General features: G+C 40.2%; 1 protein-coding gene across 3 annotated transcripts; it reads right to left on the bottom strand.

Moving 5' to 3' along the window:
• Nucleotides 1–11,996: 11,996 nt before the first annotated feature.
• On the bottom strand, nucleotides 11,997–51,332 carry MDFIC2 (MyoD family inhibitor domain containing 2). 3 transcript variants are annotated; one of them, XM_015875453.3, is made up of 6 exons: nucleotides 51,049–51,314; nucleotides 50,280–50,367; nucleotides 28,067–28,105; nucleotides 21,055–21,123; nucleotides 16,173–16,394; nucleotides 11,997–12,493 (listed from the first exon to the last, which is right to left on the bottom strand). In XM_015875453.3, exons 1-6 carry the CDS (start codon nucleotides 51,301–51,303, stop codon nucleotides 12,234–12,236), a joined length of 933 nt encoding a protein of 310 aa, XP_015730939.2. In that variant the 5' UTR covers nucleotides 51,304–51,314; the 3' UTR covers nucleotides 11,997–12,233. The 3 variants fall into 3 exon arrangements, with proteins under 3 accessions (XP_015730939.2, XP_085372354.1, XP_085372353.1); XM_085516228.1 differs by lacking the exon at nucleotides 28,067–28,105 and having other exon boundaries at nucleotides 11,997–12,378; nucleotides 51,049–51,332; XM_085516227.1 differs by lacking the exon at nucleotides 28,067–28,105 and having other exon boundaries at nucleotides 51,049–51,268.
• Nucleotides 51,333–72,089: the final 20,757 nt, after the last annotated feature.

Raw genomic sequence — 72,089 nt, 5'->3', positions numbered from 1 at the left:
CCTCCCTCCCTAGAGCTGCGTCCTCTGGCTGTGTCCCCGATCCCGCTCTTCCTGCTGCTGGCACCCTCCCTACTGCCTTTGGCAGGAGCAGGCCTTTTCCTGTTGATTTTTTTTCCCCTCCCTGTCAATCAGTTCCTTTGACATCTAAATGTCAAATGACACCACATGGCATTTTTCGCTTGTGATTTAATTGCAGGCGCAAAGCGGTGGGTGCAGAGCGAGAGGGTTTTGAGAGAGTGGATCATTAGCAAATTCAATCAGCTGGCACCGGCTCGGGCTGGCATGGAGGGCTCTGGTGGTGCCAGGGAGGCTGGTGCCATGCACAGCTCCCCAGGCTGGCTGCTCACCTCTGCTTCCCCCAACCAGCCCATGATCCTGCAGCGCAACGCGAGGGTCTCTGCTTCCAGGAACGATCCTCCTGCAGCAGCACATCAGCATTTCTTCTATTGTAACATCGTTCCTGGAAGTGGTACGATGTGACATGCCCTCGCTGCCTGTCTCGGTGTGAATGAGAACGCAGCAAAGCTCATGTTTCCCATTGTTGAAATACCAGCATAAATCTCTCACTAATGCACTGCTGTCTTTTATTATAACAGTCACTGTGGCATAGAGAAGTACGTCAAATCTCTCTGTATTGGTGCAGTCAGTTGTTGGCATTGCCCTGACATGTTGTTTCTTCCCTTAAGATGGCTTTGTGAAGGGACTCAAATGAGTTGCTCAGATTCTGGCAGCACCTCCGCATGTTTTGACAAATCTGAGGCTTCACTGTTTTGTGTGAGAAGGTTCAAAGCAGGGGGAAACTGAGTCCTGGTGGTGGGCTTTGACAAATCCAGGCCCATGTTAGTGCTGAACGGGTGGTAGTAAAGAACCAGGACAGGAGTATGGGGTGTCCTTCAGCCATGGGTGGGAGAAGGTTAATCTCATATTCAGGTACAGCTTTATTCCACCTTTCCCCTTCACATCTGAGTCTTTCAATTGTGTCTGCAGGATTGCTCACAGGTTGAGGTTTGAGGTTGTTTAAGCAAACGCTTGTACAGAGAAATAAAACCACAATGAGGTAATGAATATAATGACTGGCTGATGAATATAATGACTGGCTGTTTGAATTCTGGAGCATTCTGTATCCTTCCTATCTGTCCACCTGTTAATGCCTTCTTTTATTTTTCTTCCTGTTTTGCTTTTTTTCATTCAGTGAGCTCTTGCATGATGGGAAGCCTCCCTGCACCTTCCAGCAGCGGGCTTCCCATGGCCCAGCATAAGCAGCTTGTCTCACCTGCTGCAGGGTGCTCCTAGGATGCCTGCCCCAGATGCTGGCTTAAAATTGCCTCTTCTTGAAAGAAGGTGAGCCCCTCTCACCTCCTTTCAAAGAAGCAAAAGGAGCAGCCTCAGCCAGCTGACCCCTTGGTTCATTTTCTCTCAAGTTTTTGCTCCTTATAAGCAAAAAAGGAAAATACTTATAAGGTTTCTCCTCATGCCTGTAAGGCCCTCCTCCTCCATCCCTGGTTGGGAAAAAACACTTGAAGCTGGTGATCTAGGTCTAGGGAAGGGCTCATCTCAAAGGTCCCAGTAGGGCCACAATGGCAAACCACTGCAGAAACTTCAAGTCATTTCCAAAAAGAGGGGAGCTTGAGTCCCATGTTTTCCTGTTTTTCTGCTTTTCAATTTCCAAACGATGCCATTTGGAAGTGGATGTCCCTTTAGTGTCCAAGAGAACCAAGTATAGGACATATTCACTTTTTTTCACATGGGAAAACTCAGGCAGAAGGCTTGTCTGAGGCAGCAGGGCTGCACATAGATTCTGGAGCAGAACTGGACTTAAACTGCACCTCAAGTGAAAGCTTTCCTCTCAGGTCTGTCTAGCAGCCTCATCTCTTTGCAGATATCTCCAAAGTGTCCACCCCTAACCCTTCTCCAAGGATGCACACTTTGTGGGGCTGCTGCAGGGTAACTTTCAGATGCCCCTTGCAAAAGATTGCAAAGCATTTGGCATCAGTGCAAATGAGCAGAAAGTGTTTGGCAAAGCTCCCTGGCATTTTTTTGTTTTTCTTTTTTTCTTTTTTATTTTTTTCCATTCTGCACAAGATGTTTTACAGCCTTTGTGAGCCCATGTAGAAGCTGGTTCCTGGCATGTGGTGTGCTGGAGACTGCAGGCTGTTGCTGAAGCCTCAGGAGTGCATCTGGCCTTTAAGCTCTGCTTTATGGGAAGGAAACTCTCATCTTGCTGGAGGGAGAAATGATCTTGTGACGCTTGGTGGAAATAGAGCTGGTTTCGTTTGGTCAGAGGGAGAGGTTTTCCAAGGAAATATGAGGTTTTTAATAGTTTTCCCAAGTCCAGAAAAGTTCAGTCCAATTGTCTTGCTTTCCCAGGCTAATTTTACGAGGAGGCCCTAAAATGTGAATGAGGAGTGATTTAGTTCAGCCTGAAAAATAAAATTAACACCGGTATGAAAGGGACTGAAGCCCAGGGAACTGCAAGTGCCTCGTATTTTACTGAAGGATGCAAAGGCTGCATTTGGTACATGAACAAAGTCCACTTTAAATAATGTATTTCATACTTGCCTAAGAGAAAAAAGTAAAATAAGATCCCTTTGGGTCAAAGCAAGCCCTCAGTGCAAAAAAGGAGAACACAGAAGTTCCTTTTTTTACCTTTTCTCTTAGAACTGACTTTGGGTCCTTTCCCCTAAAATCTGCCATTTTTCTCACTTAGGTAGGGTGTTCTATCTATTCTTCTCACCAGCAATGTTGGAATTCATCTGGGCTCTATTTGCTTTGGTGCCTTATGTGTGTTCCCATCCCCTTTCTTGTGTTCTCTTTCTCCAGCACTGTCCACCAGCTCACCCCTTGGCTGCAGGCATCTCCTGTACCTCACCCCTAGAGCTTCAGGAGGGTCTTTAGGAGCAGTGTGACCAAACTTGGGTTGAGATGGGTGGCCACTGTGTCTGTCAGCAGTAGATAACTCAGATCACTGATATTTGGACCATTCAAAAGACAGTTTCTTTAATGTGACAGTTTAGCACGCAGTTTTCCCAGTCAGTTAGACTTTTTGCAACCAAACATATTCTGGTAACTTCTTTGCTATATATAAAGTTTCCCTCAAACCTTTCTCAAACTAAGTCCCGTCTCCTCCCTGTGAAGCATCTGCTTCCCATTGCCGAATTTTTTTGCGTTCCTGTCCCTTTGGTCGTGTTTTCTCTGAATCCTTAAAAAAAAAAATTGCATTTTGGCTGCGCGGTCATGCCAAAGAGTGTGAGAGTTTGCACATTTCGAGCAGGGATTGGCCCGTCTTGAATTGGTGCATCCAGAGAACCTGTCACAAGTTCGTTGAAGCACTTCTGCCTTCTGTTGTGCTGGCAGCGAGCTGATGGGCGCTCATTTTGCATGTCTCGGCTCTGCGCTTGGCTGCTGAGGATATTTGCAAAGCTGGATATTTCTGGTTCTACTCCACGGAAGCCTTAAATGGAATATTTGCTGTGCCCTGCCTTACAAAAAGGAGGCTGGTAATAAAAGTTTGAAGGCTCTTGTTCAAAGCCTTGTGTCAGACCTGCCTGGGCGGTGATACGTCTCTCTCTGTTTGTGAAGGAGTTTCAGAATTCCTTGGCTGTCACCACGCTTCCTGAGCTCTCCTTGCTTTGCCTTACTGATGGGTTTCGGAGCGCTTATTAATGCCAGTTCTTCCTATACTGTTCAAGATGTTTTTTCAAGCCTGGATTTAAAGGTTGGGAAGCAGCCTGTGGCTGAGCTCAGACCATCTGTGCCCTGAACCTCCCAGTAGGGCTGACAGCAGAAAGTGCTTATAGAATCATTAAGGTTGGAAAAGCCCACTAAGATCATCAAGTCTAACCATCAACTAATCACCACCATGGACACCCATGCTGCCGTCTGGAACCCCAGGGCAGGTGAGAAGCACTGACAGGGAGCAGTTCCTTTTCTTATAAAGCAATGTGTTAGAGCCTTGATAGCTCCATTTCTGTTCAGCCTCATGGCCTCCATCACTCAGTGGCAGGAGGAGCCAGTGTTGCCTGACCAGCATGCAGCAGCAGCTACAGATCACTGTCTGCCTGCAGAGCAAACTGCATCCTTTGAGGATACCAAACTGGAAGTGACAGCATATGGATGCAGGTCTATCACCTGTCTCATCTGTCAGCGGTGACTTAATTACCTGGCACCTTGGACTCCCTTCATTGCCCAAACAGAAACAAGAGGAAGGAATGACTGATTAAAAACCTCCTCTCCCCCTGTAGATGCTGGGCTTTGTTGCCAGATAATTTCAGTGGTACCTTCTGACCTTAAGAAAGATGAATCTAAGTTAAATATCAGGCATTTCAATCTCGGCAAAGTTCAGATTTCCAAGATGAAGAAATACAAATAGTTAGAAAGGAGACACCGTGCCTGCTCTGGAGGGCTGAACAAGTGCCATTAGCGCTTGAGTGTATTCCCAACTAGATATAAAAGGAATCAGGAGTGTTAAGGAAAAACAGAGTAAAGTGTATGTCTATTACAGCTGTCGCAATAGGAAAGTTGCAACATTTGCTTGTAGGAAAAGATGCAGAAGCACACAGAGTACCTGTTAATGCGAGCGAAGCCAGGCTTGGGCAAGATTTCAAGTGTTGCAGACATAATCCTGAAGGCTATATACAGAGCAGCAGACTTTTCCATTATGTTGGTTGAGATGTGCCATTACAATTTGTTTTTAATCTTTTTTTATTTTTATTTTTAGCCTGCTGAAGTTTTCTGGGCCTTAGATCTAGTAGACAGCTTAGGAGCACTGTGTGCACTGCAGGACAGGGCTGAGGGAGCAGCGTCCTTGGCCACATTACAAACACCGCTAGTCCCTACTCTCCTTCGCTGCAGATCAAATTCTTAGTTGAGGAAATAACATTCTCAGGGGGAAAAAAAAAATCCACCCTTGGTCCCTTTGTCTTGATTTCCTGCTTACAGGCTGTGCAGTCTTACACTTTTCCCTACCTGGCTTGAAAATTAGAAGCTCTCTGGGTCAGACGGGGTCTCGTCCCTCCCCTATAAAATACTGGTCATGACACAGATGTTAGACACAAAGCCAGGGGTTTTATTCTGCCAGGGATTCTGAAGTCTGGGGGGGGGGAATGCTTTTTGACATTAGAAAAATGAAAGGACTTGCATAGAAGGATAGTCAAAAAAAATTCATTTGGGAAGAAAAGGAAGGTTTCTGTTCTAGTTCTTATTTTATATTTTAATGAAATGGAACAGATGGTTGACCTGAATCTCAAGGACTTCCAGGCTTCCAGGAACGTGCCTGGGTCATCCTTGCTGCTATGGGCTGCCAAAGCCCTGCAGAGCCCTCCAGGGAAACCAGCAGTTCCCAACACTTGGTTGCTCGTGATGCTGCAAGGTCGGTTTGAACAAACGATCGTTCTGTCATGAGCAACCATTTTAATGGAAAATTTCTGCTCTACTTTAGCTCTGATAATTATACAGCTTCTAAAGGTATTAACAAATAATGCTGATCTAGCTTTGTCTTATGAAGCTTTGTATCACAATTAATCTTTGCCCACTCTCCATCATTTCTTGCTTCTTGGAACGCAGAAGCATTGCTATAAATATCCTTGAATATAAATATGGATTTCTACATACACACATACACTCAAGTGCACAAATTGATATTTTATCATATCGTACCGTACTGTGTCGTATAACTTAATACAGTATTGCAGATATGCAAAGAGAAGAGGCATTTTTTCTGGCCCGGTTAGTCAAAGTGAAACATCGAAGGTTAATTTCTCTCTGCCTGTAATTTGCACCAAGTAAGTTAAGCCTGACTTTACTGCACCATGATAAACTTTGGGTAGTATACCTTGTATAAAGGTAAAATACATTTTCCATGACTTAAACCCTTGTGGATCAGCGCTATGCTAAGGGCAATTAGATTTAACATCCCTGGAAGCTCTGAAAGCATTTTAAAGGGCTCGCTTTTTTGTTCCAACTCCGGTGCTCAGAGAGACTGAGACATTTTTGGAATGGGTTTTGATGGACTTATATGAAAATTTATATGACTAAGAATTGGATTTGTTCCTCTGGAATATTATGGATTATTTTTGCACTGGAATTACATAAGTGTGCAGAGCTGCGTGCAGTTGGCTTAATGTAGCTGAAAATATACATTCTGATTTCCACTTGGTAAGGTGGCTGGATTTTTCTCAATTCCCCTCTCAGTAATGACTTTGTGGTGTGTATGGGTTATAGTTTACATGGAACTTGAAATGTGGAGTAACATCAAGGCTTTGACAATTGATTGCTATTCAATTACATCTTTGAGAGGGTGATGTTATTGCGTGTCCTTCTCCTCTCTTGATTTTGATCAGAAGATCCAGCTCTCCTATTCCGAAAGAGAACAGATTAGAAAACCCAATCCTTTCATTTTGAATGATTGACTCTCCTACTTAATGCCAACTTTCAGCACATTTTTTTTTGTTCCCTCCATGAGGAGCAAAGACAGTACAACACCCCAAAAATTTTTAGGAGCTCAAACAGTGTATCTGTGGACAGCTCTGCTGTTTCCCAAGCAGCGAGCTTGTGTGTGCAATGACTGCATTGAGTGCTAAGGAGGACTGATACTTGGAGAAGATAAATTACACAAACACACTGAACTAAAGATGAAAAAATTGAGCAGCTAACAGCATGCTTCCATTAGGTTTTCGAGTGTTTTATAAGGTGGAACACATGGCATAAAACCAAAACTCTACTTTTGTTCTGCATCTTCACCTCACCCTGTGTGCTTTTTAAAATGGACATGTCACTTTGGCTGTATAATCTTCTCGTATTTAGATTTGATTTAAATCTTGCCTTTTCTCAGCTGTGCTTGCTAATGGAATCACTCATGCTTTTTATACAGTTGATCTAATAATATTTTCTTCACCGCTCTCTGATACTATTTTCTACTTTGTAGAAATTGTGGCAAAGCTGGTAACATATACTGAGTCTGCATCTTAATGATATTGATGGTGATTTTCCTGTGTGCTCGTATAAGGTATGGGGCTTTCCTCTTTCCCTTCATACCATGATCATGCCAATATGCTGTGGTATGAGGCAGTAAGTGACTATTTCAGTGGCAAGGTTCCCTAATAACAGATAACTATGTCATTTAAACTGCCCTGCTCAGACAGGCCATCAACACAATGCCTATGAGAAATGTTTTTTTTTCATCTTCTTCTTCTTTACATTTTATAAGCAGAGTGCTGTAGTGCCTATGAACTGGGTGGTTGGAAGTCTACAGTCTTCTGAGGTCTCTCCTTAATATCAGGAGAGTGGTGGCTCACTCCTGGAAGGTTCTACGAGAAGATAACTTGGTGACCTTCAACATTTTCTGGCTTGTAAATTTCTCATATTTCGGGTGAGGATTTATGAGTAAGTACATAATATTTAGTGACAATAGATTTTTCTTAGCTCCCTTCTGAACATGCCTAAAGAGAGGACAAAGCTGACAGTGACTGCCTGTTTCATTTTCTGCTCATGCAAATTCCATGATGACTTTCCTGGGGGATTGGGAAGAGACATGCTGAGTATGCCCCTCCAGAGCCCTTGTTTTAAGGGGGATCTGAGATGCCAGAGGATATCATAGAGGAGTGAGGCCTGTTACAGAGGCAGCAGATGCATTTCAGTATTGCTTTTTCTACTCTGACCATGGAAGAGCTAGCACTTGGGACAGAAAGTGCTCCATTTGCTCTCAGGCCTTGGCATTTCTCCTAAGGTTACAAATTATAATGATGGGATTTTTTTGTTGTTGTTGTTGCTGTTTTTTTTTTTGTGATATGGGCACACATCCATTAGCAATTGGCTTGTGCCCACCAACTCATTTTGCACAGGCCATGGAGCACACATCAGATGGCAACAATTCCTGTTCACGTGCAAAGCTAAGAAAATCTAGATTGTTACCAGCAAAATGACAAATTCCATATAACTGTTTTGCTTTGCAGTGTCAGGAAGTATGCAAAGAAGAAGTGCAGTTTCTCAAGAGCTCTTCCCCCCCCTTTTTTTTTAAACCACAGGAATGATAGATTATTAATCATGATTAATTAATACTCTGTTACTGTGAGTTATGGTAGAGAAGTGCCTAGTGATCCCAGTCTGTGCAGTAACCTTATGTTCTTGCATAACAGGAAACTTTCCTTTCATTTAAGACACCTAAAATACAACTAGGCATGGATGACAAAGACAGCAATGCAAAATACAGATTAAAAACATTCATTTCACATAATTAAAAGACAAGTTTAATAGATATATACATTCTTAGTCAAATGGTGAATAAAGTTTTCCATATATACAGGCATACCAATAGGATTGCAAGCATCTTACTTGCTCCTATATTTTGCTTTCTTCCTGAGAAACAGTGTTTTCTAGAGCTCAGTTGTAGCATGCAGTCTGAATCCCTAAGCAGCACTGGAGTTAAGGCAAGAGTCATCTTGACATTTGGAAGAGCTTGGTTATTCTGGTTGTGATTGCTTAAGAGAGTATGAAGGATTAAAATGCTCTAGGAAGTATCAGAAAGTCACAGGCAATAATATAATATGCTCCATTCCCAAATTCAGAAAAATACATGGGACAATTTTTGTTTGCCCCCTACCTGAAGGTACTTCTGTGCACGGAGTGTAAGGCACCAGAACTACAGATGGGAAGACTCACTCAAAGTTCAGTTGGAGAATTGCATTTCCTTTGAGATAACTGCTTAAATTTGCAGAAGCACCCCCAAAGCCCCATCATTGGGTTCTGTACGATATTTAGCAAATGACAATTTCAGCTGCAAAGAATTTGCATCCAAATCAGGAGATAAAAGGACATTTTATGTTATTATTCTTTTTCGTAAGGATGAGATTGGTGAGTCATTTCCAAGTGGAGATCCTTAGAGAGCATCCCATGGTCCGCTCCTGTAGAAGGCAGCAATAAAGATCTTCGTTATTCTCTCCGTCTCTCTCTTCCCCCAACCAATCTGTCGGCTCATTTATGGTGCTGAGGAGAGGCGTCGTGTCAGAGCGATGTTCCCGTTTGCAAAATGGTAACGTTTATTTGTTGTTCTGAGGAGTCAGTTTCACACACTGCAGAGCTGACATCTCTCCGGGAGCACAGCTGAGTCCAACATGTTCAGAACAGCCATCCACCCAAATGCCTCCTACTCGCACACTCAGGCCTTTCTCCACAGTAAAGGAAAAATACAGAGAGAGCCTCGAATTGTTCCTGATAGTTCTGCTTAACTGGAATGTCTATATCCATGTTCTTATCTGATAAACAGGTATTTCTCTGGCTGAGGAAGTCAGTTTAATGTAGAAATAGGGTGGTTCCCCAAGCAGGAAAACCGATTTCTGGAATGCTGAGTGGAAAAAAATCCTTGTTTTTCTGGTGTCAACACATTAAATAGTCCCAGCATGGTGAAAGTATATTACAATTAGCACTTTTATGGCAGAAAAGTTGTCATGAGCTCTACAATGTTGCATTAAATAAAGTATGAAAAACATTAAATATGGAAGAATATTAACACATTTCTCAAGATTTCATTGCTTATACAGAATTCTTCTACAAATTTACTTCCTAAAGCAGGAAACTGAGCAATGTGTCCTTGTAGACTTTAGGCAAGAAGATATTGCTGTACCGTTTAAAACACTACTGTTCGTAGAATCATAGAATCATCATCAAGGTTGGAAAAGACTTAAAAGATCATCCAGTCCAGCTATTACCAATAGCTCCCACTAAACCATGTACCTCAACACAACATCAAATTGTTATTTCATCATGTTGGCAGTTCCCAATATTTTCCAGCATGATTTAGTTCATATTGTTGGGGCATCCTGTCTAGCTATGGCTGTGGCCCCAACTGTTTAAAATCTGTCTTTGACCTTACCCATGCCCTATTGTAGACTTGACTTCAGTATCCAACCTACACACTACAACAGGAAGAAAGGATTTTTTTTTTTTTTAAATAGTGGAATAGCTGAAAATAATATTTTATACCAGTAATCCCTAATTTAATTTGGTTTCCGAACTGATACATGAAGCCATCTATCACAGGTTATCCCAGCATGGCAGAATCATGAAGTCTCGTGAGCTCAGAGCTGGAAAAAGACAAGCAAACACTTCACCTCTATCCACCTCATTGGCTGTGCTTTGGTGTACATCACCCTCTGGATGCCTCTTGGGCTCCTGCCAGGCATTGCAAAAGTGAAAAGTTCTTTTTTGGATGGCAACATCAAGAACAAGTATTGCCAATATGCATCACTATTGGTACTCCTCTCAGAAAATATGTATGTGTGGGTGAATTTTCTCCTCTTCTGACTTTTAAATGTTGTGGGTCCATCTCTTTATTCACATGAGCCTACTTGCCAATTTGTTGAAGATAACCTATGGCATTTTTGGAATGATCCAGGCTTCTGTCACCAATACGCAAAATGTTGCGTTACCAGTGTTGCCTTAGTGCTCAGTACGATCAGATTTAAGATCAAAACCCTGCAGGAGAGTGCAGACTGGAGCACTGAAGCTCAGCATTGCTCAGCCCCAGGTGTGCAAATACAGTGCCTTGCAGATGGTGGTGGTTAGCACTTTCCATGTTTAGGTCCCATTGCATCTGGCAGGTTGGCACAGGTGTGACAATTAAGAACTAATGACTTTCTTCCTTCAAGTGGCTACAACTCACAAAAGGCCACTGTAATTAGAAGAAGAAAACCTATTATTTTTCCCACCTATGTCCTGGAAGGAGCACAGAAGCAAGGTACGTTGGGCGTCAGGCTGCATTTCTAGTTTTGTTGTCCTCAAAGCTACCTCATTTGTTTATTTGTTATTGTAAAAGTATTTCATTTTCTATGAGGTAAAGAAACTTTGAAAGATACTTGGTAAAGATTGTTAGCATTTATACCTACTCCTTGCTTTATGATTTCCAGAAGATGAAAACAATAGAAATTCACATTGGTCTCTGTTTCCATACATTAAAGATGGGTGTGGCACAACTGGAGATTTGAGACTCAGATTATTAAACAAGTGGCTTCAATGATTTCAGCAAAGCTGAGTATCCTGTAGTCTTGTCCAGAACTCTTCTTTGGGATACCGCAGGCATTTCTATGCTGAGATCAGTGGGGTTCTGGGACATTTTGTGACTATAAAAATCAAATGTGGTCTTTGGTATTAGTCTATAAATATCAAATGTGAGCAAGCAACTCTGCATTTTTCTCTGTGCTTAATACGATCATTCTGCACCCTGAGGCGGCTGAGTTTACCTGCTTTTGTTGTCATATGTGTGATGCACAATATGTATTTCCTTTCTATTAATCAGACCTGCCATCAGAAAAGAGATAGAGGGAGTCTGAAAGCACAACCAGGATAGATACTGTCATTTTGTAATCTTTTGTGCACAGGTAGAGATGCCTGTTTCCACTAGAATAGGTGGCAATATTCTGCTGCTTTCAGGAATTTTGCAAATGAAAATCAGGCAAAGGAGTTACTGGCTATCCATGGGGTAATTCTCCTCTGGAAGTGTGCAGTCAATTCCCATTTAGGCTAATTACACTTAAGGAGCCCTTTTCTGCAACTAATGAACAATAGGCATAACCTGTTATTACATAACCATAGGCATGCACATTAATACACTGCGCTACCCTGTTAAAGTGCTTCCTCCACAAAATTCACTGGAGGTTTTTAGAGGCATTTGCTGTAATTACAGCTAGCATGGTTTCTAATTCATTTAATTTTCTTTTCTACCTAAACTGAGCATATATAAGTGTGTTTTAAGAGATTGAATAAATAAATTTTTAATTATAAAATGATGCTGTATCATACATTATTAATAATAACCAACAATGTGTAATACATGTTTATGTATGAATCCATTAGGAAGATGAACTAATATATATCAGTCCTAAAAGAACGTCCTAATTTGTCCTGTGTTTGTGAATGGGGGAAATCCATGTTTAAAGCAATTAGGGGTTTATAAAAGCATTGCATTGGCAGCGGGTAACACATGGATCACACTTGGCACTTAGGAATTCTGTTGTTGTCTATGGCAAAGGAGATCTTTTCTTTTATTTTTTTTGCCCTTTATTGTCATAGAACCAGAATGTTACAGATATACAGACCTCAAGGGTGGGAGCAGCATGATGGCATAGTCCTGGTTGGAAAACATTCCTGTTGTGGGTTTTTTTCACTAAAAAAAAAAGGGTCTCCTTGTACTCTGTCCAATCCCTTTCAGGCAGTTTTTAGGATTTTTGTCAATTGTTTTCCTATTAGCGATAGCAGACTTCAGAAATCTCCATGGCAAGTTCCAGGCACTCGCCAGTCTCGTGGCAGGACTCAAAGAGGCTGCAATCAATGTCACAGTCACAGTTGCAGTCATTGTTGGAGTGGTCTTCATCGGAGGTCTGGTAGTATCTATTGGATGGACAACAGGTATCTATCAGCCAGTGTTCACAGGTATCAGGCAGCATTATAAGAAAGTCCCAAAACTGGCAGAATAAGCAGGCCAGGATAAGTGTTGCACATTCATCTAAGAAAAAGGAAAAGCAGGGAGACATGAGAAAAGAGGTATGTTTGATTACCCAAGATTGTGCTGCTGTGATTATGCAAAAATGAGATAATTCCTTTAATTTGACACTGGAAATATGGAAAGATAAAAACAATCAAACTTTCTTTGAAGGTTGGAAAATAAAAAAGAAAATCAACAAAAGAATTCTCCTCCCCCCCCCCCCCAAAAAAAAAAACCAACAAAAAAACACAACCTCTTTCAAGGGTAATTTTTTGCTTACAAGTATTTTGGTACTGAATCTTTTTTCAGGAAATCTTTTCTGGGCTGCCTGTTGCTGTGCTCTTATTCAGTCTTTGCTGGAAGTCAATGCACAAACACCCAAAGCTTTTGTGGAAAGTGGAGCAAGTCTTCAGACTCTCCAGTTCTGGTTCTTACTGCTGTACCTGGTTGTTCTGGATGCGTGGGACATGGTGTCCTTAGCCCATGAATTAGATTTGGTATCTGGGTAAGGACTGAGATGATCTTATGAGAGCTGTACTCACAGTGGGCAGAAAACAATTACAGATTCCTCATCTATTTACAGTTTGGCTTCTATTAAAGGTTTGATTCCGTGCAACTGTTTAATGACTGCTAGATGGCCTAGCCAAAGAGAAGGGGTAACAGCAAGAACAGAGAACTACCCTTGCAGAGGGCAGTGTGGATGGATTCTCAGCCCAAGGCCCTTTTTCTTTCACTCCCAGATTTTACCACTTTTTCATTTACAGCCTTGTCAACTTCCAAAACAAGACAAAAAATATATATATAAAAAATTGGAAAACAATATCAGGAAGGATCATGTCAGCCTGTGACAGAAGACTTTCTGTTCTATTCAGTCCCCCACAAAAAAACATATGTATGTATTGGTTACCACCCCAAGTTCAAACTATGGCATCTGGGGAAGCTGGTGGAGTGCAGCAGGGCTCCAAGCAGGTGCAAGATTCTGACGGTGTGAATCCTGTTGGATTGCAAAGAACCAAACGTTTCCATTTTCTTCCCTCCTTGTTTTTGGAAAAGAAAAATGCTTTCAACAACACAAATGTTTTTTCATTGGTTCGTTCAGGAAAGCATATGGTTTCATCCGCATTTCTTGCCCTGGGATGACTAACTGTGAACTCATTCAACTGCATTGGTTCTGTTGTGGCATTTTTTTATCTCATGTAACATAAAGTTCACAGCCAGGAAGTTTCCAGAATTATGTTCCTTTTTTTTCCTCTTTCTTTTATATGAAAGATTTCTTGATGGAAAACAAAATTAAAAATCATTCTGATGTCTTTATGTATACAAAAAGAAGGCAGTTATAGCAGGTAGCAAGAACAAATAGCGTGTGATTGAACTCCTTTCTAAGTAGCATATCATCATCAATGCTATCAATTTTAATACTTATTTAAATATGTCAAGATCTATTTAGGTTCAGACAAGCACAACTAACTTCTAAGTCGGTTCTGTTGAATAAGAATGACTAGATTTTGGTGATACTGAGTAAATTCATGCTTATATTTTTTTCTAAGTAAATGAACTGAAATAATTATAAAATTGAAACATTTTATAAGGTGACACTGCTGTGTTTAATTGTATGAAATTTACAGTGTAGAAAATGTAATCATTTTATCCAGTAGCCTATGGTGTAATTAAGACTATTTTTCTTAATGTGTGTATGAAATTTCCTTTCTATACCTAGATACAAGAGATCACATTCAAAATCATGTATCAATTAAGGACCTTCCCTTTATTTTTTTTCCCTCTCCGAAGATCTGTTTTCTAATATCTTTTTTCTATCCTCCCTGATGTGCTCACCATATTGGTGCTCCTGTAATCTTCAGAGGAAAGGTGCCATCCTTAGGGCTCCATCCAGGAGAAGGAGCACACAAAAAGCTTAAGATTTTAATAATAAAGTAATGTTTCGGCACAGAGTCTGTGATGTGAAGTAAAGATGCTTTTAAATTCCCATCAGAGCACACACCATGAACTGTGATAATGGATGTAACACATTTCGAAAAATCTGCATGTGTGAGGCTTTTTTTGTCCTGTTTTAAGTGGGGTAATGTATATAAATAATAGATATTAGCAATTAAGCATCCATTCCTATGCATTCATTTATATATTTGAAAATAAATTAGCCACAAACTGCATAAAAGGAGATGCAATCTCCTGTTTTCTCTTCTGTTTTCCCCGCTGTTTGCAAAAAGACATTATTGCATTAATCTCAGTGAGAACAATGACCTCAGCTCTCATTCTCTACATTAGTAGATTAATTACCACAAAAGAAGAACTTATAATAATTTACCCAGTCTGCCTCATCTCTACTTTTCCCTGTTCTTGTCTGGTGGCTGCCAGTTTGCCCTGTGTTCAGCACAAACGTGGACTAGAGCTTGCTCATGCCACCAGGGCCAGCATGGTGAGACCTCTGAGCTTTGGATCTGCTCTTCTCTCAGCACTTCTCCAATTGCTGTGCTTTCAGAGATCCTCTATGCACCAGAGAGTAGGATTTAGCTTTGTTATGTGTGTGAAGTAAGCAGTAACCTCTCAGAGTAGGGAGAGCAGGGTATGCAGTGACAACCACAAATCTGGTTTCCTTTGGTTCTCTTGGCTTCCATCCAGTATGTAACATTATTAATTGAGCATGGCTTTTTTTTTTTTCCTTCCTTCTTTTAATTATTTCTTTTTTTAAAAATTTCTTTTGCTTTTTAAGGATTATGAATTCTGTTATATACATCATGTGTGCACACCTGTGTGCCAGTAATGATTGATGGGCCTGATCTGATAACCAATAAACTCAAAAAGCAGTGAGTGTCTGGGTGGGAGGATGAGTCCCTTAAATGGAAGGAACAATGACTGTCCTTCATTGAAATTAAATGCAGTCCAACAGAAGTGATGGAGACATCACCTCTGTTACAGGATTGTTGTTAAAACAGAGATGACAGTTGTTTCTTGAGAGCATTACAGTTTATTATGTTTACCTGTATTCAGAAGTTCTTAAATCAGGGATAGTTTTTATCCTATGCATGATAGATCTCAACATTGCTTGATATGAAGCACTTACCCATTATTGTATAAGACACACGTTAGAAACTTTACAAATGATTCACATAAGTACTTTTTTCACGTCTTTGTTAACAACCAGGAATAGCTCCTCATGTGCTGGTTATTTACTAAAATCAGGGCTGTTGTGCTATTTACATTCCCAGGAGTCACAGCCTGTGGCCTGTAATGCACACAACCATTTCTCTGCCTCCTTTCTTAGTTCCTTCTTTAACAGCAACAATAAAATTACAGATACTCTGCTCCTTAACCCATGCTCTTATACAATTATAAAGATCAGCTCCTCCATCTTACAAGGTGACACAGCTCTGATCAATAGTCCAAGAGCGCGCTATGCTTTAGCAATATGTAGTGTTCACATGTAGGGGAGCACAGGAGCTCTGTAGGCTGTAAGCTTCTCTTCTTTTAGTCTAATATCATTGAAAATTTAAGATTCATTTCTACAGATTCTCATTACTCAAATGAGAAAACGTCTATAGAGCAACTTACTACTGCTTTTGGCTATGTTCTTGAGCTTCCCATTAAGCATGTGAGCACTTATTTCAAGTTAGATATGCATTGTGTTCTGAAGTGGTTGTTATTTAGAAATGTGCTTCAATGCAATTTGTTTTACCAAACATACCATCACTGTCTCTCTGATGAACTGAGGCATCGTCTTCAATGTAGGTGAATTCTCTGCATTTCTCCAGGGAAGCAATGGATGATCTGCTTGCTTCTGACAATTTCTTCTCATTTTTGGTTTCTTTTGATGAAGTGTCTGCCATGCTAAATTCTGCGACTGAACTCATAACAATACCTTTCACAGTCTTTTCATCCGTATGTTTTTCATTTGTAAGCTGGTTTTCTGGTAGGAAAAGAATGGAAAATAAAAGAAAGACTTGTTTGTGATACTAAGGCATAGATCTGAAGAAATAACATATACAGAATTTCCAAGCCTATTGGTGTTTACTTCTAAGGGCTAACCCACTTGATGATTTCAGTCTCTTTATCTATGTAAAGTTTATTCATCAAGCATGCAATCATAAACTTGCACTTAAGGGTTTTCCTTTAAACCCAGAGGATTTATAGGCTAAGTAATGACTCCCTTCCACTGTGTGGGGTCAGGTGAGAAGAGAGAACAGAACTATAGCTTTAGCAGAAATCTATTTGGAGCATGTTCTCCTAACTTCAGTTTTTGATACGTGAGAATGCAGAACAACAATTTGGTTTTTCAACAGCAGCTCTTGTTTCCCTAAATTTACAGCCAACAATGTGTGTAGGGAGCATCCAGCTGGAGCTGGGCCAGCTGACCGTGGGTTCATAGTCTTGTTACAAAGAAAATCAGATTATCTTTGTTTTAAATTGAATTTTGTTGTTTCTTAACTTCATCCATGCTTGTATTGTTGGCCTGAAATGCAACTAGAAGGTGGGATATTTTGCATGCTGTCACTGTTCCAGAGAGTCATCTCAAAAACCAGAGACAGAGCTTACTTCTGAGTCCCAATTAAGGGAGAAGAAAGAGTTCTGATCTCAATGTATTCTTGAAGAACTTCTTAGGAGCAGATAAACGCAGGTTGGTGTACAGTTACACTTATTTTCAAAAGTGATCGAGAGTCCAAGAAACACAGTCATTTGCTTTACTGCTGGGATGATAAAACCTCATTAGTTCTTATCTCCTACTGATTAACTCCTGTACCTCACATCAAGCACAGCCTCACTTCTTATCTTGCTTGAATCTTGTGATATCCTTGCTCTTACGCTATATACAGAAAATCAATCTTTACAAACACCTCAGTTTTGCAAACATTACTTTCAAAGAGGATCAGTAAATACTCTAAAGCAGTTAGTCTGCTTTCTGCTTGCAAGGCGCCAGAGGAGAGATCTCGCTTATCTCTTGTTTTTCGGGTATCTTTGATGCCTGCTGTATATTAAAGAAAAGCCAAGAAAAGATTGATAGAGTGAAACCTTGCAGTTGTGCTCCTACAATTATACTCGTAGCAGAAAGAAGGAAATTTGGGCAGGACAAGTGGACTGCAATATGAGAGGATAAAAACATTGTGATCATTGGGCTTGAACTGAGAGGAAGTAAAAGTTCAAGGTAATACTGTCTCTGGAGAGAGTCTCATGGAAGTCAGCAAGGTGGTGAGGGGAGCTTGATGTAAGAAAAGAGGTGGAAAGAGCTGGATTTGTTTGCCCTGGAGAAGAAAAGGCAAAGACCTTTCTAGAAGCTGTTTTCTACTGCAGGGTGATGGAGAAGATAGACCCCAAGTTCTCTCTGTTTTGTCCACTTACAGAAGGAGAGAAAATTCCGTATAAGATTTTACCCATAATCAAATTTCATCCCGCTGTCATCTTCATGTAGTGAAGTTTCTAACAGTGAGAAAGCTGCGCACAGGTTATCGGAGTAATAGCATGGAAGAGGATAAAAGGAAATGCTAAGCTAGTGTATTCATTTTTATTTTAAATCATGGTTAAAAAAATGTTTGTTGGCAGGTATGTTTTTTCTTGATTGTGAACTTGTAGTGAAGACAAGGTCTGCTGTAAAGGAACTGTGGGTTTCCCTATCCCAGTGAGTCTATAGGTTGGCCTTAGGCAAGGAATGACTGGTAGGATAGAGAGAAGTGGAAGGAAGAAGGCAGAAAGGCAGTAGCGGCACAGAGAAGGGGGCTTGGAAACCTACAGCTGTCAGGTTTTGTGAGCGTTATGATGACAGAAAGCCACAGGTGAGACTTGAGAAGGGCAGAAAAGGCAGTGGCTCCTCTGGGTGAGATGCAGCAGTGCAAAGCCTGTAGGTTGCACAATTGATTGAAGGAAATGAGAGTCATGGACAAACATGTCTGTGGGTTTTTTTGGCTACAATAATTTGTTGATAGCTTTTTTTCCAAAGCAATAAGTATAGTTTTTTCCTCTCCAACTTCTTGATTAACCTCTTGAATCCAAAATGTGAAAATTCATGCAATTTGGATGTACTTATATGTACAGTAACTACTATTTCCCAGTGTTTATAAATCAATGACATATCACAATTTCCCCTGTGCTTTCTTCCAATAATATTCCATCTCTTAGAAAGGCAATGTTAATGGAAGTAGCAGAGATCTAGAAGAAGCAATGTCCTCCTGGTCATGCATTGCTATTATTGGATAATATCTGATTTGTGGGTCCAAAAGGCACGTGCCCCACCTGGTATTCAGATGTCAGTCTAACAAATGGATCTTATTCGTCCAGGCTGAGAGCTGAACATGGGCAGAGCACTTGAATACATGTGGGTCAGACTGAAAGGTCTGTGCAAGAATGACATATTGTATCATCTCCCCCATTTCAAAATTAGCCCTAACGTCTAAGTTGGGTATATTTTAAATTGCAATATATCCGTTCAGTTTTCCTATTTTGCCACAACACAATGGCCCGCGGAATGCATTTAAGCATTCAACAAATGAGACTGAAAAAAATCAGACGGAAGTAATCAGTAAATGCCAGACTAACATTTACTGTATCCACCAACTTCTACTATTCATGCTTCAAGTTAATTTTTATTCTTGAAGTGCTGTTGAAGAGAAATCAAAACCAGAAATAGAAAGGCATAGACATAACCTGAATTTTTCAATACAGCACCATCAAACAAAAGGGTAACAAAAGCTGTCATTCAAGGACTCTTCTGTTTGTTAAAGCGTACTACATCTTTGAAAATACAGTACATTTTAGTGTCAGACTCTTAGTTTGAAAAGCTCCCTTTAAGTAATGTTATACTTGTCTTGTACAGCTAGATCAAGTCTTCATGCAATCACTGTAACAAGCAACTTGCTATGACAAGCGAGATCCGTGCTTCCAGAAAACAGTGCGATAGAGGCTAAAGCAGTGTACAATTATAGGTCTCCATTTCATTTTTATGCAATTACCTTCAGTTCAGCTGTGGGTCCTTCTACATTATGTCTTTTATCAATTTAATGTTTGCACAAAGTGTTTAAAGAAATAAAGATTAAGCTAGACCAGCATATAAAAGTGGTTAGCATTTTTTTCCCCTTTTTTATAGTTTCTGCATGGAGCAGTAATAGGCTGAGTGATGAGAACAAATAAGAAGAGCAAAAAGGATTTAAAATATATATATTATGTACTACTGATATTATTTACGACTGTTTTTAATGAGAACATTTTAAAAAAATAGCAATTGGAGATGGGCAGGAGGGGAAACTTTGTTAGTCTTCTAAGAGCCCGTGTCCACAAATGCCCATTTTTAACAGGTAGAAATCATCCAGTGAACTGGATTAGAAGGGAAAAATAGGTGCATTGTGATAAAAAAGATCTCAGGCTATTTTGTGTCAGTTAGACTGTTAGAGGTGGTCAGGGGCAAACTCCCTTAATGTACCATTTTTGAAGAGTTTCCTGGAGTAGCCAATTTATTCCTCATCCAGGGAGGATGAGGGTTTGCTTGGACTGTTATTGCAGGGGACTGGGTTTGCTTACCCATGCTTGTATTAAAGACAAATAGTAGAAATTTAATGTGAGTATTGAGACATTTATTAAGCTGGGTGATTCAGGCCGCTGACAACAGCATCTAAATTCATGAAAGCACAAAGTAAATCACCTGCTTCCCACTGATGCCAGCCACAGATCCCTCTTGTTAACAGTGAGGAGCAGTGGTGCTGTTTGAGACTGGTATTTACAGCAGGTCGCCTGACCCCTATTTCTCTTCATTGGCTCAGGCAAAAACCAGGGTCTTTCAGCCCTGGAGAACAGGAGGTAGGATTTCCTTGCACACTCTAGAAATTAGTTTTTATACAATGGCATATAAGGGCTTTAAGTCTGCCCTATTTATTTATTTGTTTGTTTGGCAAGGGACACTGGGAATGAGAGGGCTGTGCTCAGCTGGACAGGGGTTGATGCAATGTGGGCAATGCTGCAGAGCTCACGTACATCTTACAACAAGGAACAAGTGGGTGCATGGCTCTGCTCACCTACTGTATTTGTTCCCAATCCATTCTGGCTGCAGCCCCAGCTTTGTGTTCCTGGGGCAAAGAGTCCCAAGGGTTAACAGTGAATTCTGTGGAAAACTCTGGCAGTTTAGGATGTGTGACTTCTTAATTTCACCGTGAGGCATCTTCGTATATCAGTGCAGAAGAAACACCGAAGGAATGCCTGGCTGATCTCCCTGCCATTCCCTATCCTATGCACTGCTGTCACGGCCTGTCTATTCAATATAGCACGTGCTCGTCACTTGAGGAGCTGAGTGCCGTGTCCATTCAGTCCTGAGATAGAGCCAGCAGACCTACATCAGACCTGATGGAGGATAACTTGTAAGTTTAAAGACTCGAATTGAACTCAGTTGATTTGAAAAGACTCACAGGAAAATGAAACTCAAACTCCAGAAAAGAGAGTGAGAGATAGAAAAGGAAGTAAGAAAAAGACCTTTGGTCACCTGTCTAAAGGACACCAACTTTTTCTTTAAATAATTATTTGAAGCAGTGATTGGAGGCCAGATGTGCAGCTGTATGGTATGATGTGACACATGCATGGGGATGGCAGCTTACCTGGGTGGTCCTCACTGCTCAGCATCACTTCATGGAGAACTGGGAGAGGCAGGGAGCTGGTGCAGCTGTCTTGGTGGAAAAACAACACAGCATTAAGAGAAACAGTGTAAATAGATGTGGCTCAGCCCAGAAACTGCTCCAACCACCAGTCATTTAGCGGAGTCAAGCATTCTTCCTTCATCGAGACACAGAATGACTTGGGTTAGAAGAGACCTTAAAGGTCATCTCATTCCTTGTGAGAGAAAGTTTTATCTGAAAGGCCAGGGCATAGGGAACAACACAAGCGCAGTAGTTCTCGTTTCAATTTGTTACAGGAAGTGTAACTGAGACTGGGATATTTGTAATGAACTGGGGGCCATCATCCATTCACAAGTACTCCAGAGACTTTAGGTGAGGTTCCTGAAAGGCCAGTGAAGGAGGAGGAAAGAAGACGCACTCAAGGTGCAGCCTCCATAGCTTAGCCCTCCTAGTGAACAAGATGCACAAGGTCCTCATGTGAATGCTGAGATCCTCCACTCCTCTTGCACCTGCCCATCCAATTCCCATGCAGTGCTTGGAGTATTCAGTCTTTCTTCTTCACCCAGAGTCAGAGGGACAAAATGGGATGGGGACCTGCCCCTTCAACAAGCCCAGGCAGTTCCAGAGTAGTATATCATGGGTGCTCTCATGGTCTCATGCTCATTGCATTTTGCTAAGCTCAGGCATGAGGATAAAAGGGATCTAGAGACTGTTTATTTTTGTAATAGGGCAACAGAAAATAGTATACAAGGCTATAAATATTTGTATGACATCATGAACTTGTGCAAGTGCTTCTCTTCTGATTTATGATGATGGACTAGTAATTCACAGAAGCTTTGGGTTTACTTCCTTTTTTTCTTTTTCTTTCTGTAACAAAGTTGCAATCCCTGGAGGAGGTATTTTATCAATAGTGAATTTTTGACCTCACTGCATACACTTTAACTTTATGAATTAGTGACCCAGATGACTGTAAAACCTTCTATAGGCTTATTATAAATCTATCAGAGGACTAGCAAAAGATTTTGGCCCAGATCCTAAACTCTGACAGGCATGTGTTGATGGACTGCATACCAAGCACTTCCACTAATATTTCTCACTAATTATACCATATATTTAAAAAATGAATGAAGCCAATGTTTATATGTAGCTTTAACTGCTTTTGATATAAGAAAGCAACACAATCTCTAATAAATTTTCACCTTCAACATTTCTATTCATTATAATTTTTACCATGATGAATGAAGTTAGAACGGGAAAGGGAGGGTGTTCGTCTTGAAATCTGTTCAGTGAATGACTGAATTCACTTCCCTTCCCCAGCTTGTATTGAGGAAGGAGGGAACAGATGGACACAGGAAGAAGAGGGAGGCGAGTGTGGAGGGAAGGAGATGGGTGAGGAACAGATGGAGTTGGGGGAAAACGAAGGGAAGAGTCAGGAAGGATGATAGGAAAGTTTTCCACCTGACCTTGAGCTGAAACTAGGATCTGCATGTACCTTAGGTTGCTTTGAGATGCATACTTACATACCACTGAGGCACTTGCACCTCAAAGTCATGTGGTCCATCCCAAAGGATTTACTGCACTGTACTCTACACTTTGGTGAGGAGGCAGATGCCACAGAGGGGCGTTTGTGCTGCGTTCAAGCCCTGCTGGTAATGGCAGAGGGGTGAAATAAGAGCAAACACCACAGTGCCCAAAATGGGACAGGAGGTGGTAAGTCAGCCAGGCATCTCAGCCAGCCCAGAACTTAGAATTCTGAAGAGGTATCTTGCACCGTGTTGGCTGTTAGAATCTGATTGACAAAATGCTCAAAGTGATTTATGATTTTACTTGCTTAAAATAGGACATTTGAGATGGCCTGATTTTCAGAATGTGCTCGGCATCTGCGCTTTGAGGTGTATTGAATTATATAGCCCAAATCACTAGTAAGTCCTGGAAACCTTGACTGTATTCTTAATTCTATTAAATTGCATGCATTGGTTCTGGCTCTGCTAGCTGAAAAATGGAAGAGGTGAAAGTTAAATATTGGCCATGTGTGCCATTCCCTTTGAAGAAAATGGGAGCCATGTGCACACACCTAGCAGAAAAGTTTGGCCCCAACTATGATTTCACAGCTGGGCCCTAGCTTGAGGAATGCTAAGGCACTAAATGACTCAATTGGGGTAATCTGATCAATGCTGTATTTTTTACTCTGCATTTAAATTGCACACACAGCAAGAGCAGAGTTAGTTTTCCTCTCTTTCAAAATCACTTTTCTCTGCAGAATTGATAACACACATATATGATGTTTTGCTCTCGTCACACAAATAAGTGAAATGGCAGAGAACGTATGTCAAATAAAACGCATAATATTACATCCTTTTTACTTTCTGGAGGCTGTTTAAGAAAACGGCTTCATTAATTTTGACTGAATAAAAGGTTCCTTTAAGAGATTTCAATAGGTGACATGAAAAACGTTAATACGAACGATCAAGACAATGGAGGTTAAAACTGTTTTGAAAATATGTTTCTTTTATAGATCTCAGCTGCTGGAAGAGTTACAGAATAAATATATGGTAGTGCTGACATTCAGTGCTGTTTCATCTTAGGAAAAGAGTTTTTAATAAAGAAAATTCTTTTCAAGGAATGCTTTCTGCAGCCAGTCTTCCAAAAGAGGTTTTCCCCTCTCCTAGTTTAATAAAATTAAAGTAATTTATGTCACACTGATATGTCGATATGTTTTTCAATAAACTTTTTAACAGAGATTTTTAAAAAAATTCTCTTCACTTTAAAAATTATAATTATATGTCTTCCTCCCACTTTGAAAATGGCACAAGGTGCTCATTTGCAGAGCTCTACTGTTCAAGTCTTCACTGAGAATAGAAATGTCATGACTCAGTTAACAATGCTTTATTATTCACATTGATCTTTTTTTATAGTGTTCTTTATCTCAAAAACATTGTAAATCAGATATCTTCCTCCCACTCTTTTGTTCATTTGCAAATTTTTATTATTCTAGTTTAAAAAAGCAATGGAGTGTCAAGAGTCAGTGTATATTGTTTATGTTCTTTTTCGCTTTAAAATTACTTTTAACTATAAAAAGTAAGGATGTACAGCCAGAAAAAAAAATTAATAATAAAATTAGCTGGATTTAAGGATGCTTAAAAAAGAATTGAAAGGATCAGTGTGAATTTTATGTTGTTCACATACACTTTACAGTCGCAATGGACTTTGAAGAAAAGGGAGACCAAACACTTTATGAAAAGGTTTTTATGCTCTAATTCAAAAGTGCCTATTGCATCAGACATCATCATCTGCATTAGACACCAGACATAATTCATGCTCCCAAGGAGCACAATAGCAACATTCACAACTGCTTTTGTGGCACGTTCCCAGGATGGTTTGCAGGTGCACACCCGGAGCCCTGCACTGCCACAGCTCAGCACCAGATCCATGGGGCCCTCAGCTGTTGTGTCCCAGGATATATCACTGGTTTTTCACAGCAGTGTCATAGCAGTGGGACTAAGTATGCAATTGCAACAGAGAAGTAACCTCCGCTGGTCAACAGGTCACAGAAACCAGTGGGCTCAGGTACAGGACATGGCCATGCATCCTTTGGGAGAGATGTTCCAGAGCCCTCTGGGTTTGTTTCCAGGTCAGATCTTCCATGTTCTGCCTCAGGCCCTGTTTCCTTTCCTACCAAGTTCTTCTTCACATCTTTATTCGTGTCCTGGTTGCTGTGACAGTGTGAAATATATCCATGATAGTAGGAGAAGCTAGTGCAGAAGGCAGCAGGACCTCATGGTGTTTCATATACTCCTTCATGCTTTGAAGGGGCAGCAGTTTCTGACACTGATTTTAAGCCCTAGATTGGACTTCTGGGTCATGTGGCAGCTCTATCCCATAAAGCCGCCCTGGAAAGTTGTGATAAAGAGAAACGAAGCCTTTCCACATCCTCTTTTATTTTCTTTCTGTTTTAGAGATAACTCAGAACTTCTAAATTCTCTTTATTCCTCACTTCAGCATAAAGCTGTTGATTCTGGTGTATTATCTTATCTGAACTGATCATGTTATTTTTCAAATGAAAGAAGACCCAAGCCTTATTATTGTTATATCCCTGTCTGGGCAGCACTGCTGCATTAATACAGCCTTCCTTCTTTCCTCTCAGGGTTAATTGCCCTCCCCATTGGTGAGGTTAAGACTGTCTGCCAATATGATCAAGTTTCAAAAACCAAACCCAACCAGAACGGAGAGCCAAGAAGTGGGCAGGGGTTTCTTTAATGTGTTGGCACAGTAAGGTAAGCCTCAGTGATGGATATGCCTGCACAATTGCTTACTGTTTAGTTTGGGAAATTTATAGATGATCCACTTCTGAATATATTACAAAGGTGATTTTTTTTTTTTTTTTTGTTTTTGTTTTTTCTCAGTATTTTTTCTCTATCATTAATTTTGGCAAGGTTTCATATTTGGTAAGCTCTATCTGTTGAGAAGTTGGAATATTAGAGCAGCTACAGTCAGAATCTGTGAGCTCGTTACATACCATCTTCCTTTTGCATCCCGTGGTCTTTGGCAGTTATGGTCACAAATTTATCAGCATTAATGCCAGAGGAGCTCTGAGGCTGTCAGCACTTGAATTTGGTGGAGGAAAGCAGCATCAAAGCAGCACAGTTTCTTAAAGAATACTGAAAAATGCAGCCTACCGCTCACTGCTCCTGGATGGTGTAGGAGAGAGAAATGATACTCAGAATGTCCCTCCCTGTTTATACAAAACTGTTTGGAACAAAACAGCATTCTTAGAAACAATGCATCTTATGGCAGAACAAAGTTGCCTTCATGACTGTACTCCAGACGTTTCTGAACGAGCTGCTTGATCGTTTGAGCGCATGAAATATTAGGTTCAGCCCCGTCACCAGCAAACACTTAAATACTTCTCACCATGACACCTTCACTGTGGTTGTTTCTGCCTGGCTTTGTACACATTAGCATGTGTAGTACAGGCACAAAGTCTTCACAATACATGCAGGCTTTCAGTGGAGAGCTGCAGATTTCCTGAGATCTCCCTTACACTGACTATCTGTTCTGCGTGGCGTAGAACTGTGCTCCTGAGGAGCTTTGCTGGTGCCTTATGTGAGCTGCACACAGGGATTGGGGGCTGGTTGGACACTGGGCACTGAGCTTGCCAAGGCCCCAGGAGAAGCACCCTTGTGGGGATGCATGGACACAGGAATAGATGAGAAGACCCACTGGAGGAGCTCATCCCTCTCCTCAGCACTTCCTCAAGTCAAAAGCTTCAGGAAGGCTCCGGTGGACATCCCCTTATAAGCACGGAGGTCACAGACCAGGCCCTGAGCATGAATGAAATGCAAGAGGTGTCACTGAGGTTTAACACTCAGTTTAGGCAAAACTTAACCCCATTAAATCTTAAGAACAGGGTCTCTGGTTTGCTCTTTTTTTTCAGTCTATTCTGTATTCAACGCAAGTACATTTTTTTCTGTCACTATACCACTATTGTTAACAACTATAAATGTATTAAAAACACAGGGGCATTTTAGTATGTGTATTGTGCATAAGAAATATTGTTACATGACAAGCTCCAATTGGCAAGTGAAAAGAGGTTTTATTGAAGGAAATCGCAGTAGCAAACAGTGAACTATGCAGAATAATGGTAATTGTTCCTTTAACATTGGCAGCGCACGTTCACTTAATATGACTGCTCCTCTGTCTCTGCCTCATCCAGACCCAGAGGACCTGTTAGACAAGCAGGCAGCCACCTCTCTCTGGGATCAAGCTGTCAATGCAAACTTGCTTTCTTTCTGTTTCTCAGAGCTAAGCTATACCCCCAGAGCTCCTGAAGCTTTTCCTGAGTGAAAGCTTTAAAAAAACTCCATTCTAAATTACATCACACGAGCTGTTCTCTTCAGACTGACAGAACAAAAGCACAGGGTAGGGGGGCTGGGGGGGAACGCCAAAAGTACCATCTGAGTGACTTCTGAGTTGCACAGAATGATTTACCTCCTCATGCTTTATCAGAGCAGACTAACATTGGCTTGACCTTGCCCACCAAAGCCCAGAAGTGTCCTTTAACTTCCAGAGAAACTTTGCATCCTGTGTGTGTGCGCAATACAAATAGTGCTAGGCTGTTGTCTTGCATCAGCAGGGTCTTGGATGCTGCATTGAGAATTACCCTTGTGGGGGTAAGATGCTTATGGAGCATTTTTGGATAGTGCAGACTTTAATACAGCCGGTTTGCTGTTACTGGTATGGCCCAGTCTGGTGTATCTTCTTATTAATAACACCCCAATTAGCAGTTATAAAAAGGACTGCTGAAGGCCAGTTCCAAAATCTGAAAACTTGGGTTGGCTCTGAGTGGGACTCTACAACCACAGGTCATCAAAAGAGAGCAGATAGACATTCAAATTCTGCTGTGGCTGTGGAGGAAGGGGTTAAACTGACTGATCTTCCCTTGCTCTGAAAGTTTTCAGGTGGTTGTGATGGGTTACACCCTCTCAGTCAGGAAAATGCTGTCAGCTGGGAAGGAAGGCAGGAGGTCATGGCTGTTACTCCTTCCTCAGCAGATAAATACAGGTAGGATGAAGGCAGAGTAAAGTTGTGGCTGCTCTTAGTGTCTCTTTGTGTTTTGTCTGAGCTTTAGCAAATTAAAACAAGCAGATGTGGCTTATAGGTTGGTCCTTTGAGGTTCTTACTCAGTTTTCAGAAGAAAATTCCTCGTATTCTAGGGCATGTAGGCTAAGTTAACTGCACTGCAATTCTTTCTTCATTATACTATTTTGGAATAAACCTTGAAATATTTCACTAATTCATAGTAAAACAAAAATATTCTTCTTGTTGAAGATAAAGTGAAGCACGATGAGTCAATAATAAGGAAAAAACGCTTTGCTCGTATTCCCTGTGGAGTTAGATTATCTCGTCCTCTTTTCTCATGTGAAAGGGACCACTAAATGTAGTTAGAATTATATGGTACCATGAGGAGACAGAGCTGAGGAGGCAGGAATTCTACCTGAGTCTCCATGGGGCTGGAGGATGGACTTGATCAGTTCTGGAAAACAAGAATGGGAAAGAAAGACTTAACTAAGCAGGATAACTCAGCTGGCGAGGTAGGGTTGCTACCCCATGTAAACACCGGTGTTTTGCAAAGCTGCATTGTTATTGGAGGAAAGATGGGAGAAGTCGGGCTGCCGGGGTTGGAGGCTTTGTCTCCTGATTGACTTCACAAGAAAGGAAACAAAGTTCTCCTGATGGAAACTGGGAGATAACTGCTCCTTAAGGGCCCAGCGTCCTCTGGCCTTTCAGACTGAGATGTGATGTTTCCCCAGGGGATGCAGCCAGTTTCCATTCGGTCAGCACGATGCAGACAGAGGAGCGGCAACTCCCTGAGGACCCCAGCTCAGTGCTCATCCATGAATCTGAGTGAGTAAACCTTATGGTTTTGGCTTTGTCTTTTTCTTGGCTGATTATTTGAGTTGTTTTTGCCTGATTGGGGAAATGGCGCTGATTTGCTGTGTAAGGGACCAAGCTAATGCCTATTAGAGCTGATTGGAAGTGCTTAGCTTCGGGATGTGCTATATCAGGTGTTGTATCTGCTTCCTACGCCAAATCATGAAAATCTTAATTAGGCAAAAATCGTCATTAAAATAATTGCAACCGAGGAAAATGCTGGTAATGAACCTGAATATAGTCCTCATTGCTGTGTGCATCGTCACAATCCTTTTCCAATCAATGGTAAATACAGAGATGCTGGACTTTCTGTTTTTGGTGCAAGAAGAGTAAGTCATTATTCAAACATTTCTAATTCATTCCCTTACTTTTTTTGAGCTGAGGTTTTGTCATATGTTTCAACAAGACGAAGTTTCTCAGGTTTTTAGCTCTATTAGGGCTTTGCATTGTCTTTCATCACCATAGTATCTGAGCATCATAAAATCAATGATGATGACAAAGCAGAAATGTAACGGTGTCTGGAGCAATATGCATTTCTCCTCTGCTTGGAGGGGAAAATGTAGGCCCTGCCTGAGGGAAGGACTGTGTACTTGGGTGGCATTGCTGCACTACAGTCTGTGGGATTTTGTGCTGTGCAGGTGTCACTCATAAAAATTTCAGATCTTTATTTATTTGGTAGATCTGGAGCTGTATGTGTGAACTAAGAAAAAACCTCACCTAACTCGTAAATCCCAGGTAGGGTTTGGAATAGTGGCAACCAGAAGCTTGCTTGTAAAACGAGGAAAACTTGAGCTGGAAATGATTTTGAGGGTGCCACAGCCCTGTTCCCAGGCTCCTAATGTGAACATAGCTGGCTTTGCTGCAGGACAGCAGTAAAGGTCCTGGTGGCACAGGGATGTGTGCTGTGGGTCATTTACACCACCCCACAAGCAAGATCTGGAGTTTCTGGGATAGTGTGTTACTAAGGAAGTTAATTGATTCATGCCTCTGCTCCTCCCTGTTCTGATTGGCATCCTGTGTTGCTTTGCTTTGTGTGCTGGTACTGCCTGCCTTGGGGGTGTATATGGTTAGTTGCTTTTCCTTAATCTGTGGTCCAGAAATTTTACTTAGAAGTCTGTAAATGATGTTACTTGTTTTTCTTCTAAGAATTATGTGCAAACCAAGCTTTGTATGCTCTGAAATAATTGGAAATTTATGCCTTTTCTGTGCATTCATTTCATAACTCTTCTAAGAAGTGTGATGTGTTTGCATGTTTCTGTAAAAAATTGCAATGGGTAAGGTAGAATCCCTGCCGAGCTCTATGTGTTTTCAAGTAGCTTACTTTCATCTCCTCCAGAATATGTGGCAGCTCTAGGACCATGGAACTTAAGGCAAAAAATTTAAGGTCCCATAGACAGACAGACGAACAAAATCACAAATGTACAAAGCGAGTTTGCAAATGTGCTGTACTTTTCCTTTCCTGAGGGAAAGACTCTGGAAGGGACCTCCAGAGATTGAGCCCAACCCCCCTGCCAAAGCAGGGTTCCCTACATCAATTCCCCAAAGGTTCCCTACATCAGGTTGCACAGGTAGGTGTCCAGGCAGGCCTTGAATATCTCTAGAGAAGGAGACTCCACAACTCCCCTGGGCAGTCTGTTCCAGTGTTCTCCTATAAAGCGGGAACACGTACACTTCTTAATCGTATACAATTGTTTTGGCACTAAAGTCATGGCTGTGAGTTAATATATGCCCTGTAAATGTGGTTGTCAATGTCTTTTGGTTGCCTTGTTCAGCTTCAGAAAGAGTCTTAAACTTTTATGCAGTTAACTTCTATGGCCATTACAGTTTATGGCCACCATTTAACTACTGCAGGAGGGTCAAATTTTGCAGGCTCTAGTTGCTTTCCAGCCTGCAGGATTCCTCCTCCTCCAAGTCTGTTTTCTTCACTTGCCAGTACGCTGCCTTCTGTTGAAAAGCATTCCTAATACCAAATAAAGCTAAAGATGCTCATTATAACAAACAAGTTGTTTCCTTTTCCACCAAAGTAAATGCTTATACCATGAGGAACCTGCATGTGCTTCTGGTTTAGGGCGCAGTAAGACAGCCATTTGTTAGAAGGCCAGTGCAGTGCATGTAATTTTGCTTTTAATTACACATTTACTGGAAAGCAGCTATGAGCATTGATAATCTAATTTTTGCCCGGTTGGTGGTGATGGAAATTCAAGGAATGGGGAATAAAAAGTTATTGCCATGTGTGCTGAATTGTGGTTTGTCAGCAGCAGTTGTCTTGTAGTTAAGTGGCCATCAAAACCCTTCTTGGGGTGGCAATAAATAAATAATAATGAAAATAAGATATATCAACTTTCAAAGAGCAAGAAATAGTTGCAGTGATTACTGTGGCACAGGTTTGCAGTCTGTTTCTGATTATCCTTTTGGCTGGGGAGTTGGGGTTTCTAATTGCGAGGTTAAGGAATCCTTTTTATGTATCTCTTGCCTCCTAATCCTATGCTAGACAGTATTGTTTTCTGTGTCTTTTGTCTTCTGGGGAAGGAGACAATCTCTGGCTCATACAAACATCTTGTTAAAGTCTGTTGAGGATTAGGGGGTGTGACAGTTTTCTTGCTGAGCCTTTTTATTGGGGATTTTTATGCTTGCTTTTTCTGGGAGGTCTTTGAAATATCTTTTATGTAGCAATCATTTCACTCTTTCTTTGTTGTCTCAAATGTTGAGGCTGTATTCTTCTCTGTTCCTGTTTATATGCCATACTAGCTGGTCACAACAGTTTGGCTTGAAACTATCATCCTGCTGTGTGCTTCTGAATCGCACAGTATTGCTAACCAGTCTGTGACAATTGCAAATGTGAGCGTTATTTTTGGCCATCTGAAGCTTTAGCATGGTTGCTTGCTATGAAATACTGTTAAAAAACGTTCCAGGTGAAAAATAACCATCTCGGAGTTGGGCATTTTTAGTGTCTGTAGCTGGGTACAGGCATTAAAACTGCTCCTGCTGTAATAGGGTCGGTCCCCCTCAGGGTGGTGTTCATCGCAGCAGCTGCTGTCTGCCCTAAACTCCTGCAATAATCAAAGGGAGAGATGAGTGTCCTGCTGGCACTGCAGCCCCTCTTGATAGAAGAGCTTAAGCCAAGAATGAGTTGCTCTTTGGAAGAAATGTTTTGTCCATGCTCCTCGCCCTTCTACCCCGCAGTGTTTGGCTATAAATAATAACAGTAAAAATAATAACTTAGGCTAGAAACCAAATTTATAGGTGACTAAAATCAGATAATGAAAAGATTAATCCCCTATGAAGAAATAAAGGAATTTCTTCAGCTTTTCATACAAAGATTGGAAAATTTGGTTAATTTCATATTCAGAGAGCTTTGTCAAAAGCTTTGCAAAAGACTAAGCAAATTGATGAAGCAAAAGACTGCTTCTTCAATTTAATTTTCTAATGAAACCAGCATTTCTACACCTTGAATAACTGTTTTAACACACACGGACCCTTGAACCTTTTTTTCAGTGAAACAGTAAGCTCTTGTTATAGCTGATCTTATCACGGTGCTTATTTCGGACACTACATAAGCTTATATACTGGCTGGGAACTCAGTGCTAAGCAGTGAGCCAGGGCTGTGTTATGTTTTGCTGATTGTGAAGGTACGAGAGGCAGGTCATACCAGAACAGCTGCATCACCTTCCCGTTGGTGAAGGCATCAGGAAGTGTTTGGGAAGGCACTACCAAAGCTATTGCTGATTAGTGTGTGCTAAGGGCTTCTTCGATTTATTTTTTTGTAATTGTAAGGCTGCTTCCTTCTTTCACTCCATTAAATATTTTCCTATAAGGCTGCTGTTTCTCCCAGTCAAAAACATTTCCCTTGTAACGCAGTATTTCCACCTGCATTTGCTTACAGCTTTCCCAGCCCAATTTCTAGTGTCTGAGGCCATATATAACACTGTTCCATTTCACACTTAACCACAAAAGCCACTCTTCCAGATATGACCTCAGTTTATTTTACATCACATGTCTTTTTCTTAAGGTATTTTATACATAGCATAATATGCAATGATACGGCACTGATGTTTATCAAAATTGTTTCACACTGTAGTTATTTCTATTCCTGTCTTTTGGATCAAGTGTGGTACAGCTGCAAATTAATGCCACCTTCTAAAATGGGTTTAATGTGTTTATTTTCTTACCACATTCACTCCATCCACTAACTTGTTATATGGATTATATTTAATGGGAATCTTGTGGGACTATCAAAGGGCATTTATTTTCTATTGAAATAACAATTAAGATAACAGACAAACTAATATAGTAATCAAATAAACCTGACGAATAACAAAAACTTTTTTTTTTAAAGCTGCAGAGGCATGCTAACAAATCTATTTGATCAATATATGGGATGTGAAAAAAGAGGAGACAAGATTGACTGATGAATAAAATGGAACTGACACAAATAGGCTGACAGCCAGTCGCAAGTCTCTTTAGGGCAAATGCAATTAACTTAGAATAATAGACTCAAATTTGATGGTTAGAAATGCATTTTTATTAACAATCACAGGCTGAATCATTATGCACTCTTATGAATAAAATTGTACTTATACTGAATGTCTGTGTATACATGTATGCATGTACATACAAAAAGGCTTGTTGAAGGAGGGCTTTATTTTTGTGACAGAAAATAACTGTATGAGATTTAAAATAAAAAGCATACATAAGTACAAGTCTGAATATTCAAGCCAGTGATATAAAAGTCCCATGTAGTATGCGAGTATTAATGATGAAGGCAATAAGCATCAGTCCCAGGACTGCTTGTTCTTTTGGGATGTGAAATTGCAATCAGGGATTTACAGATTTCATTCTAAGGCAGAGAAGTCATTACTAGAAACATAAGCTCATTCTCTTTACTTTAATAGCTATTTTAAATCATTCATTTAGAAAATACATTAACTATTTATTGTATAGACTGTACATTTCTATTGGCCTTCCATTTTCATGCTTTTTAATAATCCTTTTTAGCAAATTATTTTATTAAAAGAAGATTAGAATTAGCAAAAGGATTCTACCAATTTTTGAAAATGCTACTCTTGAAGAAGGATATTTCCTATTATTAACAGGTACAAGGTATTAAAACTTTAAAGAGACAGAAGATATTCAATTGCTAATGTGTCCTTTTTCTTTTGACCTTCATGGAAGAAGCTGATTGCTATTTGTACATTACTTTAAAATTTACTAATCTCATTTAATTTCTGAATAAATATAATCTTTTTTCCTCCCCAAACATCCTTGGATTTAGATGTGAAAAGAGCTGCCTGTAGGATACGCTATGGTGCAGAAGTCTTGCTTGTTGGAAAAGATAAAATACACCACTTAATGCAGAGAAATTCTAGATAGCATAAGCAAAGTGTGACATGAATGTGAAAACATGAGGCCTACAATTGCAGAACAGTTTGTGTTGGAAGGGACCCCAAGGATCAAGTTCCAACTCTGCAGTACTTGGTACTTGAATATTTTGAGAAGGTGCAATGTTAGCTGGTCACATTTGTGCACTGGAAGAGTCTTAAATCAGGTGTTCTCCAGCACTGTGTACCTGCTGGACCACTGAATGGCCAAGGATAGGACAGCAGAGAAATAGGATGCTCCTAGAGTTTACCTGCGAATAAGCTGATAAGTAATGTTGTCATGCTTCTAAGAGTTTCTGGAGTTGCTGAGCTGCATCCAAGAATCAACTACTCTCAGCCTTCTCCCTTTGGAAGGTGGTTTTATTCCTCCCCATTTCCCAGAAGTGAGAAGAGCAGAGATGTATGGAAGGCAGCCTGTCTGGCTGCTGGTGGGGAGAGAGGCCCGCGGAACGCATAGAGAAGCAGGGAGGGGATGAAGCTGGGGAACAGACTTCTTGGTAAACACTTGGTATAGTTAGTGCGTTTGCTGCTATATTTTCTGCCTCTAGTTAGCCATGAAGTTGTTGCCATGAGGGCAAAACTTTTCAGGGACTCCAGTGATGGCTGGAGATTTTCCAGCCGTTTTCTTCTCCCTTAATCTAATTTAGATATCAACAGCAGTGCACCACAACTTTTCCTGAGGTGACTTCTTGAGTAGTTGCTATCGCCTATTCTCAGAGACAACGTGGGAGGACCACACGTAGTGCTAGCACCACCAAACCTGGTGTGTGTCTAAAAGAAGGGTATGAGACTGTCAGGTCTGGCATAGAGTTGTTTTTTCTTTGACTCAAATTTGTCAGGGGTTTGAACTGCTGAAGGATTATCACAGATCTGAGTTTGGTGAGGAGGAAGCTGGAGTGCTCAAGTTTACATTTCTGATTCTGTTTCTCCTTAATATCTTCATAGCTCTGTCGCTGGAGTCTGCTGGAAGCAAATTTACTTCTTGAGTGTGACGCTGAGCAAAGGATACATACTGTTTTATAACCGCAGTTACTTAATATTTTAAATGAGCAAAAGGTCTTTAAATGATTTATATGAAAGTTTTAGTAGGTAAACAGTCCAGAGAAGGATCAGATGATCCACTGATTTAACTGGGGGTAGATTCTTTGCAGTCAGTGTGAATCTGGCATAGGAGACTGGAGCTGTGGCTCAGCTCTTTCATCTTACTGGTTTTAGGAGTGAAATATTGTTGAACTCCACACAACATTTCTGAAGTATGGTGATATAAGAGGAAGGCGACTCAGACCTTGCATGATGATAGACTAATTCTCCACTGATGTAATCATGCAACCAGAACAAGAGTGACTCACTCCGTCCATAAATATCTTAGGACCTTCTTCACATCACATTTAAATTTGTTCACACCAAACTCATCTCATTTGCTTGAACAGGCCTATTCCTGAGTAGGACTCATGCATGCAAGAGGAAATCCAGGCCCTTAAAAAAATGAAATCATAATTAATTACTTCTTAATAGCGGCTCTACTCAAAAAATAAAAAATAATAATTAAAAAAAAGTCTGGTATTTCCAAAAACATATTAGAAAGCAAAAGAGGATGATTTTAAGTGCATTAGTTTTTTTCTTAACCAGGCAGCAGTAGAGCTGTTGATAATGTATCATACTTACAATATGTTTCTACTGGCATTCGGGCTCAAAATTTTTTTTTTTTTATGTCTTCTTTTCAGTAGTTGTTTCATTAAAAGAGGATTAGAACTAACAAAATGCGACCAGCAGGTTTTGTGAATACCTCTTCCAAGAAGGATATATCCCCACCAGCACCTTCCATTTTCATTCCACTCCTCCTTTATAAACCTGTTCAGGTTTGGATCTCTGATCTCGCCCTTTCATGATCCCAAAATATTAAAAGATGCCATTCTCCATCGGTTTATACTTTTCCAGTTTGCCTGCTACAAATCTGGTTTGGCCGGGATGTTCTCAATGGAACAAAAATACTTTCTGTTCACCCCATCCTCAATCAGGTGCCAGGCAATCTGTTGTAGCTGTTCTGCTACCTGAGGAGCAGCGTGCATATATAGCAACCCCAGGCCAGCCTTCACTGTCACGGTATAGGAAACCAAAAATAGATGACATGAACATATTTCCTCCCATAAAGCTAGGTGAAATCTACAGATTAGCAGGTTTAGGTGATAGAAAATGTAGTTTTGGAATGAAGAACCTGGAGTCTAATACAAAAATAGTATCCATATTCTATACACATTTGAGTAGATAGGGATAGAACGTTGTATCTGTGCATTTCTCCTTTCCCCAGTGATGAGGGCTCTGCCAACAACCTGTCCTCCACATCAGGTGTACATCTCTTCCTCTGTCAGCACTGCGGCTGGGAAGCTACAGAGAATTAAATTGCCTACAAACTCATACTTATAACTTATTTAGTGGCCACAGCACTGATTTACTGTGAAATTCAGGATTATTCTTAAGTTTGGGTTGTACTGGACATTGTGTTGTAGTAGTGCCAAAGGCAGAGGGGAAAAAGCTGAATTTTCAAGGCAAGGAATGATGCCAAAAAGAATCAAAGATGATGGACCTGAGAAGGACCTCCTGGCTTTGCTACTCCCAGCCCACATGGCATGAAAATCTCTATAGGATAACCCCTGATGTGTTTCTTCTCTCATTTCTACACAGACACCACAAAGTGACAATGCCTGAAACGCCTCATTAGGCAAAACTTCACCAAATCTTCATTGTTTGTCTGACATTTTCCTACCATCCCAACTGTTATTTTCTCTTTTTCAAATGCATAATTCTTAAGGACATCAGGACAATTGTTATTTCAACCCTAAATTTACTGAGGTTGGGTTGATGTTTTGTTATCACTGACACTGCCTATTATAAATAAAACAAGCAATTGATCCCATTTCACTTTTTATGATAGTGCTAATGAAGTTCTCTGTCTCCCAGAAAACAACCAACAGGCTCTTTGCTACAGTACACATCTTTACAGATGATGGGCATAGAGGCTGGCTATTTTCCCCTTAAGATCACACGGGTAGGAATATACAGGCACAAAGCTATATTTTGAGTGCTAGGTGGGAAGCGAAAAGGCATTTATTTATTTTTTTCTCCAGTTTTGAATACTCTTCAGATTGCTAATGGACTTCATACTCTCTATTAAAAGGCCTTCCATAGCTTTCTTCTATAGTCAGGGAAAGGACTATGTGGATTCATTTTCTAGGTGGCTTTCCATCTCTGTATGGTGCATTGCTTTAATTCCTTTAGGTTCAGTTTGAAACATTTGTATAAGAACATTTATGTAGTTGTAGTGAAACTGCTAACGTTCTCCCAGGGGAAGCTGAATTTGTGAGGGTTCCAGTCATGCTTCTCTTAAAACAAGCTTTCCTACAGTATTAAGGAAGGAAAACCACAAAATTGCACTAAAATAGCAAAGAAAAAAAACAACCAACTCCACAGCCCACCTGTATAAAACTGCTTTCTTGTGAAACTAAACAGAACTGTACCTCCCTCCAATTTCAGAGTGTTCTGTAGTTTCATGAGATTCTGGGACCAGGCAACACAATTATCTCATCTGACCAGAGCTCAATAGAGCTCGTACAGCTTTCCCCAGTAATTTTTCCTTTGGAGTGAATTATTCCTCTGCACAAAAGTGAACGTGGTCAGACCCCACCATGTCTAACTAAGGGCTCCTTTCTTTTAAGCAAGGTGCTGCTCCCTGAAAGCCAAAGGGAGGTTTGCCATTGACTTTGAAAGGAGGGGGACAAGCTCTTTATTTGCGACTTAAAGCAAGCATGTTAGAATTATGAAGAATGATTATTTAAAATAGCAATGATGTAATATCAGTGTCAATTCCATTATTTTAACAGATGTAAATTTGCTCTGCTCTTGAACTCTGGTGAATTTTAATGGCAATATTAAAGAGATACTATTAAGACTACTTAAAAGAACTATTTGTAAAAAGTGTCTCCAGCTAGGGAAAAAAAGTTTAAATTGCTTTTTTATTCAGTCTGCACAATTATTTATTTGAATGGTTTTGTATATTACAAATTAATATGGATTAGAAGCTAAAAGATCACACTAATGTTACCAATAGCCGTGAGGCATGGGATAGCTTGCTCTGTTTAGGCAAAGACAATGGACTTCTTATGTAGCTGAAGTTTAGGTAGCCTACACTTCACCATACGGCAAATATAGATTTTTATGGTGCACATTATGGACAATATACATAAAGAAATACTTGAAATCTGGCTAAGTAACTTCAGTAGGGTACATATATGTATATTGTGAGGCAAGTTACAGGTCAGCTCCAATACTGTGCCTGGCTCATGGTGATTGTTGCCACTTTCCTTGCAGCCAAAGGAATTTGAAGGTACTCACAGAATCCAATTCTAATTTTCAATGGGACACCAATGGGAAAAGGATTTTACATTCTCAAACCAAAAGGAAAAATCTGCAGTAGTTTCTTTCACCTTTGCCTTGTTAGGAATTGTAAATATAAAGCGCCTTAGTGAAGCTGGACCTTATGAATCATTTGACCTAACAATTATGTTTTCTCCTAAGCATTTATGAGCAGCCTGAGAACGTGTTCTTCCAAGTACTCAGTTTTGATCCAAGAAGAAATGTCTCTTTCTATTAGTTTTTATTTCCTCCTCTTGCTCCAGATGGAGTATTATAGAAGGGAAATTTCATGGATTTTTTTTGTCCTTGGGGGGGGGAAGCAGGCATTTTTATCTTAAAATGACACTTTCTGTTTCACAAAAATACTTATAATTTCTGTGAAAGACACCGTGTGGAAAATCCTAGGCTGCCCTGTTATGGCAGGGAGGATGTGAGGGTGTATTTCACTGACACAAGCTTATGAAAACTCAGATTTGGGCACTGTGTATAATCACAATCAACAGGGGCAAAGATCTATTTCTTCTGCCAACAAAAGTTTATCACAATTCTTATCTCTGGATTTAACATCACTTACTCTATTATGCAACAACCCAAAGCAGACAGCTACTTGCAGCACTCCTTGTTTTGTAGCCCTTGGCTACCTGGTTTAGACATGAGCAATCCAGAACCAAGAGCTCAGGGCAGCCAGTTTGTAGCATAGATGACCAAAGCAACCGTACCTCTATCAGCATGTGGTTTTAAAACTGAGCCAAATGCAGCCTAACAGACAAATTGCAGCAAACTTGGAAGAGGTCTTCTGCCAGAATTCAAACCCCATTCTGCCAACCTGCTTGTAACTTACTGGTATAGTGTACATAGTGCTCCTGAGAATAATAAATGCATAATCCCATATCCCACAGTCCATTACCACATAGTGCTTGAAAAATTCCCCATTAACAAAACACAGTACATACAGATAAAAATATCAATGGGTCTCATTAGAGGGAGAAAAAGTGGAAATTATGTATTGCATTAAAGCCAAGTTTGGGGCTCTTGTGCAGAGTTTGAGGGGAGAAATACATTTCTGCAGGTGGTCTCCAGTGTGGAAGAAAGGATACAGTTTCTTGGCTATGCTGGCAGTTAGAAATAGATCAAGAAGCGGCCTCTATTCTAGACCAGTTTTGGTGACTTTGCTCCTAAAATCCTGGGTACAAGAATCTTATCCAGTGTTTGCCTTGCTCTGTGGCAGTGCTGCCCAGGTTCTGTTTGGTTGCACAGTGGCCCATAGAGTACTCCACTCTGGTTCTTATCAGCAAGACTGTTGAACTTTATGTGACAGGGATGCGAGTGGGGCTGAATTACTGGGGGGGATTGAGGCCTGAGATAAAGTAATGCAGGAGAACTGTATGTGATGAATACATACGGTGCAGAAGTGTGACTTGAAAACCACACAGGACAAACCACTTGCGCTTTAGTGTGTATATAATCTTCTCTTACCAATTGATAGGAATACCCGTGACTGATATCATTATTGCAAAATGCTGTTGCTGGCTGTTGCTGGCAGGACAGTGACTTTGGTATCATTCATTTCTATGAACAGCTTCTGCTCTTTAGGCCTGTTGTGCTCGCTTATGTGTGAGATGCTCAGTTTGTGCAATGGGTCTGAAAGGGAGCTTGATAGCTGCAGGACGCTGCCTGAAAGAGGTCCAAAAGGACCAAAGCTTAATTCTTGAGTATATAAACAAACTGTTTTGACCTGCTCTTTTGACTGAAATAATAGAATCTTTAACTAGTGGTGTTTATTTAAGGGAAGAAATGCTACTTTTCATAGATTTATAGAGTTGCATGCATCTTTCTTTGCATAAATGCAAACATATTGAGGATCTTTATGATTTCCTACTGTTCTTACTACACTGTAGGCAAAATCTGTGGCATCAGTTTCCACCAGGAATCTTTGCACCTTGCTGTTAATGTGGTGTTTCTGGAGAGATCTCTAATCTGCGGGAGAAAGAAATTAATGGAACTGGAAGTCTGGGTAGGGAGGTCTGTTGGTTTTTTGCTTGCATAAATTCTCTGCAAAACATGTGTGGCCCTTAAAGGCTGTGTTGGGAGGAACAGTTCCCCAAGCAGTGCAGCACCACGTATTTCTGCTAGCCTGTGTTCTCAGTGCAGCTGCAGAGCATATCTCATAACGTCATCAACTGCAAGCATGTTGCCTTGCCATTCTAGAAGGGCCTCCAAGACTGTAAATGACAATGGGCAAAAAAACTCCCTGAAATAAAACATTTGAGCTTGAATTTTTGAGCCCTGCTGGGTCACAAACCCAAGGCGATCGGTTTGTCCCAGGCTCTTGCCATGGAAGCTCTTCAAGAGAGTAGCTGGTCAGGTATGATACAGAACATAAATTACATGCTTTCAGGGGCATGAGAACTTCCCTTTTCTTTTGAAGCAAGATGAAGGGGAGAATGTTGCTGTTGTGCTCTCTAGAAGTTCTGGCAGGCAGGGTTAGAAGATTATGAACCTGCCTGGTGGCCCAAAGGTGTTACCTAGATATCCATGACATCTGTTTTCCTGAAGTTGATTGTGATGTGCCATTATAGTTTGACCACTCATTGTTCAGTTATCTGACAAGTTTGTTTTATTAAAGAAACAATGGTGTTTTACATATAAAACTGTTTCATTTTGTATGAAATTTAAGCAAAATGATCTTAATGACTTATGTAAAGCGAGGTATTGGGTTTTCCTTTTTCTTTCTCTTTTAGCCCTGGTCTCACACAGGCATATTAATGATTATTTGTCAAAGTCACACTGTTTGCTTACAAGGTACGAAGGCTTTTTAGACACTATAATGACAGCTTTTGATTCACTTGATAATATTTAGAATAAGCCATAAAAGCCAATCTCTGAACGAACAGACCGCTTTTATTGGCTTTTAGTGCTATTACTGCTATCATAAGTGGTAAATTGGCCTAATGCAAGTAATACTGCTGTGTCATACTGTAAAAACCACTGCTTAGTTTTATATTTTATTTATTTTTCATAGGCTTTTTTTTCTTTTAAGACACTGAGACTATACTACCCTTCTACAACTCTTGGTGATTCCCTTCAAGTGAGAGCTGGGGGAGCTTCCACTGCTGTTTGAATTTTTTTTTAAATATGGTGATTATCATCTCTGCTGGACAGTGCTGATCCTAAAGTTAGGGACAGAGAGTTGAAGAAAATCATCCTGAATTCAGATGTCATTTGTCAAAAGAGCTTCCAGAGAGCCTTGTATGCAGCCAGATTTGGTGTATTTATATAAGTTTAGAACATCTTTATTAAAATAACAATCTATATTCAAAATTAGAATATTATTCATAGTGTCTGCCTTGCTGCTTTCTTAGCCTCTGCTTTACATGCTACACTGGATTGACTATTTTTGGTACAACCAAAGCTGCCTGACTTCCTTGGGTTTGTAGGGTTCCTGCAGAGTCTCTGGGTCCTTTGCAAGGACCCTGCCTCTCTTAGGCAGCCTGAGGGGTGATGTTTCCTTGTAGAGTGGCAGTAAGTAAAACCCAAAGTCGTTACAGCTCAGGTTGTTCTGCTGGAAATGAGATATTTAAACATGTTTGTTTCCCGAAAGTGGCTGTCTCTCTGAAGCTTATAGCTGCAAGAGGAGCACTTGGTAGGAGGACATTACATGAAGCTGCACAACAAAACTGCAAATACCTGAGAATGTGCTCTGTTTTTCCAAGATTCCTCTGAACTTATTTCTAAGTTTTATGTGAGCTAAGTGAGCACCATGCATGTAGCCAGCATGAAACATGGCTGAGAGTAAACCTGAATGTTGGGCATGGCTTAGTGAGCATGGTGGTGCTGGGTCAAAGGCTGGACTAGATGACATCTGTGGTCTTTCCCAACCTTAATGAATTCCATAAATAAACTTTCTGACTGTCAGTACATAGGTCAGAAACCCTTGGGATGTTAGGCCTAGGAAATACCAGTCTGAATTTGGCTTTAGTGATTGAAGTACTTATGTGATTAAGTACTTGGTGCTGTTTGACCTGAGAATCAAGAGACAATGAAGATGAATGGTTCTTGGGCAATAAAAAAATATATTGTGGTGTTTTAAAGCCTGAATGTTTCATACCCAAATTTAATTTCATTTTGTTATACCATGAGACTTTTGAAAAAAAATTATCTTAATGGCAGATGAACCTATGTGAGTAATAATCACTAATTTAATTGAACTCATGCTTGAAATAATTGTTTACTTTCAATATCCCATGGGAACAAGAAGGTGAATCAGATTCCAACTATAATTTTGGCATCTGAGTATTTGTGCAGGTGATCATATAAGATAACCATCCTCTTTAAATCTGATGTCTGATGCTTGCTTTGGTAGAAAAACATTGCATAAACTTGTGCTCTTCTCTGAAGAACTCAGGTGAATTTATTTACCCAAATCTCCATCTCTGCTTTTCAAATACAGGTGCAGTTGCACTGTAGAAAAGTGTTGCTATCTGCATCTTTGATATTGCAATAACACTTTCTTTTGAGACTACATGTAGGCATATTTAAGCAGAGATATGCAGGAATGTAATTTGTCAGTAATCAGTTCTCAGATGTCTCAACACCATCAAGGCAATGTTTGTGTTTTTCTGCAGAGCACAACACTGAGCAGTGCATCTACTTCATCTCTGAAGCCTACTGACATATTCAGGGATAAGTTTTTTTCTTCCTGCACATATTTCTACACTGCGTATATTCATTTATATGTGAGAGAAAACATTATCGTGTTTAACTGCTGCAATCATAAGCACATTAAGTAGACAGATAATAAACAATCCATCTGAATTTATGATTAAGTTAATTGTGTCTGTGTTTTTCTAATGTGTTTATTCAGATTAAAGACTGAAATTAGAATGAGACTATATATAATCAGGAGACCCTGAGAGACTGTTTCAATCCTATAAAATAAGAATTAATCTAGTTTAGGGGGAAGGAAAAGATCTCTGCCACTTAAGTATTACTTAGGAGATAACGAATCTTTGTTCAGTTCTTTTTGAAGAGATGAATCTCAGTTATGGTACATGTCATAAAGAAACTTATCTGAATGGGGGGCTTCAGGTCTTTGTGTTTGCTTTCTCTACATTCATCCCTCCATGCAGCACATGTACATCTTAGTGTTAAGTTGAGACATCTTGGTAATAGGTTTCCACTTCTTGCTGGATAGGTTAATATGCTTTTGCTGTGACTAGAGCCAATCTATTGCCCTCCATGCAGGTGCCCTCCCAGCAGAGGAGTCCTTGCTCTAATCTGGAGCAATGCGCTCTAAGTAGTCCACTCAAACATATGTACTTGGGAATCCATACACCATGCTACTAGAGCATCTGGTAGCTGAGAAGCTGGAGTATTTTTTTCCTCTGGAAGATGTGAATTTAAGTCCTCTAACACAATTGTGTACTCTCAGCACAGAACAGACCTGAAGTGTCCCAGAAGAAGTCACTTCCCACTAAGCTGCTCTGATAAGGATTTTATTACGTCCAATATTTGTTATTGTACATATAGAGCAGACACTTGGTGTCTAAGTGTATTTCCATTTGGATTTAGTTCTAAATAATTATTTTAAATTGATGGAAAAATCAATTTTTTTGAACCTCAGCTAACATAATGAAGCATAATGTCTAAACTTTCAGAAGCAATAGATATAACACCAGAGGCAAATAGAAAAACAGCATGCCCAGGATTTAACCCACTTACTGCAATGCAATTGAGTATTTAGAAGCTGCCGTATTTTGGAAAAGTATTACAAATCTGCAAGGAGAAAAGGCCCATTTCTTATAATGTGATTACCTTTACCTTAAATATCTGATTGTTCCCCCAGTAGTAAGGATTTTGCTGTATTACTATGTGACAGTCAGTCCAGCTCTACATATCAGTGCATAACCTTGCAGGCCTACAAAACTCCTGAAAATTGGCACTGAGCTGTTTACATCCATGATGTCCTGTCTTTAAGCTTAATTAAGAATTTCACTTCTTTGAGATAATCTAAAAGCCCACCAATAATAATAATTTCAGTGTTTTTAGGTGTCTAATGTGCATTTAAAATCCAGCATCTCTCAGTCACCTCAGTATTCTCAGTATATTCTCAGTAGAATATAACACCAATGATATTTCCATTATTCAAGATAAGGGGAAATATGAATAATAATATTTTTCTGAGCTTTCTGGAGCGCAGGCTGAAGTTGATTAAAGAAACAGATTGGGCTGTCAGTGAGGAGAAACAAACCATTCTACGGCAGCGATGTATGTATTGGAGACTAACGCCAACAACGTCCCTAATTTGGAATAGGTACGCAGTCAAAAGCATTAAGAATTATCAAGTTTCTAAAGCATGCTTTTTTTCTATTAGCACAGAATTTTCTTTATCCGTCAAGGTATTCTGCTTACTACAGGCATCCTTCTTGTTTGTATTGCCTTCGAGCTGGGAAACCAGTTTCGTATTTGACCCTTCCTTCTACTAATTGAAGAGGTAAAAACAAGACATCTTGTGAATGCTGTTTTATTCTCACTCATTTATGCCCTGAGACAATTACAGGTATACTTTAAACGTGCTGCTTCAATTAAACTTCTGCAAATCAGTGTAACTCCACTACTTTAGTGGCATTGCTGATCGTGTTGATGCAGCCTATCTTACCACGGAGGTCCTTGGTAATGAGGATTCTGCTCTAACGTGTGCTGCTAAATCATAAAAACCAGCGGCTAATGTCTATTTGTGTTATTACATGGGGTTAGGGTTTTAATTTATTTTCTTTTTTTGACTGCAGTCATGCAGCTAAGGGGAAAATTTTGCACCGGTGGGATCAAGAGCAAAATTGCTCTGGAAAATCTCCAGGGCTGAGTGATACAAAACAACATCTTCAGGTATTGCCTTGCATTGGTAGTTGAACACAATGTATTTATTTCATTTGTGGAAGATACAGTTAAGAATTCAGACAAACCTAAATAAACCTTGTCCAGCTTTGAAGCGTGACTTTAAGATAACCCTCTCATCCACAGAAGTGTCAGTGTACATTCATTCCACCTTTGTGTCAGTACTCGAAGCCTTACATCTCCAAGGAGCCTCTGGTTCAAAGATCAAGGACCACTCAGTTTATAAAACTATAATTAGGAGTGGTGAGCTGGGACCATTGCAGATTTCATATACTCCCTTCCCATTGGAAGAGAGTCCTTAAATCTACTGTTTTACAACTTAAAGGAAGGGTTGTCTCAATTAATTCATGTGGTCATAGTCCTGAAGCTGACAAGGCATCTTCCAGGAATTTGAGCCTGCTGGGATCCTTGTCATCAGTTTTTAAATGTGCTTTTGTGTGTGTGTGTGTGGTTCTTATCTGGAAGCAGTCTGCTTAGACTACAGCATTCATCTTATAAGCATTTGGCATTTTCTGTTATGTGAAACTGAGTGGTTTTTCTTTGCTATCAGTACTCTATAAAGCTTTTCAATCCAATGACTTAATTCAGGCTGGGAGAAGGGAAAAAGCTGCTGGACACAAGTCAGCAAAATGCAGGAAACAAGTGTCCAAGTGTGCATGCAGTTGTATTTATCATTGTATTTACTGACTTCTGAGTATAGGAAGAACATCTCAAGTCAATATGTCCTTCCTGCTTTGTTACTTTTACAAAAATCTCTTAAAGTCTTTGAGTATCCAGGGTGAGAGGTATGATGGGGAAAAGGTGTTTGAGTGCTGCAAAAACAAGAAGATTTTGCTATTGGGAACACTTCCCAAAGTGGGCTGTGGGATGTTATGGGAAGGTACAGTTGGGAGTAGCCTAATTCCCACATCAGAGGTCTGGGATATACCGCTAAGAAGCATGGCACAATCTCACCCGATGGGATAACTCCTAGAATAAGGTATTATTTGAATAAAGTGAACAATGTCACCACAGCCAGGTTCTATGATACGAGTAAATCCTCCTTTTCATATGAACTGTGGTCCTTGGAGAGGTGAAATGCAATCCTGAATAGAGGCTCCTTTTACCACTTAAGCCCTGTTTTATGGTTTAAGTGCTGACCTTGCACTGACCCTCAGCACAGGGCTGAATTTTAGCCTACAGCGAAAATCTGCTGGCTAGAGCAGCCGATTAAAGAAATCAGGGCTCAATTTCTTACTCTTTGCAAGACAATGAAATTAGACTTATTTTTTTACAAATATTTCTTATCAATGAGAAGTTTAGGGCAGAATGGAGCTCTTTTGGAGCAGATCTGGTAATTAGCCTTTCAGCTATATTTTTGGCAGGAGAATGGCAAGGAAGCCATTTCATTAACTTTTCCCTGGAAGTTATATATGGAGGGCATTTGTGTACACAGCTGGGCAGCATAAAACAGGAGGGCTTTGTGTGAGAATATCCTGAAATGAAATTTCTGTGCAACTTGGATTTGTGTTCCTGGGCTGCCAGGGTCAGTTTGTGATGAAACCATGGGAGGGCAGTGTTAAGCCCTCACGTTTTCCCTCACATTCTGTCTTTTGCGAAGGATGCAGAAATGGGGAAGTAACCACTTCTTCCCCTGTGCAAGATCAGTGTCACCTTTTAAAGACCAGTGTCAATTAGATAAACTCCTGCCTGCTTCTATGTATCCATATGGCTGTAATCATCAAGTGATACCAAGAGATTATATGTTTGTAAGGCATTCCAAAAACCATATGCTGAATCTGGGTGTGAATTTAGCTCTGCTTTGACCTCTCTACCCATATGCTTGCTGTTCTGACCCTGTATCGCTGCCCTGGTGGAAAGAGCCCTGGTCCAAGTGGAGGAGGCACCTCTGGCTATGAGGGTGGTGTTCAAGTTGGGTATGTCCCTCTCACAGTCCCTGTGAGTGTTACTCCTCTGGTGCTGCATTTCTGAAGCCATATTTTGCAGAGGATTCTCTAATAACTGTGCTGATGGCCTGCTGCCAATTGGTTTTCTCAACTTTAGTGTGATCTTCAAAAACAATAACCCTAAAGGAGCATTCCATATTACTGTAAAAGGTAACTGATGCAAATTCTTGATCTCAGGACTTGTTGGGATTTGACTGTGACCACCTCTCCATCTTCATTGAGGTCCTCAAACCAGGATGCCTGCTGATGTTCAGAGCCAGGCTTTAGCACTGGGTGACCTAGGAGGTACCAAGCTGGTTTAGGACTTCTGTATATCCTCGGAAAACCAGACAGCACATCCACCAGTCTGATTCCATGGTTACATTTTTATTATTTCTCAATAGATCCACATTTTCATAGCTGCTGTGGAGGACCTCAGGCCCTTGATCAAATAATTACTTTTATGATAATTAAGAAACTAAAGGAGAGGGTAAATATATTGCTGTTCCTCTTAAAAATAAGTTCTAGGGCAGTGTTTTTATAGACATTACTCTCCAACACTGTGCTAGCTTGATGCAGCATTATTTTTTCCCTGTGTCATCTTCAACTCCAAACAGTCTTCTGGTGCATTTGTGGCAGGGATAAATGTATGTAGTAGTGGGTATGAGTGACTTCAAGGTAGAGTCATGAGTAGGAATCTTTTGTGTCTTCCTGCCTAAGGATACGTTTCAATAAACACAGCCTAATGTTTTTCTATAGCAGTTTTTTAATGTAGCTGTTCTGGTTTCTGTTTTGTCTCCTGGAAGCTTTTCTTCAAAATGAGGGTTTGATTTCAGCTTTTAGAGGCTGAGAGACAGAAATAAAGTATCTTCTTTGAACAAAATAGAAGAAAAATAAGTAGTAGCCAGATTAAAACACCATCTTCCAGCCCAGGTTAAAAACTCCTAATATTGAAAGCCAACAAGCAAGTAACAGATGCTTTCTTTTGGTGCTGACCCACTGCACTACTAGTCTACAGGCTGTTAGTCTGCAAAGCTCTAAGGAAAAACAAACATCTACAAGAGATACTAAAGCCACAGCCTTGTCTGTATTTTGATGTTTATTTCTGATACTATGTGGTTCATGATTGTTTCTTTTAGAAGGAACAAATAATCAATATAAAACCATGAATAAAAATAACTTTTCTTTAAAGCGTGATGTTAAAAGAACATATAGTCTTCTTACTGTGCTTGACGGAAACAGTACAAATCTGTTTTCCACTATTCATTGCTTATTAGAATGCCTGAAATCTATATGTAATGTATTTTTAAAGCATTTAAACATAGAAGTTAAGCTTCTGCTCCAGACAGTTTGTTTTAGCATACTCTAAAAAAGCAATGTTTGCTTTAAGCAAAGAAACAATAACAGTTTCTTAATAAGCAAATTTCAGTGTAATATTAAATAATGTCCATATCAATAACTCAAGGAAATATTCTGTCTCTTCTGAGACACTTCATCTATTTATTGACTCAGCTGCAGGAAAAGACTTTCAAGGCCCCGCTTCTCTGTTGCATTTTAGAGAAGAAGTGCAAAGAAATAGCGCTTGTCTCACTTTCTAAATATTACCTCCTCCAAGAACAAAACAATTAAAACATTGCTAATGACCCGGAAACCCAGGACTGTGGATCTCCTTAGGAGGGGGAGATCTACAGTGTGGATGTGCATCGGTAAAACTAAACCAACTCAGGAATATACTGGTGGGAGAATTACGATTTGGCTCCTGGAGTACATCTAGGCCAGAGGATGGGTAACTGTGTCAGGCTCACAGGGCTCGTGCCAATGGTCTAACCCTGCTCAGAGTGTCTTTCTTACTAAGGACCATTTAAAGTCCCTTGTACTTCTTTTGTAAAGTTGCAGTCTCTTGTGCTATGCTGTATTCTGATGAAACAAATATTTATTTCATCTATGTGCTTGTTGTTTACAAGCTAATGTGCAGTGCTATCTTGTAGAACCAGACCCAGATCTCACTCATCCATGCTGTTCTTTGCGATCCTCTGCTTGCAAATCTTCTGCCTACAGATGTAGCGGATACCTTGCAAGCAGGGGGTTTTGGTTGTCCAGCCAAACAAGCCCTACATGTTAACCAGTGAAACAACAAAAAACCACAGGGCAGAAGCTTTTAGGTTTACTTTAAGTTGCCACTGAGGTTGCATTAAAAATCTATCAAAATTAACTTCACAAGCTTAAAATAGAGAGACATGTTTTACAGATGACATAATAATGATTGTTGTCTTTTCCTCAGTACCCACCTAGTTAATGCTTTCAAAATATGAAGTCACTTGTTGAGTCTTCCCAAGGCATTTGTTAGGTTTACAATACAACTGCTTTCATTTAGAAGCCTTAATTCACGCTTAATGAGGCTTGTATCACACTTATCTTGGAAGCCTTTGCCCTAAGACTCACTTTAAGTCATATAATTATCTTACCTGCGTATGTATGAAATACAGTGAAGTTACTCTGCAATGATGAACTAACCTGCACAAAGAGGGCCTAAGAATGAGCTGTGTGTTAACTTACAAATAGTTCCTTTCCAGCAAGGCAATCTTTTTTGTGCATATAGGGATAAGTCCTGAGAAAACTTTTATAATCATGTGTTTGCTTTCTAAAATAGTTTAACATATTACTTGAAATACCCGTATTTGACAATTATTTGCAGTGAGAGAGCTACTAATTAGCTGTCAGTTCCAAGAGTCTATACTTCATGAACTGCTGACAACTGATATTACTTGATCCTAAAGTAACACACCGCCAAGTCCAAAGATTTGGGTTGGTTTTTTACATGTTTGAGGAAACTCAACACATGCGGATCCATTTCAGTAAAAGTTTGAGTTAAGAAAGTCTTTTCCTCAGGAATCAAGAGGATGGTCCATCTTTCTTAGTGCTGTAGTTAAGGTTAAGCAAAGCTTCCCAAGGAATGCAGGCATGTTGGGAAAACAAACTTTCAGGATACTTAGAATGTTGGCAGTTTAGGCCACTGTGCATCAGAATAAAACATACATGGATATTTCATAGGTGTCAAGTTATGGAGTTGGCGGTGGAATCCCCTAGACCTATTTAAAGCTGTAAGATTTCTAGTGTGGCTTTATTCTGAACACAACCATGCAACTAATAACCCAGCAATACAACTTACCTTTCTTCAGCCAAGAAATATTTTGCTTGTCATTTTCAAAACTTTCTGCTGGTTTGATTTGTGTCTTGTCTGTCTTGGCTTCTGACATCTATGAGAGGGAGGGGGAAAAAGGAATGTTGGGACATCAGGAATTCTCTTAACATTTATTTCAGATAAATATGTTCTCTGTTTAGGTTTCTGTTCTGAGGAATTGCTCACTTAACAGACACACTTTTTCTCTGCAGATTATTGATACTATATTATACCTGTCATTAAATTTATGTTCTGTTCCTAAATGCTTTATCAATATTACATAGTTGCTGAATATAGATGGTTTCTTTTGTAATGTTACCATAAATTACATGATGAAATGAATGAGTGAGACATTCATAGCAGGCTGCTAAGAGAAGTACATACAACAAACGGAATAGGCACTGTCTGGCTGTAGAGGAGCATCCAGCCTGCTCATCGTGGTTCAAAGTAGCTGTAAAGCCTGCTGTCAGAGAGGTATAATTATGTAAATAATGATCAGCGTTTATAAAGGCAACTCAAACAAACTGTATCCAAAAAAAATCCTTTAGTGCCACTTGTGACTATTTATTTGCTGTAACGAGAAGAACCACATGCAAGTTACAGTACCTGAGGGTATTATGTATACAGGAGCTATCAGCCCGTGCACTGTGGTTTATTTCCATCGCCTGCTAGCAATGAGATTAAGCTGTCCGGGCTTCTTCTAACTGCTTTCTATTTTTGCTGAATCCTTTTAGCAAAAGCATTTCTCTGTTTTTACCTGTATCTTCCAAACGAGGGTGAAGGCAGCAGGGCTCAGATGCTGAGGAGGAGTGCTTTCGGCTGAATCCCTTGCTGTGTGTTGATGTCCAGCATTCCCATACACTGACAAAACCGAAAGGATGAGCAGTGCACTCTCTTCCTGCCTGCTGTGTGGTGCTAGATTTGTCTTGCTGCCAGAATCAGCCAACTTATTGCTGAGGGCTTTTTTTTTTGTTGGTTTTTTTTTGTTTTTTTTTTCCCTTTTTGTTTGCATGCACTTCTAGGGCAGAGTAGTGAAGCAGGGGCTGGTCAGCATCCCAGCACTACTGAAGGGGTGGAAAATCAACAGCTTTGCAAAAGAAAAATTGGTTTGGTAAAGGTAATTGCTGCAGTTCATAACCCAGTGGATCAGCAAGAGGAGGAAGAAAAGAAAAAGTCAACCAGGAGATTAATAGGGATTAATCAGAGAAATTAGTCAATGTTTTGGCTAAATGTTAGTTGCAATACTGAAAGCTGTAGGAATTAGACCCTAAGTGTCTATTTACAGCCGTCACTTTGGCAAAGAGAAGGGTCTAATCCTGTGGGGAGCTGAGTGCTGTGAGACCCCAAGGAGCTGTGGGCATGGTGAGTGTTGGGCAGGACTGAAGGCTCATGTTGGAGCAGCTCTTGTGCTGGTGGGCAACACAGGGGTCAGTGTGGTGGGCTGGACTGCCCTCTGCCTTGGAGACACTGAAGCTTGGAGGTTGTTAGTTGGCTTTTAAAATGCCCTGTCTGTCTGTATCAGTGATACTTCTCTGATGTTGGTGGGAGCAAAGAGAAAAAAACTTCAGGGTGCTCAGAGGTCACTCCCTACTTTTTCTATAGGACAAAAAGCAAATGCCACTCTGCTTACCCAAACTGAATTTTGTGAGTAAATTGCTGAGTACTGAATGTACCCAGTTATTTTACCTTTTAGGCAATATTTACAAAATTTCAAGCAGTGTTTGTCACCAGATACTGTAATCCAAGATCCCAGTGCTTAAGTGTGGCCAATAAATAATAACATACTCCCTTTGTTATGACAATTATCTTCCTCTACTCTCCCATCACATGTCATTCTTGCAAGAAAAAATGTTTTGGTTTTTTTTTTTCTTTTTCTTTAAATCTCCTGTGCCAACATGCCTGAGATTCTTCTACCATCTTTAGCTAATTGTGAATTGCATGGTAAGTGCCTACTTACATCTCCAAATTGCAATGATTAGTCTTGCATGGTTTGAAAACCTATTTTAAGCAGGGTACTTTGGGAATAATTGCAACCACAGGGGGGAAACATCTAGGGGTAATATTTTAAGATCTTTGTTCCATTCCCCTTGGATGCAGCTTTGAGAGTCATCTATTTTCAATTGCAGTTCCCCTGCTTCTCACAGAAATACTTACCTATTTTTTTCAGTGTTGTTGCACCTGTAATACTTTAAATTTATCAGTGGTGTTGATTCTTCAGCTGGATTTGGTAGGATAGGCTACATAGCTTTCATTTGGCCCTAATAAAATCAACTGGTTTTCGTGTGGAACAGCCAAGAGCTACCTGATTGTAACTTGGACCTGATGTTAATGGCCACTTAAGAAGCGCTGTTTAAAATGAAGATATGAGTAGTTTCCAAAGCAAACTAGAGAGGAAAATTTATACATTCACTCAACACATTCATGTTTTTCTAGAGATTTTGTCAGCATCCTAATGTCTCCTAAACAAAGTAAAAGAGACAAGAAAAGCCCCTCCAAAACCACAGCCATGAGAGCTGTTGTTCTTTGAAATCACAGGCCCTAAAGACTTGTCTTCGAGTTTGTTTTTGCTGATTTTAAGGTCTGCTTGAAACCAGCAGGAGCTAGAGCTAAGTCCAGGTTGCCTCCTGGAGTGCAATAAATCAGCACTGCTGGAAGATGCTGATGGCCCATTGCTAAACATCTCCCTAAAACCTTAACGATACTGATTTGACAAAACCAACAAAATTTAAACCTGGCTTTTAATTTGCTTTTCAGCAAAGGTAACACAGGTTCATATTCTGAGATGACCTATCCATCTGCCATTCCCAAGTGTGATGCCTGCAGGATCCCTTTACCTGCTGGTAACATGCAAACCTTCAGATGTTACCTAACCTGAACCCTGGGGTTCAGGTTACCCATCACTACTATTCAGTTACTGGTCCTGGCGTTTCCAATCCAGAAGGATATAATACATTGTTCCTTAATCTCAATCAACTCTAATTTTCTACTGAGGCATGTTTGTGTGCTCTTTGTTTGTTTGTCTTTGATTTTTTGTGAGTTTTTTGGTTTTTTTCATCAATATTTCTGTTTCCTAATCAATCTTAAAGCAGTTAGAGGAAAGGCAGGCTTGCCTTGCATTCTCAATAGTGCTAGACTTTGATAAGGAGAAATAAAATAAACATTATGCAAGAAGGTCATTAAAATATTGAGTAAACTTGTTTCTATTAAAGCTGTAATTGAATTTTTAAAGCCATGGCCCATTTTAAATGCCGAACTTTAGTTTATGGAGTTTATGGTTTGATAATTCATTTCACTTTTATTTTATAGGTTTTACTTTATAGCCATTAAATAGCTATGGACCATCACTTGAACCTTTTCCTTCCATATTGTGAAACAGGGCATTTATATGGAGGTTTTTTTTTTTAAAGAGCATAATGCTAAAATAGATGCAATATCAATCAATTGCCAGATAAATGTACTGTATAAAGTGCATGTTGAGATTAGAGTGACTATTTTTCTGGTCTGCTCAACTAGGATTGCATTCAAGTCTTTGTGGAGAGGAAACTTTAATAGATTGGAGTAACCATCAAAGCAGAGGAATAAAAGTCACTGTTGGTCCTAGCTATGATAAAAGGTTGCAAGATCTCCTTGTGTGCACCATTTTAGTCAGGAGTCCAAAATGAGGCACTGTCCTGAGTCTAAGAGAGATGTTAGTTATATCCATGGGTCCAAAGTTATATTTCACTACCAAATGGGTTTTTTTACTTGAGGACTTGAACTGTGTACCTGGAAGTTTCATTTCCAGGAGATAGAATCTCATGAAATTTCTACATCGTATCATGAAATTAAGCAGTTATTTCTCTTTTGCATAGCCCAGGTAATATGTAGGTAGGCACTTGTCCACTGGTAAGTGGCGCTCTGTAGCTTTGGAATGCCCTACACTGTAGTAAATGTGTGTGTGGGGGGGGTGGGGGGGAAGTGTGATGAAACAGTCTTTGCTCCCTTTTACACCCTGGGGTGATCATTTCCAATAATAAAGTAAGTATAATGTGATGTGCCCTGTCAAAGTTAAGGAATTTCTTCTTGATCATGCATCTGTAGGTAGAATATTAAGTTGTGGGAACATGGTATACAGCCAAATTATCCTGGTGATTACATGTAAAATGCATGGTTTTTTAGCCGAACCGTCATGTCCTGTGAGTACTTCAAATGCAAAGCAGCCTGTTTATATAGATTACCTCAAACTGGCACTGACAAATGATCTATATGCTGCAGAGGCTCTGAGCAGTACAAAGATAGTCAGACTTCACTCCCCATCACTCTGTCTAATAGATACTGGGTTATTTTTCAATAACTCAGTGTCCTACAAGAGAGATACATGGGACATTATCTCACTTTGCCACTTTATGCCATTCTGAATTGGTAAATGGGAGTATGTTTAGGTGGAAGGAAGACATAAATTCCTCCTACCAGCTGTAAATTCTTGGATTGGTTAAAATGAAGGCCTAAGCTTTATAATGTTTTTAATCCTAATGCGAGGCACGTGAACCTTTGTGAACCCTGTCTGCAAGCAGAAACTTCTCCTGTATTGTTTGGTTTTTGGTTCCCCATTACCTGTGTGAGTGCTGTCTTTATAGATGATTCTGCGCTGGTGGGCATTTAAATGGCTGTGTTTGAGTGGACAGTGGCTTCTGCAAGTGTTTTTCCCCCCAAAAAATATTGACACATAGTGCATTGTGGGACACCTTGCTTTTTTAAAATGCTTAGTTTTGGTCTGTTTGGTAAGTAAGGTGGAAATGTAAGTCCCTTGGCTAAGGGAGATGTGCTGCAGCAGGTCTTTGTGGACAGAGGTTTGAGTATTACAGCAAAAATTAGGGAAGGCTGGATGAGATGACATGAGAACATAAATGGAATGTTGTAGCTACTGCTTTGTCTCAGCGTATGCTGGTGTAAGGGAGACTAGAATGCAACCACTGTGGGTTATGTTCTTCGGTGACAATTGCAGGATGCATAGTGGGATGGCTGACAGAGTGAGCTCATACCATCCTGACCATCCTTTATAAGCCAGTTAGGTGCTGCAGTGGTTTGGTATGCGTGCCATCATATGCAAAAAGTCAGTGGCAAATATTTGTAATGAAGAGGAATCCAAGCACTTACTGCTCGTAAGCAAAACTTGAGAGCACCTCCCTAAACAGCAGTATCCCAGATGAGATGTCAGTGAAAGCACTGCGCTTCTCAGACAGACAGAAAACTGACTTGAGTGTTTTCCCTTCAGGCTTTCTGTAAGCCTCTTCCCAACAGTATTGAAATGTGGTCAGCTTCTCGGAGGTGCCGAGAATGGATGGGAAGGATTTCTTTTTTGGTCAAAATTACTCTTATCAGAAAGGCTAAATTAAACAGCTGGCTTATTTCAGAAAGATGTCAGGGAAACTTCTTAAGCAAACCACTGGTGAAATTAGTTTCTTCTGTTCTCTTGCTAAGTTTGTTTGTTTAAGTCTCTGTTAGGCTAGAGAGAAGGCAGCAGTAGAAAGAAAACAGCAACTTTGTGAATATTAAGGGTCTTCCCAGAGCAGACGAAACTTCAGTTCAAGCTCCTTAAGAACGATTATATTCATTTTTACCTAAGGTGAAACAGCCTCAGCAGGAGAGATTAAGAACTCCTTGTCCTAAAGGAAGTGGTAGCTCAGTGATTATGGGAGTTATTTGGGATCTTTTTTTGTTAGCTCATCTGTAATACCTGTGATTTGAACAAGTGGAATGAGAAAAAACTTTGGAGTCTCAAAGCCTTGTGAAATGGGAAATCTGCTCTCTGTCTGAACACACATACCGCCATAACTGAAGTCAACATGAGTTCTGGGAGTGCAGCACCCTGAAAATCAGGCCTGATGTCTAAATGAAATTGAACTTCAGAATGAAAAGCAGTTTTCTAGCCCTTTGGGAGACAAAACAAAAAAGTAGTTTTTTTTCCTATTTGATCAGCTATTCACAAATGATGCCTTTGTATCTTTAAAATAACTGCGAACCAAATTTAAAACTGGAAGCTCTCATCTTTGATGTTATCTGCAGATAAGATAGAGCTTTGAAGCATTAACAGAGACTAATTGGAACAGAATACCAATACAACCAAATAGTAATGGAAAACACAAGAATGGTTTGGAGCGCTATCGCTCTAAACTAGGAACGTTTCCTTTCAAATACTATAGAATTTCAGGGAAAAAAAAAAAATAGAAATGCAGTTCTCTGGAGTGTAGATGAAAGAGGAGAATTGTCTGATTTGATGTAGCATGATACTTCAAAAACAATCATAAGGATTAAACTTATTTGTACGTATTCACTGATGTTTAAGTATCAAATTCTTTCATATACTAACAAACTGGAGGATGGAGGAGTTTGGGGAAGGTGTCACAGGTGATAGAGTATCAAATTGATATTTTTACTTGAAATAGGCTCACTTCCTGTTTTGTTTTGAAAACTGCATTTCTTTCCATCCTGAACATGAAAAGAATTTGTCAAAGTTGCTGGAAGGGAAGGAAAAAAATACAACTAGTGATGCTATATATAGAAAACATGCAGCTGAGAATAGAGGAAAATTATATCTGCAATCAGCCTAGACCTGAACATTAAATAATAAATTGCCATCAATTCTAACAGCATGTGATTGTGAGACAAAAGTAACTAAAATTTGTCATGGAGATTCAGCTCATATCCCATAGGCCAAGGCTGTTTCAGTGCTCACTGAGGTTCTGCTGGTGACACAAACCAGGGGAGAGCTAAAGAGGAGAATAAATGCACTTCAGGGTTACTCTGGGGGGTGATTTGCCCTGGTACAAGATCAGGCAGCTCTTTGGGTGTGCTGCTTTGCACCATGAGCAATGTCAGATCCTGAGCTATTTTTTCCAAATCTACTGATGTAGTGGAGTGGAGATGCGTATGCTTGTATCCTTACTTCTAAAAGCATGTGATGGCAGTGCTCTCTAGATCTGGACAAGAAACCCACTTGATATAAAAAGAAAATTGTACCCGTTGCTTAGTCAAGTTCTCTGATCTGAAGCAATACCAGAACTGAGGTTGCTCAGGCAACCTTATTTCTGCTCCCTCATTCGTTAATGTACTAGATGATCATAGAGTTGAAACTACTAATTTTCAGTTCTGTTTAGCATCTTGGGTTTAGTCAAGGATTTGTGCAAGACAGCTTCTCCTATCATGGAAAGCCTAGAAGAAGGTTTTTGCAGTGTGTTCCAGGCACCATGCATGTTTTAATGAAAATGTGAGGGATGGGGGTGAGGTGGCCGTTCTGAATAATCTGCCAAATTAGAGTGTGATTTCCAGTGAGGGCAATTGCTTAGTTGTGAGACCCCAGCACGGAGAACCTCTGCCCTGTTAGGACAACACCCTCTGCTGTCTCTCCCTTGCAAGAGCAACCCAAGCAGCCCAGCCTTTATAGTCATGGTCCCACATACGTGTTTCTTTTTGATGTGGCATTTTGATGTGGTTTGGGCAGTTTCTCTCTGAGCACACAACTATTCACTGCTATGGACTTCTCTCTCTCTCTTTTTTTTTTTTTGCACCAGTCCCACTTAAATTCTTATCTCTGATTTCTCTACTGTGCTATCCAGTCCTTTTTCCTCTCCCTCGATTAGCAAGCACAGAGTCTATCCTGTTCTGGATCTTTCACATTTGGAAACATCAGGCTTTTAATCCATCTGGCTTTTTAAACTATCTTATCACTTCCAAACCTTTTGGAGGGTGATCATCTCTCAGTCTTTACCTTTGTTTAGTCGTTAAATACCATTCCTCCTTTATACTGTGTGCTTCTGCAAAGGTCTCACAGCTTAGTTTGGGTGAAAAGCACGGTCTTACTTGAGGATGCTTAGTTGTCTCCTTAAAAGCAAAAATCTCTCTTATCTATAACACTAGAAAGTAGTACACAATATGCAGCTTTTGTTTTTTCTTCTTGCGAACCTGGAATTTTGTAATCCTGTAAAGTGCTTGTTTCCTCTTGTAAATATTCCTCTCTGTTGCTATATTTCAGTGTTAGGTTTCTCAGGGGACAAAAGCAGTAAAGAAAGAAAATGAATAAATAAACAGCCCGAAGCCTTGAGTGTCCAAAAACATTGCAGAATCTTGATTTGAATAATCGAAAATTGAAACACTTTATTTGGGTACATTTCACACATGAAAAACTTTGCATGCAAATCTAAAGCCTGCTATTCTCTCCCATTCTATTGAACATTTTCATTGCTGATCTTTTATCTGTTGTCTGTTCCAGCATAAGAACACACCTATGTATTATTCAAAAATAAAGATAACAACTCCTGTACTTAATATTAAAAAGAAATGACCTGCAAAACAGAACAGAAGGACCGTGATTCTGTGTGGGCTTTTTTTTTTTTTTTTTTTTTTCAATGTCTAAATGAGGTCCCTTGATTTTTCTTGTTTTGCTCTGCTGCAGGAATATGAGAAATGTCTGAGTTTGGCACTTGATGCCAACCTCTCTCAATCTTTGAAGCTTTGTTTTTTCCTTAGTATTAGCTGAAAATAATTAATCTAATTAAAAACAGCAAGAAGACCTCTGCTCCCAAAAGTTTATTGGGAAGTTGGACTTAGAGGGGGCTTAATGCAGTCATCCCAAATGAGACCATTTCAGTTGACTTATGCTTCTAATTAAAACTGCAAAACAAAGCTAAGGGTCAGTGATGTCTGACTTCTCTTGACTTGAGAGAATGCCAGGAGGGTTTGTGTCTCCAGGTCTGTCCTAAACATGTGGAAAATAAACCAAAATGCACAGTGGGATAGGGCAGTGATGTGCACTGTGATGTGGTTGGGGCCTGGGTCTGATGTATCTGACAGTGGTGAGTGACAGGAGAACATCGCACCAAGGCCTCCAAAGGATCCTTCTCACTGCCTGGCCCAGCTTGTTGGACAGTACTTAATTTTTAACATGTGGAAATTTCTGAAATATGCATCTTAGGATATCTGCTTAGCTTGCCTAGAAAGCTTTAATAATTAATGGATATTCAGAGTTGAGGTATAGTAATGATTTATATGGGGAGCTGTCTTTACACAATCTGCTCTCAAAGCTTTCTAGAGTATTACTCTTAGTGTCTAATTAACTTCCGAAGAGTGAAAGGAGCGGTATCACTACGCTGATTGATCAAGGGCTTAACTGCAAGTCATATTTTCCAAGTGATTCCCCAGTGTCCTCTCTGCTCTTATGAGTTCTTTGCTGAACTGTCTCAAACATCAAGACTGACTTTTAAGTTTCAGATTTAGAACCTTAGACGTCAGGATGTTTCTGCTGCTGTTTAGCTTGTATATCTGTAGCACAGAAATTTCTGGTATTTAGAGATGACTTGGTATGGAATAATACAGGCTGGATGGAGCTTGGAGCAATTTAGTCCAGAAAGAGATGTCCCTGCCTGTAGAAGGGGAGTTGAAACTAGAAGATCTTAAAGGTCTTTTCCAACTAAAACCATTCTATGGTTCTTTAATCTAAATATTTTTATTTTCCCCTTCCCCATTAGTGAGTGTTCCTGGCATGCCATTTCAAGCATTCTTCCTTTCACTCATTGGCATTTACTGTAATAACTATATGCTAATACACTAAAATACAATAAAAAATTATAGTAAGTAATAGTGATTTAGTGCTATGAAATGATACTGCAAGTGCCAATGACCAGCTAGGGACTCTGAAAATACAGGGTTGTTTCCTCCTCCTCCTTCCATTTGAACAGTGAGTGAGTGAGGCAAATCCTTTTATTTTCCTCATCTGTAAGAGGATGTTGAGTAAAACTGTCCATCTTCACAGTACCTTATTATCCATTTAAAGCCTGTTTCCTACTAGTTTGTCCTGTTTGTCCCACCACTTTCCTGCTTTCTTGTAATCTCAGAGGAGTAAAAGTGTCTTACAAATCTTTGCTCAGTCATGGCTACGTTTACTTTTCATGCTGGCAGCTTGTCATCAGCTGGTGAAGCAGACTTCAAAGAGAATCCAGTCTTTCATGAGAAGCCCAGTTCCTCTTGGGCCCAAACATGAGGGCTGCCAAGAGCCGGGAACACATGGCACCTTGACTTTGTGTGTTGCTTTAATCACACATTATCAGTCTCTCAGCAACACCTGAGAAATGATGGAGCCACTTCCACCTCTCCCTTTAAATCAAATATATCACATTTTAAATTCTGGTAGTCAATTCTTAACCTGTGCCTTTCACGTTTATGGTGTTCAAAAGCCTCAGCATAGGCTGCTCTTAAACCAGCACAAGGTGTGCTGAGTATTTGTAGGATATGGGTTTCTCTTTCCCACAAAGATGGTGCCTTCATCTCACACCTGAGTGCACTGCAGTGATGGCGTTGGCTTTGGGACAGTTACCACTTGAGAACATCTAACTCCTTTGGATTCAAATATTCTTCCGACAGAATTAATGGTCCCACCTCTTAAGAGATTAGCTACATCTCCATTTCCTCTTTTTATCCAAACGACGTTTCTGATGCTAATAACATTGGCCAGACTGAAAGAGGAGATAAAAGCACTGGTGGCAAAGTTCCACATGTGAAGGAAGGTGTCATAACGTCTTGGAGGGCTTATCTGAAGTTTGTACCAAAATTAATAACTGGCTTTGTCATTTAAAACAGCCAGGAACCCTAATGTATTTATTCTGAATCTTTATCAGTCAAAAGATACTTTGAAAGTGATGCATTGGAATTTGCTAGAGAATGTAATTTTTGTGGAACCAAAATGAAGATCTTCAGTGTTATTTCAAGAAGTTGCAGAAAAAGGCTGAAAATAGAGTTAAGACAATTTGGTTTCTATCTCTCTTCCTTTACCATGGAATTGCAGAGTGGCTTGGATTAGAAGAGACTCTAAAGATCATCTCACGTAGTTTCAGTCCTCCTGCCGAAGGCAGGTTTGATACCCACTGCTGTCCAGAGCCACATCCAACTGGCCTTGAATTCCTCCAGGGATGAGGCACTCATAGCTCTCCAGGTGGCTTGTGCCAGTAGAAATCAAGCAGACGTGTTAATATTTGGCTGTTACCATTTCTGTTGGTGCCCCCAATTTCTGATTTACTATTAATGAAAAATTTGTCAACCCTTGCACAAAAACTAATGGTTTACTTACAAATAGCAATATTAATTAATGTAAGAAAGTGATTTCTTGATGCAGATAGTATCTCCTGATGCAGATACCAGTCTACCTCTCTCTTTGCAGTCCAACATAGACCTATCTTGGCTTAAAAATAAGAGATGTTGGCTTTGGGGAACTGTTAAAAATCCAGACGTACACCTGTCTTAGAGCTTTTGGATCAAGTTGAACCGCTCACATTCCCATTACAGTAATTATAATAACAAAATACCTTGCCCATGCAGTACAGTGTTAAACATACAGCTATTTGGAAGAGAAGGGCTGCAGACAGCAACATTTAAATTGTGGGGCTTCTCCAGGGTGAAGCTGCAGAGGAGCTGATCAGTAAAGCAAGAAATGACTGCTCTTGTGTTTGAAAGGGGAAGTGCTAATAGGGATGCTGCTACCTGAGGAAAAGGGCAAGTCCTCTTACAGATAAGGGAAGAGAGAGCTGTAAGGGGAGGAAGCCATGTAAGGAAAGATTAGAGTTTTTTTAGAAGTGGAAAATGATTTAACATGGAAATTGTATCTCAAGCCAGTCCTGTCTTTCCCAAGACCACTGCACGTTTGTAACCCCAACTTTGCAGACCACACTGTTTCTCTTAGATAACAAGGATACGGAGATAGGAAGAGGCACAAAAATAAATTAGAAAAGGATTTATTTAATGCTGCTAATAATGTATTTGGACATTATTATCATAATGAATCTTGTAAAATGAATTCACTGTTTCCCCTTTTATATGATGTATTTCTGACCTTCACCCACTTGATATGCGATTCCTATTCAGTGAAGGTGCCCATAATAGAAGGGCAAGAAGGATGATCAGAGTTCAAACAATAGGGTAAGAAATGCAGAGTAGTGGGAAAAAGCTTCCATTTTCCCATAAGCTGGGGCATAGAAGATACTGCAGCCTCAGCTCTACAGTATCTTATGAACAAACAAATTATGCATGAGTTTGCTCAGGGGACTACTCAGCTACTCAACAATAATGGGTAATTGCCCTCACAAACTTATCCTCATATCACTCATACACACCAACACTTACACTGAAAAGAGAAGACGCAAAGAACAAATTTCAATATAAAACACATTATTATTATGAAAATGACACATTTCCATTTAACCCTTTTCTAGCAAAAGAAACTCGCTGCCTTTCAAAGAAAATGGGGCTGAGAAATTTTAAGTCTTAGTCTCAGTATTTTCCCTTGGAAGGCATGCTCAAGATTGTTTTACTTGGCACATCCTGTACTCTTCATTGTAGCAAAGGCTTGCGAGTATCTAATGACACAATCACAGAATGCCATAGAAATTTGGAACAAAATCCCCGTCTTCAATACAATTCAGCAGATTCACGCCATATGGAAATCCTGCTGTTTAATGTAACACCATTAAAAGCCACATATTGCTAAATTCATCTCTCAAAGATTTTTGCAAAAGTTGCAGGAACAATATTATTTCTGAGTTTTTAACCTTTATTCAGCCTCCAGCATTCTGAAGACTCAAATGTGTGTTTCATAACTGGAAATCCAGCTACTTCATATGGTGCTGATATTTTGATTTTTCAAGCATACACAGTAAGATGACGATCTTGCCTTCTTCATAACGAACTGACGAGTTACAACTCAATCACTGGGGAAGAACCATAGCCAGAATTCAGTATCCTAAACTAGGTTAGGTTAATTTTAAATTGTTCTGCACTTCTTCACCTCAAGCATGTTTCGCTCCCTTTGCTTTCTATGTACCTTCAGTTCTAGTTTATAAGTTCTCTGTGCCTAGTACTGTTTCTGTGTTAACATTTTGAATTGCAAAGCCTTTTGATATTTCTGGACTGTAAATGAAACTTGCTGTGTAGCCACTCATGCATTTTCAGTCCTTACCTTTAGGGAAATTTCCTGCAGAAAGCAGCCTTTACAGACATGCAATACACGTTGATAGAGGAAAGTTCTGCTGCTCTGTAGGTGCTTTACCTGATGTTTTCTACCACATCTGCATAGATTTATTGGTCCTTAGTGGGCTGCTCATAGGTGTAATGATTTCTCCTGCTTCATCTGCTTGCAAGAATTGCATCAGAAAGCATACAGGAAAATATAAGAGTTCAGCCTCCTGTTGCAATGTGTTTCCCCAAAATCCTGCTGAAACTTGAATTAGTGTTTCTACTCAGCATTAGAGGATGTGGTGACCACCACAGCAGAGAGCTCATGAAAAACAAGCATGTCACTGTACTCTGCTTGCTATCCTGAAAGGAGCATCCTTCAGCTCAGAAGTGCCTTGTGTAAGATTTATGTGCTAGGGAGCTTAGAGGCACATGAGAAGAGTCCAACAAGAGCTGTAAGCTGCCTTTTCAGCCTGAACCTATTTCAGGTTTATCTATTTTCTTTTTTTCCCTGCCTAAAGCTGGGGTAGGGAATTTCACAAGAATTGAAGCCAACATCTCCAGCCTAAGAGGCATTGCAGCTTCTGTTATCTGTATAATTGGATCAGGAAAGAGTGAGATGAGTTGGGACAGACACCTTCAAGAGATGATAGGAGAGTCTGGGGAGAAGGAGTGAATTGACTAAAACTAGAAAAGAAGATGAAACACAAACAGCTGCTTGTCTTTAGATTGTTGATTCATGGCTCACAAGAATATTGGTCTGGATCTGCATGGCCAATCAAATTTATTCTGGGGAAGTTTCAGATTTGCTTTACGCTGCTTTTGGCAGCTTTGCAAGTCTGGGGTTTGAACTTCAGAGCTGTCGGTAGGAGCAAAGTGGGCTTTACTCCTCTTCAGGGAAAGCTAGCATAGCAGCTAAGAGTTAGAAAGGAACAAACTGCTCTTTCAATAAGATCAGCAAACACTGAGTTATAAATTACCCAGTAGAAAGAAGAGCACCAGGCCTACAGATCTTCCCTATTCTAGTTGCTAGCAAAACTCAATCCCTTTCTGTTGCAGGAGCCAGTGAAGCTGCATTTGAGGGTTGTGGTGACGTTTGTGTATCCCTAATATATTTATAATTTAGGACAGAGTAAGTGTATGTATTTCATATTCTTCTTCTACTAGATATGTGGAGATTTAAACAGGTGAAAATGTGTCCACAAAGGACCATAAAGAAAAGGAGTTATAAGATAATGCAACAAGAGCACTGATGCATGGTTATTGCAAGTAAAAGTGGTTAAGGTGTAGAAGGAGGTATATAAATGACTGCAAGCCACTCTTTCAAATGTGACTTTCCATGTTGCTCTTAGCAGTATCACCAGATATGATCAAATCATTTTTACACTCCTCTGCCGCTGTAATTCTTGCAAGTTAACAGCCATCTTAAAAAGAGGGCGTGGGGTCCACAACAGATAATGTGCTTTCAGTTGTGTGATTCTGCAATGCTGCTGGGGCTGTTTGTGCAGGTGTTGAAGCTCACAGCTGCCTTACCTCTGCTCCCACTGGTGGCTGTGGGGAAGATTCCTGGGGGCTGCCTGCAAGAGAGCTGCATGATGAGGCCATTGGCTGTGGGTTGAGTAGCACCCAGCGTGCGTCAGCTCCCCATGTGCAAGTCTTGGTATAGTTTTAATTTATTTTTAAGAACACAAAGATACATGATTTCAATATTGTGAAATCCTGTATATATTTTGGCTCAGTCAGTCATATGCCTGTTTACTCACAGATTCCCCAAAATCTGCATTTCCTCAGGCATTCATGTCTTTCAGATTCTTTATGCTTTTTCTGCCTCGGTTATTTCTGAACACCATGCTGCCTGCTTCTCCATAGACACAGCTGAACATGACCTTTTCTGTTAGCCTTGTTTGCAGCACACGTGGCCAAGTGACCACAGCTTGGCTCCCTCACCGCAGGGCCATCAGGAACTACTGTCAAGGTGGGAAATGTCTTTCTGCACTCTGCCTTCCTCCATCCTAAGTCAAGGAGAAAAAAAAGCAATAGTATAAAAGGAAATCTAATAATGGACACTGACATAACCACAGGGGGAAGAATGGCATATGTCCCCTACTCAGTACCTGTGCAGCCTGGGCAAGCCCAGCTAAACCAGGAGTACGGTGAGAGCTTTCCAATATACTGGCTAAAAGATGTTTAACTGAATGCCTGTTCAATTGATATGAGGGCAGTGAAACTTCTCCCTCCTCAGGACTTTGTGGAGGGCAAGTTTAGGCTGCTGGATACCAAAAGGGCTGCAGTTAGGATTTCATTTTGATGGGAACATCAGAGCAAGGTTAGTGAAGGATCCACTTGCCCTTCCAGTAGTTGGACACCCATCTCCATACTTGATTCTCAGCCTCTCCTTACCACAGTTTCTGCACTGTAAGTGGGTGAGCCTCTTTCTTTCCCATTTCTTTGAAAGTACCATCCCTAGAAGGGACCGTGTGCTTTTGTTGCACCCTGTGTGATGGGATTCTTCTTTAGGATGGGGTTCTTCATGTTAATAACAATAAAAATTGAACCCTTTTGGATCTTCCCGGGAAAGGAGGATTGCTGGGGTGAAAAAAAAGCATGAACATGAGTAAATGCAGTCTTTCTTGTCACTGAGCAGTATGTCATTGAATTCCCCTTTCCCTCTCCTATGTAAAAGATTTTTCTTCTTCAATAAATAAAGCAAGTTTAGGGTACTTGCATTATCAAAGAGCCTGCAGTCCTGATTAGGAAATCTATTTAACCTGGTGTCAATTGGCCTCCTTGATGTAAAAATCTGCCCAAGTCCTGGGAGGGAGGGCAGGCAGTGCCCCACTTGAGATTTCTGCAGGAATAACTCATTTTAGAAAGAAGCCGAGTCAGAGCAAAGCCATGTCTAATAGTCAGAGAGTGAGGGAATGTCTCAGTGGAGCATTGAAAGGAATAGATGCTCATACTGGTGATGAGATTTTGTTTTAATCACAGTGATAAACCTTTTAATTTTGGTGCACAGCAACTTTAAAAATGAAATAAAGGGTTTGTGACTAGTGAGAGACCTTGGTGTTGCTTCCAGAGCATTGCTTGAGCTGTTATTAAAGCTCTGCCAATGGTTTCAAGTGGAACAGCTAATGTTTCAAGTGTTCATAAATAATTGTTTAATGTTCCAAGCACTTTAGGAGCAGGTTTTAAAAACTAGCCTTGCACTGATTATTTCCACTGCTGTAAAAACATTCTTTAGTCAGTAGCTTTGTCTATTGCACAGAGGATTCTGCAGAAAAGAAAAAGGAGAACAACCACCGTCCTCTGTGAGTTGATGTAGAGTGGTGGACCTTGTGTTAGTACCATGGACCTGTGAACTAATGGTGCTGTTAGCAGAATTCCCCTACAAAACTGAATGAAATCTGGAATAACTTGGTGGGATTGTGAGAGCAAGGCCATGTTTGTGGCAGTGATGTGCCATCCTTCTCTGCCTCTGTAGGTGCTGGCAGCAGGCAGGGGGATGGACACTACTGGGTGCTCAAGTAGGGTAGGACCCAGCCCTGCAGAGTAGGCAGATCCAGTTATGATGGAGGGTGATGAACCCTGACATATCAGGCAGTCATTTTGGTCAGGCTGTGCAGTATTAAACAGAGAATAGATTGAGGAGTAAGAAACTTAAAACAGCTGGCAGCACATTAAAGTAAGTAGTTCGGATGACAGACCTATCCTAACTCTGCTTATCAGCCACAGCAGTTTGGAGAGCCTTTCAGTTTGATCTCTAACTTCTGGATTTCTTTTGAACACTATTCTTTAAGATGATGCCCTAGTGTTATTTTGCTGTTGTGCACTTCTGATGGCTGAAATCGGTTCACTTCTGATGTCTTAAATCTGTTTTGTTTGTTTGTTTGTTTTTAAAGATAAATTTCCCCTGAAATAACATAAAAATACAAGTATATATGAACACGCACAGATTTCAGCCATTAGAAATTTCTGTTAAGTAGGATAAAGGTGCTTTGTACATATGTACATAGATTTATAGATTTGTGTGTCTAAATAGATATGGAAATCTGCATAACACTATAGTCATCGGAGCATCAGTCCTCATGGGTGAGTGCTTTCAAGACTAGGACTTAGCTGTTACTCTCCCTGTGAGGATTTAACCAGCAGTTCTTCCACTGCAATAAATACATTCCCCTTTGCTTGTTTGCTGGTATAATTTGGAGATAAGGAGCATGAATTTATTTCTACTATTTATTAGAACTAGATCGCACAGCAAGACTGAAGGCTTGTGCAAACACTGGTTGCCGTTGGTTTGTGGCCTTTACTGTTTGTCTTGTTTTTTCCTTCTTTTTTTTTTTTCCCCTCTTCCTGTAGACTCTTAAATCCCACATCTCTTTAAATATCTCATAAGTGATCTCAGGAATGCAGTGTCTCCTGTTCAGGTGTGGAGAGCCGGTTAAGCGAGCAGTGAGCTGGTCTGCCAAGGAGATGCTCGTCAAAAAGGAGGGGAGGAGGGAAAAAGAGGGAGAAAAAATAAATGAAATCTTGTGAGGACAATTGTTTGATCTGGTGAATATCTGCGGAGAGCATCTCGCTCCCCGGCCGGGATTACTCTTGCTTGGCTGCCCTCTGCCGGCACCGCCGCTCGGTACAGAGCGGTACCGATCCGGATCCGGCCCCGGCGGAGGGGGGGGACCCGGGTGGGTAGAGGGGGGGCGGTTAATTAAGCATGAAAAATAGCCAGCATTTGTATGGATCAAAGAAAACAATTATGCATAATGGTTGAACAGAAAACAATTGACTATTATTGAATGAGAGGATTGCTCTAATTAATCCAAAAGATATACCCACTGCTAAATGAGGTGAAGAAAAAGCTCAAGAATAGATTTAACTCCGGAGCGTAATACAGCTGAGGCAAGAGGGCAGTTTATGACTCAACTCTGTAGAATTTCTGCTTGTAAATGTGATTGCTAACATTTTTATTTTTTTTTTCAATCACAGTTTTCTTAACTTGCAAATGAATCTGAAATACGTAGAAATAATAGTGTCTGTCGTGCAAAATGAATACAGGTTTTTCTTCTTTTTAAGGTTTTATTTTTAACTGTCTCTAGCAAAAGTGCATTAGTCATATTTATCTCACTCGTGAAAAAGCCTCTTTCTGTATCTCACTTAGGATTTAACCCCTTTAAGGTTATCTGTGGTGTCAGCACACTGCTTTCAGATGTGGACGTCTATCCCTAACTCTTTGTGGATGTTTTCTTGGCATTCAGACAGCCTTATGGTGTGAAGGAATAACTGTAAATTCAAGAAGCAACAGCAGAATGTCAGCACTGCCTTGTTTGTGGTCAAGCAATCTTATCAATGAGACTTGTGGCCAAGTAACCTTATCAGCAATACAGAAGAAGGAATAGGGAAAGCAGTGGTGAGGAGGATCGGGTGCTGCTCCCTCTCTTCTTTCTCCAACCTTTCCTCTCCCTCCCATTTCCTCTTATATTTTCTAATATAAAAGATGAATGATCAGTACCTGTGACCCTTAAATTCCTTATCTTCTGTTACATTTACACGGAGAAGATTATTAAATCTGCAGATAGTATTAGAGACCGAACTAAATTCTTTTGTATTGATATAATCATGGGTGTTATTTTGAATGTGATGGATGTAACCTGAGAGCAAAGTACGTCCAGGATGTCTAAAAGGCAGATGTATGAGTATTTATGAAAAAGTCTGTGTGCTCTTAAGATGTCACGCATAATCCGCACTGTGTGTCTCTTCAGTGTCACAAGCACATTTACATAGATTGTCATGAATTTCAAATTGCACCTCAAATGAATGCCAGTGTAAAATTACCTCCCAGCACAATGCAGCCTTCCTGTAAGAGTTAATCACTTAGGTCCTGCTCTGTTGGGAAGAAAAGCTGGTCCTCCTGTGACACATGCAGCTCGTTGCTCACAAAGCACCAGTGTCAGGCGCCCTGCCATGTTTTAGCATCTCTGTGGACTGGATGCCACCCGTGTCTGGTGCTGCCTCATGCCCTCAGCGGAATACAGAGCATAAAAATGGTTGTTGCAAATACAGCTGTCTCCCTAACTGGTGTGAGCAGTGTCTCCAAAGGGTGCTGTGTACATGCTTAGGGCTCTGTCTTGCCAAACCATTCATAAGAATCCCACAGAGGATTTGTTCCAACAGGTACAAGAGCTATGATGCGCTTTCCCACTGCTGTAATATTTTTGCAGTCATCTAATTGCATGAGCCTTGATGGTGGGGAGTGATACCTTGAGTGTGTTGTTTTCCAGTAATGGCCAAGTATAACCAACTGCATTGGTTGTGTGCATCCAAGATAGATTGTGGTTAATTCAGCAAGACTTTTTGGTTGTGGGGAGATGAAAGGAACTGGAGATTTTATGAAGCCCTTCCTAGGATGATAGCCAGCACCTGGTAGGAGCAGCTGGGTCATCTGATTCCATGCTTCTTGCCTTGTCCTGGAGCACATGGCATCTTGTTAAAAGATTAATGCTTCCACTGTGCCTAAAATATATATATATTTTATATATTTATTATATATAAATTATTTATATTATATAAATATATAATAAATATATTATATATATATATATATAAATATATATATAATTAGTGTTATACATTGATTTCTGAAGGCTGATGCAGTTCCTTGCTGTAGATTACTCATTAGAGAGGCTCTAAATTATGGTGTGTCCAGGTTTTTGTCACCATGATCTCTGTTGTTCCCCCACTAAAGGCCACTATGCAGATCTCTGTTCTAGAAAACGGTTGTGGACAGAGGTGGCCATTCATACCTGCTGCTTGAACTATCGTGAGGACTGGGGGCACAGTGATCCTTGGGTGCTACAGCTGCTTCAGAAAACGATAGGAAGGAGAGAGGAATGTTTGGACCGATGGCATTGCAAGTGATGAGAGACATGTAAATGCCAGCTATGCTATTTAGCATTTCTCAAGCAAGAGAATGGGCCAGCAGATATGTTGTGGATTCTCGCCAAGAATGTAGAGGGACATGTTGTTAACTTGCTGGTGTCTGCTGTAGCCAAGAAACTGAGTAGCCATGTAGGGACTTTGGCGGGCGGGAGAGAGAGCACATGCAGAAATAAGGCTTCTCACTCAACAAATTCTGCTGTTTGCATGCAGAAAAGAGGTATTTTTGCAAGTGGGGACTTAGAAACAAGATAAAATTTTCCCACTTCTATCAGAAAGGCAGTTAGTGACAAGCACATGTGAAAGGCTCAAATTCTGGTGCAAATTTTCATGAAAACAACTGAGCACACAGAAAATCTGGAATTGCAAAAATCAGGAAGCCATGAATTTGTGGACTGACAAGATGGAAAAGATTCATTCTTTGTAAGAATGTGGTGCCATTTAACCCTCCGGGCATTATCATGGACTTACTGCAGGTTGAGGCATCTCTACTAAGAGACAAAACTGTTTTCTCTGTGTTGAAAACTGAATAATCCCAGGCACTTGGGATGTGTGGCAAGATGTGGAGACTCTGGCCAGGATGTGCCTGTGCTGTCCTGTGAATACTTATTTGGATATCAGCCCTGTGTGTACTTAGCTGCTCACCCAAAGCTATGGATGTTTCATTTACTCTTTCTGTCACTGTATTAAAAGATGCAGAGAGCTTAAAGCAAGTATTTTGTTCCATCCCTGAGGTAGCCATTGTTTGATAGCAGGTGAAGTAATGACTATATATAGTCACTAATGTGCCTTTGGATAGTTCTGAGAGCAACTAGTGTATAAATTTAAGGTATTATTATTAAGGTATTATTATCCTAGGTTTGCCACAAGTTGCAAAAAAAAAAAAAAAAAGGAAAAAAAAAAAAAGTGTAAGAATTACCTTGGAGCACCTAATAGTGGCACAGTGGCACAGTTTAAAGTTCTCTTTCTGTCAATATTGTATTCATTTTATCTGGTGCTTTTGATTAAACAAACTAATCTGGAACAATTTCAGTAGTTGATTTGCTAAATAGAAAGAGCACTAATAACTGAACATCAAGTTGCACCCCTCTGACATCTGGAGAAAGCAAAATCCTTTATGAACAAATCAGGTGTGGTCACACTGAGTCCTAAACACTACTTAGCTACCATCATGCTGATTTAATCAATCCTCATGCAGAAAAAGAAGGTAGAAAGTGGAGAATAATACACCTGGTGATGAGATATTTTAATGAAATAGGTTGGGATAATTTAGTGGTGAATGTAAGTACTATGGATAAGAGTGAGTCAGAAATCATGAAAAACAACAAGCGTATCAGAACATGTGTACAACATCAGGCAATGGTTGAGCATCCGAAGACTACATTTCACATTTAAAGTTCTGATTTGGAGGTGATCAGTCAAGGGCCAAGGAGCCAGAGGTAAAAGCTCTGCAAGCATCACATATAGTTGTAGTTTGGGAATCAATGGGAATTGGTCCTCTGGGATTCTGCGCTGTTCTTAGCAAACTTGCAGGGAGAGCAACAGAGCTGACTGTGGAGCTGGTATCGTGTGAGTCGATATGCTTATTCCTGGATGTGGAGGCTGAAGTGAGGTCTTTGGTACCTAATTAAGAGTCACTGTGGGCTGAGCTAAAAAATTGGCTTTGTACACTAAACTAAAACAGATATATTGACCTCTGTGTCCCAACAATGGCCTGGATAAATCATCTTTCTTCTTGTATGATATTATCAGTGTGAGGAAGGCAGAAGGATGTTTGAGGGGAAGGATGGAGGGAGTGAGTTAGGTTGTCCTGCTTTAGTGTTTGGACCAAAATCTAAAGGTAAAGAAAAGCATGCTGCAGGTTCTCATTTATCCTTCTGTGAATGAGACTGA

This window comes from Coturnix japonica, chromosome 15, assembly GCF_054131305.1.
Source record: "Coturnix japonica strain WE chromosome 15, WE-NBRP24, whole genome shotgun sequence".
Taxonomy (NCBI): Eukaryota; Metazoa; Chordata; class Aves; order Galliformes; family Phasianidae; genus Coturnix; species Coturnix japonica.
Note: the sequence above shows the minus strand (reverse complement) of the source record. Positions and strands in the feature narration are given on the sequence as shown.

Coding starts and splice junctions, on each gene's coding strand:
- MDFIC2 (XM_015875453.3), bottom strand. CDS start 51,303: ATGCAAACAAAAAGGGAAAAAAAAAACAAAAAAAAACCAACAAAAAAA. Junction 28,106..50,279: donor TATTTCTTGGCTGAAGAAAG/GTAAGTTGTATT, acceptor CTTGTTTTCCAG/AACTGATCAAGTCCATCCTC. Junction 16,395..21,054: donor GAGCAGTGAGGACCACCCAG/GTAAGCTGCCAT, acceptor TTTTCCTACCAG/AAAACCAGCTTACAAATGAA.